Raw genomic sequence first — 72,089 nt, 5'->3', positions numbered from 1 at the left:
CTCCTACGGTCATGTAGTTTGCTTAAGTACAGTACTTTTGTTATGTAGTCCTTTGGACAAAACTGTTTTCCTTTTAACTCTGTGTTTAATGATTATTTACAGGGACAGAATCGTATATGAGAATTGGATAAAATTATTTAAATAATTGATAATAATTGCAAAAATAATGCACAATGCCATTGTTCCAGCTAGTTTACTGATGTTTGAAGATTTTGAAGATTTTTATTTTGAGCAAATCAGTTGAACATGTTTGGAATGGCTATAGGTCCCGAGGCCTGCCCAAGCTGAAAGAGTCCTGTTCACATGAGTCTTTGCTCAGTCCGAGCAATGCTGCAGAGGCACTAGATCTCAGCATGGAAGAGGATGTGTACATTAAACCACTTCACAGCAGTGTGCTGGGACAGGAGTTCTGTTTTGAGGTATGGCCTCTGCAATTTATTGTCATTATTTCTTATCATTCATAATATACATATCATGTATACCACTCAAGTTTTTAATATGTTATTATTTTCTTATGAGACTTATTAAAGTCTAATTTAATCTTATTTGGTTTGTTAACTGACTATCACTTCAACATTCTGTTATAATATCTTGACTTGTTTTCAGATGTATGGATTATGTATGGATTTCTTTAATCTTGGTTCTTATCCAGGTGCTTAATTTTGACATCACTTTTTGAAGTCTCTTTTTGCCCATTTCTGTAGGTGATATACTCAGGGGGCAGTAAGTGCTTCAGCTGCTCCTCAGCTTCTGAGAGAGACAAATGGATGGAGAACATCAGGAGAACTGTGCAACCAAATAAGGTGCCTATTGCTTTTTGGTCCAATCTTGTTTATGTATTAATTCCCTTTTCACTTTAGTAGATAAAATGCTTCCTGAAAGTTTCATTGTGCATCAATCATCCTTAGGACAACTGCCGGCGTGCAGAGAATGTGCTTCGCCTTTGGATCATTGAGGCGAAAGACTTGCCACCCAAAAAGAGATACTTCTGTGAGCTGTGCCTTGATGATGTACTGTACGCACGTACCACCAGCAAAGTGCGCTCAGATTCCCTATTCTGGGGTGAGCACTTTGAGTTTGGTGGTCTGCCTGCTATCAACAGCATTATTGTACATGTATACCGTGATGCTGACAAGAAAAAGAAAAAAGACAAGAGTAACTACGTTGGACTGGTGAACATCCCAGTACAGGCTGTGAGTGGACGCCAGTTTGTGGAGAAGTGGTACCCAGTGAGCACACCCACTAGCAGCAAGGTGAAAGGCGGCGGCCCCTCCATCCGTATCAAGTGCCGCTTTCAGAGCATTGCAATCCTGCCCATGGAACTCTATAAGGAATTTGCAGAATTTGTTACCAACAACTACACTATGTTGTGTTCAGTGCTCGAGCCTGTTATCAGTGTGCGGAATAAGGAGGAGATGGCCAGTGCACTTGTGCATATACTGCAGAGCACCGGCCGGGCAAAGGTACATGTTCTTTATTCTCTCTTGCATTCCTGTCACTTTGTTTGTCTGTCTTCAATTTATAATCCCTTGTCACTTTGCCTCAGGACTTTCTGACCGATCTGGTCATGTCTGAGGTGGATCGGTGTGCAGATCATGACGTGTTGATCTTCCGAGAGAACACACTGGCGACCAAAGCCATAGAAGAGTACCTCAAACTTGTAGGTCAGAAGTATTTGCATGATGCCCTAGGTAAGAAACAACCATATTAATATAAGATATAAATATTAGCTTTTATCTTTATTGTTTAGATAGTATGTCCACCCTTTACAAAGGGCAAATGCTAAAACATGCTGAAAAACTGTCAGAGGTTAATTTCACTGTCAGTAAACTAACTTTTAGTCTTAACACAGTTTAATCATGTGGAGCTCAAATAAACTGAGGGAATTTCTTTTTAAACAGATTTCTACAACTGTTCTTTGATCAGTGTGGGGTCTAGTGCAGTTAGGCGTAAACACGTAATATAAAATAGACTGTTTGTAAATTAAAACCTTTATATTTACATTTACATTAAAATTACATAACTTGATAAGACAAGGAACAGTAAACACTATTTAAATGATCATTTCACTTGCTGAAGGAAAAAGATTATGCAGCATCTGCTGTATCTCACAAAAGTATATATTAGTATAAGTAAATATTTTATTGTATCTTTTAAGGTGACAACACTGAATAAATGACACTTTGCTACAATATAAGGTAGTGAGTGTACAGCTTGTGTAACAGTGTAAATGTGCTGTCCCCTCAAAATAACTCAACACACAGAAACCATGTGAGGAGTACAAAGACAAGTGTGTCTTACCTACAGTCAAGCATCAGGGAACCATGAATGCCAACATGTACTGTGACATATTGAAGCAGAGCATGATCCTGTTCCTTTGGGGACTGGGCCGCAGGGAAGTATACCAACATGATAACGACCCCAAACATCTCCAAGATCACCACTGTTTTGCTAAAGAAGCTGAGGGAAAAGGTGATGGACTGGCCAAGCATGTCTCCAGACCTAAACCCTATTGAGCATCTGTGAGTCATCCTCAAACAGTGGAGGAGCGCAAGGTCTCTAACATCCACCAGCACCGTCATGTTGTCATGGAGAAGTGGAGAAGTTGTCAACTCCAGTGGCAACCTGTGACGCTCCATGCACAAGACGGTTAAGGCAGTGCAGGAAAATAACGGTGGCCACACAAAATATTGACACTTTGGGCCCAATTTGGACATTTTCACTTTTCATTTGTGGCCAGCACTAATTTTCATTAATGCTATTTTGAGGGGACAGCAAATTTACATTGTTACACGCTGTACACTCACTACTTTATATTGTAGCAAAGTGTCATATCTTCCGTGTTGTCACATGCAAAGATATAATAAAATATTTTTAAAAATGTGTGTACTAACTGCTGTGAGATACTGTACATATCACTCGTAAAAATAAGTTAAGTTAATAAATGTGCCACCATTAGCAGCAACTACTACAACCAAATGTTTCAGATTACTGGTGATAAAATTATTTTCTTCAGAATGATTTTTTTTAGCTTTGTTAGAGAAAATAAGATTTATGTTTCCAAAAGAATCCCAAAATGCTTGGAGGCTTTCAATGTGTTTATTTGTAGACTCTTTCACCAAATGCCAAAAAACATTTTCTACTGTTTCATATAATTTTTGCCCTGTTTTTAAAAGTGAAATTATGATTACTGACCTTATCTTAGTCAATTGAGTCTTGCAGCACCTTATGTTCACCTGTGTCTTCCTTAGTTTTTCTACAGGTACTTATTAGTATAATAACCTCACATCTGTGCTGACTGTGAATGTTCCAGTTGATGTTGTATTCCTATATGCTGGACCATAGACCAAAGTGGGACATAAGCTATTTTTTTAGCAGCCCATTTACTTTAGTAATTAACTACTTGTAATTAATACCTCTAATAATAACTTGTTTTTTATAGTCTGGAATGTGCCCAATATCCAGACCATTACCTTTATGCAGTTATGAAATGCAATCTGTTATGATGTAACAAAATTGGCAATTTGAATGTAAAACAAAATCATATAATTGGTAACCGAGAAGATGGCAAACAAGTAAATTAACATCTAACAGGAGTTCCTATTGTCAATATATTTCTGTTTGAATAGTCCTAATTGTAACCCTAATATTCTAATAAATCCTTAAAATTTATAAATTGATAAACTAGATATATTTCCACTTGCAAATCAGTTGCCAGTGCACACGACTGTGAGATACTAATTTTTATTTTTGAAATTGTAATGTTTGCAAAAGATATAGGTCCGAATTTAGTTGTTGAGTTAATAAACATTATTTGATTGTTAAGTGTTTTCTGGATTAAAGAAGAATACTCATTTGCTTCATTTAAATCCCACTTTAAGAGTTCTATCTAACTCGTTAAGAGTTTAATATAATATTTAGACCTTGATAAAAGCAATAATTAATTAAAAACTAATGTAATAAATATGTATATTGTCTTGGCCTTTTTAGTGTTCCATAACAGGAATTTCAGCATGGCCCACAAGAATGTAATATATTATTTGTAATATGTATTTGTGGTATGTAGTATTCTGTTGCGTAATATTGTATTTGCTTACTATCAGTGTTTGAACATTATGTTAACAGTACTGTGCTCAACTTGTCCAGACCTCTTACTGAGGTACATAATGCAGTCAGAGGTACAAGTTGTACTATCAAATTGTACACCATTTTCAGCCACAGAAGCCGGTTGTGGATACAGGCAATTAGGAGAAGGATTAGTGGGGATAATTAAGGAGGGCCATCTTTGCAATGCCCATTTCATCTCAGCTAAGTGGCATAAAAGTTAGTGTGCTATACAATACAACTTTTTAGTTATTAATAGTTGCAGCATTTGTAATAGATTTTTATTATTGTTGTTGTTGATGGCTATATATATATATATATATATATATATATATATATATATATATATATATATATATTATATATATTATTATATATATTATATATTATATATATATATATATATATATATATATATATATATATAGATATATATATATTATATATATGCGCAGTATATATAAAATTGTTTATTTGTATTTACATTTTTTGTTTTGTTTTTTTGAGGAAAACAAATTCTTTCAGAGAAATTGAAAGGATTTGTTGAACATTCTCATATTGTCTGTGGAATTTTGGATTAATGTTAGGCTAAACCTATTTAAACAATTTTTTTAATATTCTTTTTTTAAACCTCACACTTGTTACTGTCATGTCATAGCTGAAGTTACCAGCCCAAGCATGTCACAAAAATGTGAAAAGGAAAATAATCTCACTGAAAATGCCATTAGTGGTCTACCTAACTGATAAGGCACAATGATGTCTGCCACATTGCCAGGCGACAGGCTAACTAGCAATCCCCCTGAATCAAGTTTCCTTTTGTAGTATGAACTACATCAGTCAGCCTCTGGACACCAGAGGTGATGGGGCTTTTTGTGTTGTTTCTACATGGCGGTAAGCCCATTGTTGCAAGGCTGGGTTGAAGGCAGAATTGAAGTTTATGCTTCCAAGTCACTGAAACTGATTACAGCTTGGATTCTGTCTGTGTCTTGGGTGGCCTGTTAACTCATGGGGTAGCTCATGAGCTAATCTCCCCAATGCTGCTTGTTTTTAAGGAGTGAATGGATTGCTTGCATGCATCTTCTGAATATCCTTGTTGTTAAAGATAGCCCAAAGAGTAGAACTTTGGAATGGAATGTGTGACCCAGGGCTGTAAATCTCAGACAATATCTGTGTTCTTGAGAAATTGGAATATGAAAGTATACACCTGACAGCTCACCTGTTGTGAACGTGTGGATGCAAGGATAAAAGGACATGTGACAATTTATCTATCGTGTCTTTGTCCAGGAGGGGGCAAACATTTTTGGGACAATTTGGCAGATTTGTCTTGATCTGCAATTGATAAGTCCCTGAGCTCTGAAAAGGTAGGGGGCTGTCTGCAAAACATAAACTTGTATCCTTGTGCCAATAGCAATAGAACCCACTGATCAGACAGAGGTGGTTGCAGCCCAATGGGTAATGTTTTTGGCCTGAAGCACTAAGGGCTATTTGTTCCCTACACAAAACCTTTTGCAGGAACATTATTTACCTGCAGTCATCTATGATTGCAGTTCTCACCATCTAGTGTCCATCTCAGGCTGACAAGACCTGGCCTGCCTAGGTGACTCAGAAGAGTCTTTATTCTACCTTTCCTCACTGACAGTCTTGAGCTCTTTCTGCATGTGGCTCCTACTTCAACATCATATACTATAAGAAGCCTGACCATAACACCCATAAGTGAGCCATAACCAAATGGTTACCACAAGGTTAGAAAATGTCTTCTAACTCAAAATGTAACTAAGATTGCTATTCCTTGTACAGCCCTCTCAGGAAAGTTATACCAAATAGACACCAGGCTCGCCAGTGCTGTTTCAAGAATAAACTTATCAGCAGATGTGCTGAGGTGAAATATGTGGTATGCTACCGTGACTATATAAATCATTAAATGTTGGCTTCATATTCTGTTTGATTAAAGTTGACTGCTAGTAAGGTTGCTGTGAAATTCTAAGGTTACTTTTTTGCATCAATGTCTGTGATACCCTTTGACCTGCATATGCAAGATTTTGAGTATCAGTAATTTAGTAACTCTGTGATATGAGCATTGAATTACAAGAGCAATGTTACATTTCTGAGATGCCATAGTAGCCTTATGAGGGCTCAGCACATCCAGTGCTAACATGCCTGTCTGTGATTGTGAGGCAAGTTGAATGTACATTAATCCAATAGCTCATAACTGAATGTTTGTAGAATTGTGTTGAAATATCATCTTCTGGTAGTTAGGAATGGCGAAATTTGACTGCATAATGCTATTGCTATTGATGAATAGCTATTGCTATTGATTTTAGTAAAGGGTTGAATATTGGTATTGAAAAAATGTCAATCAGAACTCCCTGGATTTCCTTTAACTATGGTCTTCCTAATCTTACTCATTGAAAGCTAAGCTGGAAGGTTAAGCTAATGTTATGTTCTAGGGTTAAAAATAAACTCATCTCTTACTCCAGCTATTATGTAGTAAACATAGATCACACCGGGGACCTGAAAATCATAATATTAGTCTTGGTTAATAACTGATTTACCCAAATTGAATATGTGATTTGTTCAGTAGAAGCATGCCTGTTGACAGATAACCAGTACCTATCAAGACATAACCCTTCCATTTCCTTGCTTTTAAGGAGAGTTTATCAAAGCTCTGTATGAATCAGACGAGAACTGTGAGGTGGATCCATCAAAGTGCCCCAGCAGTGAGCTGCCAGAACATCAAAGTAACTTAAAAATGTGCTGTGAGCTAGCCTTCTGCAAGATCATCAACTCCTACTGGTAAACTCAACAATTCAGACTCTGTATGGTGTAGATTTGATATTATTAAATATATATTATCATATATATATATATATTTCATTTTTATACATTTGTCTTACCACTTGTCAGGATTTGGCTACATAAAAATGAAGCTATTTGTTTGACAGAAACAATATTTTGAAAAGTGTTTTTTGTGTGTGTGTGTGTGTGGTTTTTTTTTTTTATTTATTTTTTTTATTTCAAAATGAATATGGATAACACTTTTCAATGACTTATTTCTCCTATATTTTGGGTGATATCTCTCATCAGTGTTTTTCCACGGGAGCTGAAGGAGGTGTTTTCCTCATGGAAGCAACAGTGCCAGGCTCGGGGGAAGCAGGACATAAGCCAGCGTCTAATCAGTGCCTCACTGTTTCTACGCTTTCTCTGTCCAGCCATTATGTCACCATCTCTCTTCAACCTGATGCAGGAATATCCTGATGACCGTACATCACGCACCCTCACCCTCATTGCTAAAGTCATCCAGAACCTTGCTAATTTCACCAAGTATGCAACAGACCTTCACATGGATTATATGTATTCTTTAAGTAATTATATTTCTAGATGGTTTATGTAGGTCAGAAAGTACAAGTTATGATTATAAATCCTATAATTCTTATACATCTCATCATATTGTCTTCAGGTTTGGCAACAAAGAGGAGTACATGGCTTTCATGAATGATTTTTTGGAGCATGAGTGGGCAGGCATGACCCGCTTCCTGCTGGAGATCTCCAACCTTGAAACCATTTCCAGCACCCCGGGCTTTGAGGGTTACATTGACTTGGGCCATGAGCTCTCTCTGCTGCATGCTCTGCTGTGGGAGGTGGTATCTCAGCTAGACAAGGTACAAAACTGTCAGTCAAGGCACAAATGCAAGATGACCGAGATGGTGATGCTTCTATGTCAGGTCTTTCTAGTTTTTATTCAAAATCCAACTTTGGTCCATGACCATGGTCAATGATGGATTTTGTTCTGTGGGAGACACCTCATTTTTTATTCTTTATTATTATCTTTATTTATTGTTATTTATCATGTTTTTGATCTTTTAAGGTCATCATTTCATAATTGCAACCCTACTCATGACTGGGCTCTATGTTAAATGATTAAATGCATTTCATTGGTTCATATCTTGTAACCTGTCATAAAGGTTTATAATAGATTTTTTTTTTTTTTTTTACGTTTTGTGTTTACATATATGCTATTGCATAAAACACAGGTTAAAATATGTTATCAGTCTAAGTATTTATGTAAACAGAATCCAAATTGATGGTGTACTTATGGTTGCCAACCCTTTATCCCCAGCTTTAACTTCTGCCAGTCTCTGGGTCTCACCCTGATTATGTTTTGACTTTATTAATCCCTCCCTTTGATGTTTAATGGCCCTTCCTATATCACTTAAGACTTAATATTTTGCCTTGATGCATGCACTGGGTTTTGCCTTTCAGTCTCACCAATTAGTTATTTGTTTTGGAATGGCTCATTCATTTGCAAGCATGTATTATCTTTTCTATTTATTCTTAATTTAATTTTTTTTTCCTGTGTCCCCATCTCCATCTTCTGTATTCTCTCTTTTCCACCATCTTCTGTTTGCTCCCATCATCTCTCCACCTGACACAATGCCTCACCATGGTTCTGCTGTGCTACCACCAATGCATTATGGTGTCTCTTGGCCATCTCCTTCCTTAAACTGCTCGGGCTGAAAAAACACAACACCAGGGTGATAATTCCTTCCTGCAGGCAACGGTGGCCAAACTGGGGCCTCTGCCACGTATCCTGGGTGAGATCACACGCTCACTGTCCAGCCCCACACCAATGCAGCAGCAGCTGAGACGTTTCCAAGACCATGGCTCTGCCCATAACCTCACTGGCAGCGTGTCTTCAGGACTGCAGAGGATATTTGAGGACCCGAACGACAGGTAAGCACATCACTGCTTCTGCTATTGGTATATGCCAGCCTGAAAGGTTTTAAAATTGTTTTCAATAGCTTATGTATGCAATAGTACCTGAGCAGCTTGTAAGCCTTTTGGAGCTTTGTGAGCCTTATGGGACTTTCCTTATTTTCATAATTTTTCCACAGTGATATTCAGATTGTCAAATCTCCATTGCAAGAACATACAGAAGTTCAGTCACGTGGAAAGCCCCCCTTATTGTGCCAGCAGCCATCCCTGCAAAGCATGAGCTTCTCCGACAAAGAGCGAGAGAGCCACCTCCCTAATGGGCGCAGCATCTCCCTGATGGACCTACAGGACTCGCAGCTTCTTCATGATGTCCCACCAAAAATAGGCCGTGTTGGTTCCCAAGCATCCATTGGCCCACTGCCTCCCTCTCTTCAGCACCTCCATCACCACCATCCACAGCAACAGCAGGCCAAAGTGGTCACACTAAGGGAAAATGTACCCCAGAGTGCACCACAGGTTCGCAGGCCTTTGCAACTATCTTTAAGCCAGCAGCGCAGCCTCCAGCCACTCTGCTTTCAGAACCCGGTATACCAGCTAAGCAGTATGCATGCAGTGCGCTCAGCTCAGGCACCACTACAGGCCCATTCCAGCTCAGAGAACCTAAGCACAGCAAGCTCTCACAGTGCCAGCCCCAGCATTGCACCAAGGAAAATGTTGCCCTCCACCACCAGTCTTGAGGAAGAAGAAGCACCCTCTCCCTGCTGGCATACAACCTTAGTTGATGCCCAACCAGGGCCACAGGTAATGGCTGTAGCCAGGCAGAGTGGTGCAGGGACTGCACATATTGTAAAAGTGGAACAGCAAAGTAGGTCAAATGGAGGGCTATCGCACCCACTGCCACATAGCAACTCACTACGCAGCAGCAGCAGTATCAATACAGACCCACAACAACAAAGTGAAGTCAGCTCCAGACAGCAGTCCATCTGCTCACGAGATGGCCCTATCCCAAACAATAGAACTAACAGACAGGTATGCACATCCATTTGGATTTTTACTATATAGCTAATTATTGAACATCCCATTCCAAAACGATGGACAATAACATATAGTTATATAGTTGTTTCCATGTGGCTACTAGAACAGCCACAACACTTTTGGGACAGCTTTCTACTAAATTATGTTTACCTTCTGTTCTATGTTCATGTTCTGTAAAGGTGCTTTGACACAAAGCCCATTGTAAAAAGTGCTATAAAAATAAACTTGAATTGAATTGAACTGAATTAAATTTTGAACCGTCACTCTTGAGGATTTGTGGCCAAACCTGTAAAAAAAACTTTCAAACTCATTCTGTCAGATGTCGCTATGAATATATATATATATATATATATATATATATATATATATATATATATATATATATATATATATATATATATATATATATATATAGTGTGTATGTATGTATGTATGTATGTATATATAACATACATGCAGATAAAATGCCTGTGTTTGTGCGTGCGTGTGTGGGTGTGCGTGCAGATGCACTCTCCTGTAGAGTCAGTCACCATGTCTCCTGTTGAGCGAACAGCAGCATGGGTGCTGAATAATGGCCAGTATGAGGAGGATGAGGAGGAAGGCCACAGTAAGAAGGAAAGCAAGCATGTGGAGAAGGTACCTGCCAAAGCATTAAGAGATACATCTTCTAGACATGACTTTCAAAAAAGAATGTGTACTTAACGTTATGAGACTAAACTGAGTGAATTTATGAAATATGTATGAAAATGTGTATTTAATATAATTTGTTTTAATTTGTACTATTTCTGACTCATCACTCATGTAGTATGAGCAAGAGATCACAAAGTTAAAAGAGCGGCTGTGTGTGTCTGGGCGCCGCTTAGAAGAATATGAACGGCGGCTTGCAGCACAAGAGCAGCAAATGCAGAGGCTGCTGATAGAGTACAAGACTCGCCTGGAGGACAGTGAGGAGCGTCTGCGGCGACAACAGGAGGAGAAGGACAGCCAAATGAAGAGCGTTATCTGCAGGTATGTGTATGCTAAAAGTATTTCAAAGTAAATGTCAAATTTAATTTCTATTGTAGTCACTCTGACATATTTACCTGAATTCTTATTTTAAGAATTTATTTGCATCCAGAAAACACATTCAAATATCTGCTTATTGCTTATGGTGTACTGTCTTCTTTTGGCAAAACAGGTTAATGGCAGTGGAAGAGGAGCTGAAGAGAGACCATGCAGAGATGCAAGCGGTTATAGATGCAAAGCAGAAGATCATAGATGCACAGGTACATGAAGGCAAATCACAACTCGTGGACACTTTTCACTTGTTTATGTAGCTTTTGTGTAGCTTCTATTTTAATCGGCACAGCTTTTGCAGTCTTCACGGTAAATGTAGTGGAAACGCACAGACCAATTAAGTTTGGAGTAAACAATGCGACTCAACAGTGCAAGACAGATGAGAAAGAATTAAAGTAAAGTTACACATGAAAGAAAGATAGCGATACATGTTGAAAACAAAGCGAGAGAAACAGACGCGTGAGACGGAGAAAGGGAGAGAAACAGACGAGTGAGACTGAGAAAGGGAGAGAAACAGACGAGTGAAACGGAGACTGATTTCTGTTCACACTAAACCAGTGTGTCTCATATTAAAAGTGGCAATGTGAAAAGCCATTATGAGACAGAACATAAAGGTTTTGAACAAACATATCCACTCAAATCTGAAGACAGCGTCCCTGAGACAGCTTTCCCAGGTCTGAGGATAGTAGCCCTATACATCCTGACCATGTTTGGCTCTACATACAACTGCGAGGCAGCTTTCTCTACAATGAACGTAATCCAAACTAAATACTGTTCCAGGCTCACTAATGAGCACCTCCACATATGAGCATGTGTATGAGAACGGTCCTGACTCCATTCAAGCCCAAGTTTAACCCTAACCCAAGCCATGCTAACCCAAGCCAACTCAGTTCTCTCACTGAGATATAAAAGTTAAGCACTTTATTTAAACATACACAATTTTCACATTTAATTTATTTTCTCTTATTTTGAAATGTAGTCCTACTTTTATTTATTTAATGAGAGAATGTTTTATATATATATATATATATATATATATAGAATCATACATATGTTCAGTTCTATGTTATGTGACTAAATATTGTCAAAAAGTTTTTGAATTGTACTGAATTTATTTGATTTGACAGTCAGATATTGATTGCTTGCAGATGTTGATACAACTACTAGGCTACTTAAATATACATCACACTAACTAGTTAGACATTATGATCTTTCGGACCTTTGCTTCAAGAAATTTTCTCTTACTGGACCTCTTTAAATTTTAGTTGAATACCTCTGCTCTAGAAGCAGGCAAATATGAACAGTGCATGACATTCTGGATCTGATGCAGGACAGTTATGCTTTTGAGCTCAACCCAAATATTGCTACAACGTCAACTTAAAAGAATATGTCTTTAGGTTTTAACCCCTTGACTGCAATATACATATATCAGATCCTCCCTTTTTAAAAAAAAAAAAAAAAGATTTTTGTATGCGGCTGGAGGTTCAGGGTAGAGAGGAGAGAGAGGGCAAGAGATTATTATATATAGATTATTATGTTAATTTTCATAATCGTCATGTTTTTATGTCTAATAGTGTGTGGTGTGTGCAAGCAGGGAATCATGACAAGTTATGACCACATGACAAACAAAGATCCAGAAGTTAACCTGAGAGTGCTCTGCTATGAGAGTGGTATGGCACAACAGCATTCAAGTGCTATAAGCCCTCCAAATCTATCACTTTACGTAAGGAAAAAGCTGTTAATAAAAGTGCAACCTAATAAATGCTTAAGTATCAGCTGAAAACAAAGACTGGGTCTGAATTACAAACACGAACTAAAAATCACAAGCCAAGATCCTGCCCGTTTTTATCAAAGTAGTTGTGGTGAATTATGAAGGCCAAAAATTCACCCTATGAAGACTTTTTAGTGTTTTATACTGCAATAGTATTTTGTACTCACTTTACATTTTTAATGGGAGGATGTGATCATATCTTTTGGTTCTTGTAAGAATTCTGACTGCTGCATTCTGAATTGGAGTTTGTTGATGCACCTAGAAGAAAAGCTGTAACAGTAACTCTCTTACTGTCCATCTGCATTTTGCAGTGTCCTTCTATATTTATGTTTTTATATTATCAAAGTTTTACAAATATTTTTTGAGATGCAAGACGAGTCAATAATCACACTAAAGTCACTTGTACACATGATGTAACTAAATCTAATCATTCAGAATTAAGTAAAGGAATGTTGGCAAGTATGCATAGTCAAATGACATTTTATATTTATTGAACTAATGTTTAATATTTTTTTTTAATGTTTAATATTATTACTGTTTTTCATCAACACAAACAGTGGAAGCTTCACAAATAATTTTACCCAGTGTTAGACTGTTTTAGGTCAACTGCTTTTTACCTATATATGCTATGATTTGACAGCAGACAGAACACCAAGTATTTTTTTTAGTCAGGTATATGATAACTGATGGTTTAAGATACAGAGGAAGAATTTGTTTTAAGAATGTATTATTTTTAAAAGAGGATGTGTTTGAAGAAATGCCTAGGTACGGAATCTAGTACACAAGTTTTGATGAGAAAATTAGTGAAAGTGACCATTAGTTATTTTCATTCTTAGTTATCAAACAGTATGCTTTAATTTAATTTCTAAAGATTTTGCCTGACATTGTAAATCTTGTCATTTAAAAAATCATGTCAACATTGCTACATATTGATGGTGTGTATGCCCCTGTTGTGCTCTTATTCCTAATTCATTCTAGTACAGAATCTAGGATTATTTTTTTAATCTTCCAGTAGGGTTCATTAAAGAATTCATGGCAACTGATATTCTTATTATACATTGCATTTTCAAAATATTGTAATTTTTTATAATTTTTCTCCTTTCTCTTTTAATCTTTGAAGAACTTTGAAGTATTTTCCAGAAGGCAATTGCCATTCCCTGTTCACCATGAGTTTCCAAAAATGTCTGCTCAAGCCCAGATTGCAATGCAATGGTTTCCCAGGCCTTATTTTCTTTTGAGCACTAATTATGTCACTGGTGAATGCAGTGGATTCAGAGGCATAAGTAAGGGTGTGTGATCTCTCCAGACTCCTAAAGGTTTTCCTAAAGTCTAAACATTAACAGGAATGAATTGGATTAGGGTTCAAATGTTTTACCAGTTCTATTAATGTCAAGTAAAATGCAACTGTACCCAGCTGTTGTAGAGTAAATAGGGATGCAATATTTCCAATACCGGCAGTATTGTATTCATTAAATATTAACAGTATTCACTTAACAATGTCCGATATTTACAGATTCTTGAAGGCCAGTTCACACCAGATATAACCCATTTCCATTCTATTTTAAAAAGCATGTCAGTTTAAACCAGTTTAAGCAGAATATCATTTATCTGACTTTTTTCCCACAACAACATAAATCCATATAGAATCGTGGAGGAAACTGTGGAGTAAAAACTTTAAATATTTGTACAAATGAGACTTGAGTGTATTTGTGTTTTGTTTCATAAACTTAAACTAGCTATAATCTGAAATGATGTGTGGTCTTTGTGCTTTAAGACTATGTTACCTTTCTTACAGAGTTTTGACTGATGGTATTCTTAGTCCATGGCCTGGTAAAATATTTGGCACTCTTTATTTACAGAGAATTGGTCTGAGGGGGAAAATGCCTGTATCTAGAGTGACTTTCAGTGTGCTGAAGATTCAATGAATAATCATTGCAAGTAATCATTGATCTTGGGTTTTTTTTGTTTACATATGTTTAGATCCCTTTCACTGAGTTCATTACAGATTTTATTCAGACTTCCTGCTATTGATGGACTGAGAAATTTTATTTTTAATAAGAGTTATTTTTTTGTCTCCAGTATACATTTGTTTTAGAATATAGTTTTAAAAGAAATGTATAAAAAATGTTACTTTTCCAGTCTTGTGGCTATAGGAACTGGTGTATCTGTATTTACATCTGTTTGTGTGTTTGCAGGAAAAACGGATCAGCTCCCTTGATGCAGCTAACTCTCGCCTTATGAGTGCCCTCACCCAGGTCAAAGAGCGCTACAGCATGCATAACCTTCGCAATGGCCTCTCACCTACTAACCCCACCAAGCTCTCTATCACGGAGAATGGTGAGTTCAAGAACAGCAGCTGCTGATTAGCCTGCTTGCACCTGGTGAACGGTGCTAGCTCAATCACTGGCATCAGTTAGGACTAAGGTGCCAGTGCCAGTGGCCATGTTCTCTGACTACTATATAAAATCTTGCAAGGAATGTCTGGTTACAATGTATATAGATTGCATCTTGCATTGAGCTTGTACAGAAAAAGAAGCAAATCAGTTAAAGAGTTTAAAATTGATTTAGTTTTTTTGTTTTTAATATTAATAGTACCGTACATGAGGGTTACGATTTCAAACGATTTTGTTAAAGTATTGTTCAACTACAATATTATATATTGAGGATATGTACATATCATATAATAGAACTGTTTGAAAGAAATGTGCCATAAAGCACATAGAACAGGTTTGTAGCTCTTATTAACAAACAAACAGAAGGTGGTTTTATGCACTCAATTTTATAGCTCGTAATTTCTTGGTTTTTGTTTTGCCAGGTCTTTGTATTTTGTTGTTTGTTTTGATTTACTTTACTTTAAAATTATCTGATTTAATGTCAAGTTCAAATCAAGTGGCTGGATGGGTGGGGGTTTATATCAGCTTCACACCAATGAAAAAGGTCAACAATAACTTGACTTAATGGAGAAGTAAATTTATCTGTGTTTTTCATCCTGCACTCTATTTGGCAGAAATCGTATGTACTTTTTAAACATCCCATTCCATTCTATGAAGCCTTTCAACAAGATTTTTTAGTATGGATTTATGAATTTGCTCATTCAGCAACAAAACCATTAGTGCAAACATGTACTGGTGTTTGATTTGTTTCAGTCGGTGTTCAGTTGGTTTGATGACCGGGTGTTGTGCAGAACACTAGCATGCCTAGACAGGGTTTGCACTCTGCACAGAGCCTTGACCTCAACCCAACTTGCTCAGTCCAACTTTATTTCAACTGTTTGGTGAAGAACCACTTTGGATGAGATGGTCGGCTGTTTTCATACTTTCAGCCATATAGTGTATTATGTTTTCAGATTTGCCACTCTGGTGTACCCCTCTGAATCTAGCACCAGTATTCCCATTCAAATCCTAATGAATACATTATCAGTCCTGTCTAATACAAATTTAACACTCGTGCTGCTTTTTATACAGTGGTTCAGACAGATAATCTGTCAATTCAGTTACTTGCAAAACTGTCCTTTTACAATCTTATTTCATGTTTGTCACTGACTACTATTAAACCACACTGTTCAACATAATGTCTTCACTCTGATGTTAACAACATTTTGTATCACATAGACACTGAATGCATTTTGCCGTTGTCAATGTTCTGTAACATTATGACAAGACTGTGAGGAATAAATATGTTTTAGACTCCATTTTATTTTAAACTGCATTTGAATTAAATGTATTTTATAATAAGTGCTTTAACACTGTTTCCCCCTTTAAACCAATAAATTTCCTCCTTGTATCAAGTTGGTCATATCGTTTTTGTGTAAATTGGTTCTTATTAAAATATCACTGTTAGCTGGATCACTTCTGATCATGAACTGAGTATAAACATTCTTTGCCTTGCTATTTAATTTTTATCTCTTGAATGTTTTGAATGTTTAAGATAAGCTATGAAAAACAGAACTTTATAAGCTTTCTAGGCTTCCTATAAGCTTTCCATCCATCCATCCGTTTTCTACCGCTTATCCGGTCCTATAAGCTTTTTTCATTTTAACTGAGTGTAAAATAAATAATTATGTAGTAATTATATAATATAATTACTATAATAATTACTCATGACCAATTGTTAGTAAAGTTGAAAAATAGTCCAGTGGGATTTATGGGAATTTCTTCAGTTTCACTTAAATATTAACAAATACATTGAAATGCAAATGTGCAAGTGAATGCAATACATTTCAATTACATTTTGTACAGCTTCATGATATGAAGCCTATAGATGTCTGTTTACATTAAAAAAGTTTACAAAATCATTTTTGTAACAAGGAGAGTTTACTGTACTGCTTGTAGTGCCTTGAAAGTCACAAATTTTCAGTGCCATTTCAAGCACAAAGCAGGGAGCACGCTGTGATGTAAACATGGCAATTTGATGAAAAATGACTTTTGAGAGATAAATTTTTATCTTTTTTTTGTATTATAACTGCAGAAATGGGAAAAAACGTCACTGACAACTCCTCTGTTTTCAAGTCTCAGGCTTTCAGGAAAGCGTTTCTCACGCAACCTTATATATTTACTTTTCTGACAAACACAATGTGTCCTATAAGCACACATCTGACAAGCTTGAAAAGGGCTATTTCACCTTGTTTCCATGAAACATGATAAAACAGTGTTTATGTCAGAAATCTCGGAAAAATAGCTTTTTTACATTATTTGATTTGAAATAATATTAAATATAATGGTTCATATATGTTGATAAAAATATGATTTATACTCGAAAATCTGATAGTTTGTGTGTGCTAGTATCATTTTAATGCAGTTGTAGGTATGAGAATGTGTTTTGAGTGAATCCCTGTATGCATGTACAAAAGTGCTTCTCAGGGGCTAAAAAGACGTATGCCGCAGTCTCAGCGCTGTAGCGCCTTCCTTTCATGGTTTTTCGTGAAACCTTATACAAGCACACATCTGACATGCTTGAAAAGGGCTGTTTCACTTTGTTTCCATGAAACATGATAGGACACAGTGAAGTATAAATCATATTTTTATCATATTTTATATTATTTCAAATCAAATAATGTAAAAAAGCTTTTTTCTGAGATTTCTGACATAAACACACTGTGTCCTATCATGTTTCATGGAAACAAGGTGAAACAGCCCTTTTCAAGCATGTCAGATGTGTGCTTATATAAGGTTTCACGAAAAACCATGAAAGGAAGGCGCTACAGCGCTGAGACTGCGGCAAACGTCTTTTCAGCTCCTGAGAAGCACTTTTGTTCAATTCAATTCAATTCAAGTTTATTTGTATAGCGCTTTTTACAATAGACATTGTCTCAAAGCAGCTTTACAGAACATAAACACAGAGCAGAAGGTAAACATAATTAATGATAAAGGAATTAACGAATAATAAAAGAAATAAGCATTAACAGAATAAAAATTCTAGATTATTATTAGATGTATATAGTTCACAGTGTGTATGTATTTATTCCCCTATGAGCAAGTCTGAGGTGACTCAGGCAGCAGTGGCAAGGAAAAACTCTTACCTTAAATTGGTAAAGGAAGAAACCTTGAGAGGAACCGGACTCAAGGGGGAACCCATCCTCATATGGGTGACACTGGGGGTGTGATCTTAATATACAGTCAGTTAAATGTTGTATTGGTGTAAGGTTCAAGGACTTCTGATCTCCTGAGTACCACAGAGTCTAACTGGAGATGTCTCACGATTCTTAGAGTCGGCCTCGGCTCAGTGGACGTCCAAAGGCTTCGTCCCACAGAGGACGTTGGGAGCTGGTACAGTGTCTGGATGCCTCGGGATAGGTACAAAGTGAGAAGCAGTGGAAAGGGATTAACATATCTGCTGTTCATAAAAATGTGCTGGTCTGATGTACTGGTGCATGATATTATGGGATGTATTATGTGTACGCCTGACTAAAGAGATGAGTTTTTAATCTACATTTAAACTGGGAAAGTGTGTCTGCGCCCCGAACACTATCAGGAAGACTATTCCAAAGTTTGGGAGCTAAATAAGAAAACGCTCTACCACCTTTAGTAGACTTAGATATACTGGGAACTACCAAAAGTCCTGAGTTTTGTGATCTCAGAGAGCGTGAAGGATTGTAACGTGTTAGAAGACTAGTTAGATACATGGGAGCTAAACCATTAAGAGCCTTGTATGTAAGTAGCAGCAGTTTGTAGTCAATTCTATACTTAACAGGTAGCCAGTGTAGAGATGATAAAATTGGGGTTATATGGTCATACTTTCTTGTCCTAGTGAGAACTCTGGCAGCTGCATTTTGGACTAACTGTAACCTATTTATTAAAGATGCAGGACAACCACCTAGTAATGCATTACAATAGTCCAGTCTAGAGGTCATGAACGCATGAACTAGCTTCTCAGCATCAGATACAGACAAGATGTTTCTCAGCTTGGCAATGTTTCTAAGGTGGAAGAAGGCTGTTTTGGTAGTATGAGCGATATGATTTTTAAAAGACAAGTTACTGTCTAATATGACACCGAGGTCTTTCACTGTCGAGCTACTTGTAACAGTACATCCCTCTAAATGGGAGTTAAGTTGTGAGAGTTTCTGTGCACTGGTTTTTGGACCTATGAGTAGTATTTCTGTCTTATCGGAGTTTAACAATAGAAAGTTGCAGCTCATCCAGTCTTTTATCTCTCTAAGGCACTGAGTTAATTTGGACACTGTGGCTATTTCGTCTGGTTTTGATGAGATATATAACTGTGTGTCATCAGCATAACAATGGAAACTAATCCCATGTCTTCTAATAATGTTCCCTAATGGAAGCATGTATATAGAGAAAAGCAGAGGTCCTAGAACTGATCCTTTGTACATGCATAAGACCTAATGAGACAAAAAAAGAAAGATTTGTGTATTTACTAGATTTTTTTTGTGTGGATTTGTGAACAATTACTGGAAAACACACCAAACTGGCAACACTGTTCCTGATCTGAACATTTATAAATGGCTAAGGTATTAAAGTGCTACTGCCAGTTTGGTAACTTAAAACACACAATTTCCAAATATCATACAATCTCCTCTATTTCCTTGCATGATTAAATGTGGAAAAATAAATAAACAAACTTGAATGTAATTAGCTATATTAGCCTGCCTACCACACATTTGGTGCAGCAAGTTATATTTTTATAATGTCTGCTGTGATTTACTGCATCACGAAACTGCTACCTTTCACTTCCACAGCTTCTAAACACAACTTCTTCACCTGATTAAACAGTTTTTGCTCTGTAAATTATAGGTATTGTTCCCAATTATATTAATGAACTGTTCTACTTACCGAGTGGAAAATCGCAATGGAGCATGGGATCTCCATACAATGACGTCAGCACCACTGATGAATTTGTTAATAAACAAACAAACAAACAAATCCCTAGTTAATAAATAAATAGATAGATTGTAGTAAGATGGTCAGTGCAGTGGCTAACTGGCAGCAAAAGAAATGGAAAAACTCTGGCAAAATCCAATGAAGTGTCTTTTTATATAAATTAAAAGACACTTCATTGGATTTTGCCAGAGTGAGCCACCATTCTCAGACAGGTGTGAAAGAAGCCAAAGCAAAATTTCCATTGAAAAATCAAAATTTACCAAAAAATAAACAAATAAAAAAAACTATTCAAAGTACAACTCAACACTTAACAAAACACAAAAGGGAATAACTAAATTGTTGGCTACCTTTCCAACAAACACCCCTCTCTCTCTGCAGCATTTCCTTTGTCCTTTAATCATCCTGGTCCCCTCCCTTCAGATTCAAACGGACCAATCATAACACTCCATTTGTTAGCAACACTATTTTACTAGATCTTATCACTTTACAAATCACACCCAAAATAAAGTCTACCTGTAATCAAAGGCATTATCCTTTAACAAAACACTGAAATCTCTACATACAATACATTTATAATCCTTGCATGCTTGATCAGATGACTCCTCCCCTTCAGGATGCTATAACACTGGCTTCCTGTTCGCGGGCCACTCCCTTTTAGGCCTTTCCTGAATCGGTAAGACAAATATTCACATTAATACAACCATTTATTGATTTCACCTTACTTTGGATGTTACTAGCAGTCAACATGGAATGTGCACCTTTCATGTGACTGCTTCAATAGTAAAACAAACAAAATAAAGAACTTGCCAAACTGTATTGTGTCTTTATTTAACTTGAAATCTAAAATGACGTGTACCAGACACAGTTCATGTCCCAGGCACCCCAAACTTCAACATCTACTGTTCAATTAACCGATGACCACTCAGTTACGATTTTATTGAGGGCTACACTCCACAGCGTCACACACACACACACCACAATGAGACATTCCTTTTACTAATAAAACCCGAAGATAAGGTACTCTAAGGTTCTCATTCTTATAACCCTTTTTGTAACGTGTTTCTTCTTTTAAGGCTTGCCTGACTTAAAATTATTTGCTCCTTAATTTCCAGACAAGGGTGTGTTTTATTCATGTGTCAGAAAACAACATTGTATTTTAAAATCTTACTAATCTCACTTCCCTAAGGAAAGTGCATTCTTGTTTTATGTTTCATTTTTGTTTCTTTGCCTTTATAAGAACACAATATCGTATTAACCTCAGTTACCCTTTTGATTAATGATCTATGTATGTAATGTACCGCTGCCTTCATACCGTCATTACCCTTCATGTTTAGTATCCAAATGACCACAAAATTATCGGTTACTCATTTTTCAAGCACTGGTGCATTTTATTTGAGCACGAAGGGCGCCATACCGTCTTAATACACCCTGGATCAAACTTTAAAGTCATCTAAAAGTTTGATAGCTAAACCACGCCCACAGACACCTGAAACAAAGGGAGTTTTTCCCTCCAAAATCCTGACCGAAGTATTGGTCATCTCCCCAAAGATGGGTGGAGTTCGCGACCTTTAAATTGTCACAAACACCACTAATCCGTGGTCAGACTTTCGGAACAGCTTCAAGACGACTCCATTTTCCTTCAACGAAGTGTAACGTTAATTCCATTACCGTTAATTTCAACTTAGGTTAAAATATTTAGAGTCACTATAACACATTACAATTACTTATAAATATTTACCTTGCTTCGCGAGCCAAAATCGCTACATAAAATGGTGGAGAATGCGGGCATGTTGTTCAAACTTTGCTTTGTGAGCTAACTCAGTGTCAATTCATTTGTGTCGATTTACTGTGCGTTTGTGGTGAGATAGGTCGCAACGTAGACTCAGCTAGAGTGATCACTATTTGAGTTTATTTTATTTGTTTATTCCTTTTTTTATTTATGAGTCACGATTAATCGGAAAAAAAAGAAAAGAAAAGAGACGAAGAAATCTCTTTACTGCACATTTTAATATTATCAAGATCAGCTGTGGGGACGAAGAAATCTCCCCATAGCTCGATTAAAGATTGATTTGAGCGTGTTCCTCTTATCATCTTTTAAGGCATTGTATTTGTATCGCTGTTGAAGTCATTGCGTGTTCCAATTTCGTGCAACCAGACGATAGCACTCCTTTAGGTTTAACCATCAGAGTAGCTAACTGATGCGTGCCTAATGCAGATCCAATTATAAAGATACTGCTGACCAGTTGTTGATTGATATGTAAAAGGAGTCCCAAACCTTGATCAAGTAACTAATAAGGACAGCGAAGAAACCCTGTTCTTTTGTTTATCTATTTATTTGGGGGGCAGCGAAGAAAACCTGACCCACCCACTGTGTGCCGTTGAGTAGCAAAAACTGTTGAATTTGTGGAAAGGAGAAACCAAGGAGAAACCTTTCCTCAGTTGTTAAACTGTGATTTGAGTAGTATAACTCTTATCAGCTAATTCTTAAGACCTAATCTTACATATCAACAGCGAAGGAAACCCTGTTGACTATATATACTTCTATTTTACCTTTATTATTAAGTTTCGTCCTCTCAATCTTACAATTTTATAGAGGTAGCGAATAAAGCCTGCTTCCTTAATTTGAACCGGTCGAAATAAGGTCGCATGACACGTAGGGTCGAGACTAATCTTACCCTATTATCAATCACCCCCACTAGTGAAATGATTTAGGGCACCACACTTCCAGATAAACACCAAGGGATAGGTTGTTAAGTAACTAGTACCTTTACAAGCGCCCCCATTTCTAACCCCTATATTCAGTGTGTGTGAACTAACTCTCTCTCTCTCTCTCTCTCTCTCTGCCACTTGGTTTTTGTGGTTTGTCCCTTCAATTTTATTTAATATTTATTTTTGTATCTTCGTTTATTATTCTTTGTTATTTCTTATTTTTTTTAATTATTTACCTTTTTATTATTATCAATTTTGGCTGTTTTTGTTTGGTCACGTTTTGTTTTATTACTATTAGTAGTAATTTTTTCTACTGAATTTCTATTTTGACGTTTTGTTATCTGCTTTTATTGGTCTTTATTATTATCATTATTTGCATCTCTCTCTTTTCTCCCTTCTCATTTATTTTCTTCCCACTTCCCCTCACTTATTTTAAATTAAACTTTAAACAGAGGGTGAAGCTAAATTTAAAATTCAGTTTCAGCTATTTAGTTTCAACTTTATAACTCTTCCCCGTCCAGGCCTCGTCCTGCTCTATCACCTTTGTGTTGTGAGTTGATCCGTCTATGTTCATTCTATTTAGTTGAGGTGTAAGGTAAAGACCTAACTGGGAAATCATCACAGAAAAACTTAGCAAATTAAAGTAGCCAAATTTTTAGATTACCCATTAGGCAAATTGAGTGGACAGCACGTTATTGCCTATTAGCGTAGGCCACCAATATTGTAAGAACTTGCATTAGCCCTTGTCTCAGTCTCTCTTCGCCAGTGAGCCAGCATGTCCAGACCCTCCAGCCATGAGACACACCGGGATCAGCTAGAGACCTGGTTGAACGCCATGACAGGTACCCTTCTACCCGAAACTGCTGCTGATCTGCAACACCTGAGCCGGGAACAGCTTGATGACAACCTGAGTGCAGTGATGTCTCATAACCCAGCACAGGACTATAGCCACAAGGAGCTGGCCAAGATCTTCGGAGCATTGACCTACAACCTCATCGCCCGGGTAAAATAGATGAAGAAAAAAAATTCTCGTCTGCAACAGGAATCGTTGTCATTACAGGTCCAAGTTGAGGAGGCTCAGAGGAACCTGGCACAGGCTCACGACCATCTAGACCCAGTCCAGGCAGAGACTCGGAGTCAACGAGGAACGGCAGACAAAGAGGACACAGAACTGCAGGAGAAAGAAAAAGGACTACAACAGGCCCTGACCGATCTCCATGCGGACCCAGCACGCAGAGAACAACAGGAAAAGGACACTCAGGAGGAACTCCGTCAAGCCAAGGCCCTTTTGATAAGAGCAGAGACTGAACTTAAGGATAGAGTTGCCAAAGCTAAGGCATATGAAAGGCATCTACAAAGTGACCCTGAAAAGGAAATACCAAATGTGGAAGTTCCCTTAACCAGTGGACTCATACCCCCAAAACAAGAATCAACATTTCAAAAGGGGGGTGAGAAATCCCGACTCAAGAACTCCCCAGGGTGGGAGACTTTTCAAGAAACCCCGCTTTCCAGTCACAGTGTGGCCCCTAAGGAATTGGACAAACTGGCTAGAAGCATCCCAACTTTCACGCCAGACCCTGCAGGAGGCTATGATATACATGCCTACCTGCAAAACATCGACTTTCATTTACAGACCGTAGCTAACATCACTACACGAGACCAACTCTACCTCCTCAGGACCACCTCCAGCCGCAAGGTGCGGGGCGTCCTGAATCGGCAACCAGAAAAGATCAAAAAGGATTACCAGAAGCTTCGAGACAGCCGAAAAGCCTACGCCAAGCAAAGGGGGGAGGCAAATAATCGACATCACCCCAGTTGACACGGCCCTCCAAGCATTGTCCAGGCTGCCAATCCCGACCACCACGATTAGTCTGCCTTTGACCATCATAATCTACCGACCAGCCGACCTTCATAACTCTTGGATAACGAAGTTCCCCTTTATCAGAAACTTCGGCACCCAAAAGAGGGGATATGTAGCGTCTGGTACACGTCATTTTAGATTTCATGTCCCAGGCACCCCAAACTTCAACATCTACTGTTCAATTAACCGATGACCACTCAGTTACGATTTTATTGAGGGCTACACTCCACAGCGTCACACACCCACACCTGGCTCCAGAATGTCTGGAGCCTCCACAAAGACCAGATAACCCCATGCGGCTTATTAGGGGCCCGCAAACAGAACACACACACACACACACCACAATGAGACATTCCTTTTACTAATTACTCATTTTTCAAGCACTGGTGCATTTTATTTGAGCACGAAGGGTGCCATACCGTCTTAATACACCCTGGATCAAACTTTAAAGTCATCTAAAAGTTTGATAGCTAAACCACGCCCACAGACACCTGAAACAAAGGGTGTTTTTCCCTCCAAAATCCTGACCGAAGTATTGGTCATCTCCCCAAAGATGGGTGGAGTTCGCAACCTTTAAATTGTCACAAACACCACTAATCCGTGGTCAGACTTTCGGAACAGCTTCAAGACGACTCCATTTTCCTTCAACGAAGTTCCAGCAAGCTTCACTTCCAAGAACGACAACTGCTCTGATCTTCAGGAGAACTTGGAAGAACGTCTGACCCCACCCTAACTGACTTTTCAGAGATTTCTCTGTTGCATCCGGACTCTTGTGCAGTAAGCCAATGCAAGTAACCGTTTCCTTTACCAACCAATTTAGATGCTTAATTTTAAGTAGTAATCTTTCATTGAATCTTAAGGTGAATTTAAGTTTCTGTGACGATTTCCCAGTTAGGGTGTGATTTAATTTTGAAGTCTAAGCTTGCCATTCCTTTCCTTCCTTTCTCTAATTTCTTCTTTCCAGTCTCTTCCTCCCTTTCCCCAATTTTAATTTCTTTTGTTTCATTTTTTTCATCTTCATTTTCCCTATTTCTTTTGTTTGTTTGTGTAGTTAGTTTTATGTTGTGTTTGTCTCATTCATTAAATGCCATAATTTTGTGCCAAATAAGTGATTGTCTCTGAGTATCGCTCACAATTTAAGGTACCTGCAACATCTGGTCTGAACTACATGCTCTATTAAGTTAATTTAATTCAAAATACGGTGTAAAGTAAAAAGGGAGTGAACCTTCCTGGGCCGGGAAGATACCTCCTTCATAGAATTAATAATGTTACACGGCCTGTTCGGTGGACGAACAGACCAAATAAGTGTAACGTTAATTCCATTACCGTTAATTTCAACTTAGGTTAAAATTTTTAGAGTCACTATAACACATTACAATTACTTATAAATATTTACCTTGCTTCGCGAGCCAAAATTGCTACATGTGTGTGCCACATCACATTTTCTCCCTCCCTCTCCCTCTGGTTGGTCTAAATTGGGCATATGGGATAAATAAATCGGCAACAAAATTTCTCTTACCCGGACAGTGCTCAATTGTAAACACATAGGGCTGCAGAGCCAGACACCAGCACAGTATCCTTGAATTACCATTCTGCATGGTTTGCATCCATTTCAGGGCACGGTGATCAGTCCGTAACGTGAATTCACGTCCGAGCAAGTAATACCGCAGGGAGTCCACAGCCCACTTGATGGCAAGGCCTTCCTTCTCAATTGTTGAGTATTTCCGCTCTCTTTCAAAGAGTTTCTGCTCAGAAATAGAACTGGTCTCTCTTCATGAGCCTCTCCTTGGACTAGCACTGCTCCCAAGCCAACATCAGAAGCATCCACCTGTACAATAAATCTCTGAGAGAAATTAGGGCTCTGTAATACTGGTCCATGGCATAACAAATCTTTAAGTGCATTGAATGCATCTTCACACTCATTCGACCAACAAAATTTAGCAGGACTCTTCTTGGTCAGATCAGTCAAAGGTGTAGCCAGTGATGCAAAGTGGGGAATAAATCGGCGATACCAGCCGATTAAACCGAGAAAAGATCTCACCTGCTTTTTAGTTTGAGGATGAGTAATGTTTTGGATAGCCTTAAGCTTTTCCACTTGGGGCCTGATCTGTCCATGCCCTAGTAAATAACCCAAGTATCTCACCTCTGTCTGAGCCCATGAACATTTTGTGGTGTTGATGGTGAGCCCTGCTTCCTGAAGACGCTGTAGAATGTCCACAAGATGCCGTAGATGTTCTTGCCAGGACCCACTGTACATCATCAAGTTATGCACCTGCATACTGGTCACAACCTGCAAGGACACGATCCATCAATCTTTGAAAAGTGGCCGGTGCTCCATGTAATCCAAACGGCATAACCGTATACTGGTATAGCCCTGAGGGAGATCGAAAGGCAGTGTAGGGCTTGCACGAGGGACTAAGGGGCAGGTGCCAATAACCTTTACACAGATCTAATGTAGTCATAAAGGATGCATTGCCCAGTCTCTCTATCAACTCGTCAATACGAGGCATCGGATAGGAATCAAAACATGATACACTATTTAGTTTTCTGAAGTCAGTGCAAAACCTAATTCCTCCGTCCTTTTTAGGGACCAGTAGTATGGGGCTTGACCACTCACTTTTCAATGGTACTATAATCCCCATTTCCAACATGGTCTTGATCTCAGTCTTTATGTTCTCCCATCTTCTCCGGGACTCGATAGAATTTCTGTCGTATAGGGGTAGTGTCCTTCAGGATGATTATTGTGTGTGAGAATCTCAGTCCGACCCGGCCTTTCCTGGAACAGAGAGGGAAAAGATTGAAGTACCTCAGCTAGATGCTGTTGTTGTTGGTTATTCAAATGTGAACAACATTCTGGGGCATCTTGTATTGACCGAATTGGATCCATATCTGGTTCATCCTCTTCCTCCATTACGGCTCTCACCATCATCACTTGGTCTTTAACCTTCTTGAGACCTTGGAGATCAGACAAATTCTCTTTAAATTCTCTCAGAAGATTAACATGTAGAACCTGTTTAGGCTGTTTTCTTTCTGGACACAAAATCTCATAGGTTACTGGACCCAGTTTTCTGGTTACAACATATGGGCCCTGCCATGGCCAACAACTTGCTGGTACCTGATGGTAATAGTAATAGAACTTTCTGTCCTGGTTGGAAATCCCTTTCCCTGGCATGTGTGTCGTACCAGACCTTTTACCTTTGCTGGGCAGCAGCTAGGTTTTCTTTAGCCAGAGTCCTAAAGTTCTCCAACTTGTCCCGCATCTGTAAGATATATGAAGCAATACTGGGCTGGTTCCTCTGCTATCCACCCTTCCTTGAGCATGTCCGGGGGCCATGGACTTGCCTGCCAAAGAAAAGTTCAAAAGGTGAGAAACCGGTTGAACACTGAGGGACCTCTCTATAGGCAAAAAGAAGAAACGGAATCCATTTATCCCAATCTCCCCCAGACTCATCAACAAAATTAAAGCGTTCTACAAGACCATCTGTTTGAGGGTGAAATGGTGTAGTTCTGATTCCCTTAATGCCTAGATGTTTATACAACAGCTTCATCACTTTAGCCATAAAATTTGTCCCCTGATCCATGATAATTTCGGATGGAACTCCAACTCGTGAAATCAAGTCAACCAAACATCTCACAATGTGTTTAACTTGGACTGAACACAAGGGGTAGACCTCTGGATATCGGGTAGCATAGTCACAGATCACCAAAGCAAATCGGTGACCCGAACTACTCTTTACCAAAGGACCTATTATATCCATACCTATATGCTCAAATGGAGTTCCAATAATGGGCAAAGGTTGCAGATAACTTCTATCAGCTTTTCGAACAGGTGCTACCATTTGACATTCAGTTTTACAGTATTCTTGCACATCATGGTACATTTTTGGCCAAAAAAAACGTTGACTGAAACGCTCATACGTTTTCTGTTGGCCTAAGTGTCCTGACCAAGGGTTGGTATGCCCCAAATGTAAAATTATTTGTTGCAATGCTTTGGGTACCACTAATCTAGGACTCTCTATGTTAGCCAGGTACAAAAGGTTGTTCTTTAAAATGTACCGGTCCCCCCCAAACTTTGGTACCCCAACTGGCTTACCATCTACTTCACACACTTTTGCAAACAAGGGTTGTAATGCAACATCTCCTTTTTGTAACTCCCTAAAATTATCAGGAACCTGCCAACGGGAATTAACCAACTCAGACCCAGAGTCAGGAAAATTTGCTAACCTCTCTTGATCATAGCACACACAAACTATCAGATTTTCGAGTATAAATCATATTTTTAATCAACATATATGAACTATTATATTTTATATTATTTCAAATCAAATAATGTAAAAAAAGCTTTTTTCCGAGATTTCTGACATAAACACACTGTGTCCTATCATGTTTAATGGAAACAAGCTGAAACAGACCTTTTCGAGCTTGTCAGATGTGTGCTTATATAAGGTTTCAAGAAAAACCATGAAAGGAAGGCGCTAGAGCAGTGAGACTGCGGCAAACGCCATTTCACCTGCTGAGAAGCACTTTGGAACATAGGTTTTGGGATGTTGTGTTCTTCTCCCTTGTCTTTTCTTTCTCTTTTTTTCTCTCTGCTAAGCAGCGCTTCCAAATCATCTGCAGCTGAGGCCAATTAGAGGCAGCGTGGCTTACCTGCTGGCGTGCTGGGGAGATAAAACAGGAGAGAGACACAGCGCAAGAGAGAGGCTTTCCTTATCCGCTATCCCTGCACCGTGGCTGTTGTGTCTGCTATTAAGCAATTGGACATATGTGAACAAAGTGAACCAAGACCCTTTTTTTCTCTCTGCTAAGCAGCGCTTCCAAATCATCTGCAGCTGAGGCCAATTAGAGGCAGCGTGGCTTACCTGCTGGCGTGCTGGGGAGATAAAACAGGAGAGAGACACAGCGCAAGAGAGAGGCTTTCCTTATCCGCTATCCCTGCACCGTGGCTGTTGTGTCTGCTATTAAGCAATTGGACATATGTGAACAAAGTGAACCAAGACTCTTTTTTTCTCCCTGCTAAGCAGCGCTTCCAAATCATCTGCAGCTGAGGCCAATTAGAGGCAGCGTGGCTTACCTGCTGGCGTGCTGGGGAGATAAAACAGGAGAGAGACACAGCGCAAGAGAGAGGCTTTCCTTATCCGCTATCCCTGCACTGTGGCTGTTGTGTCTGCTATTAAGCAATTGGACATATGTGAACAAAGTGAACCAAGACCCTTTTTTTCTCTCTGCTAAGCAGCGCTTCCAAATCATCTGCAGCTGAGGCCAATTAGAGGCAGCGTGGCTTACCTGCTGGCGTGCTGGGGAGATAAAACAGGAGAGAGACACAGCGCAAGAGAGAGGCTTTCCTTATCCGCTATCCCTGCACCGTGGCTGTTGTGTCTGCTATTAAGCAATTGGACATATGTGAACAAAGTGAACCAAGACCCTTTTTTTCTCTCTGCTAAGCAGCGCTTCCAAATCATCTGCAGCTGAGGCCAATTAGAGGCAGCGTGGCTTACCTGCTGGCGTGCTGGGGAGATAAAACAGGAGAGAGACACAGCGCAAGAGAGAGGCTTTCCTTATCCGCTATCCCTGCACCGTGGCTGTTGTGTCTGCTATTAAGCAATTGGACATATGTGAACAAAGTGAACCAAGACCCTTTTTTTCTCTCTGCTAAGCAGCGCTTCCAAATCATCTGCAGCTGAGGCCAATTAGAGGCAGCGTGGCTTACCTGCTGGCGTGCTGGGGAGATAAAACAGGAGAGAGACACAGCGCAAGAGAGAGGCTTTCCTTATCCGCTATCCCTGCACCGTGGCTGTTGTGTCTGCTATTAAGCAATTGGACATATGTGAACAAAGTGAACCAAGACCCTTTTTTTCTCTCTGCTAAGCAGCGCTTCCAAATCATCTGCAGCTGAGGCCAATTAGAGGCAGCGTGGCTTACCTGCTGGCGTGCTGGGGAGATAAAACAGGAGAGAGACACAGCGCAAGAGAGAGGCTTTCCTTATCCGCTATCCCTGCACCGTGGCTGTTGTGTCTGCTATTAAGCAATTGGACATATGTGAACAAAGTGAACCAAGACCCTTTTTTTCTCTCTGCTAAGCAGCGCTTCCAAATCATCTGCAGCTGAGGCCAATTAGAGGCAGCGTGGCTTACCTGCTGGCGTGCTGGGGAGATAAAACAGGAGAGAGACACAGCGCAAGAGAGAGGCTTTCCTTATCCGCTATCCCTGCACCGTGGCTGTTGTGTCTGCTATTAAGCAATTGGACATATGTGAACAAAGTGAACCAAGACCCTTTTTTTCTCTCTGCTAAGCAGCGCTTCCAAATCATCTGCAGCTGAGGCCAATTAGAGGCAGCGTGGCTTACCTGCTGGCGTGCTGGGGAGATAAAACAGGAGAGAGACACAGCGCAAGAGAGAGGCTTTCCTTATCCGCTATCCCTGCACCGTGGCTGTTGTGTCTGCTATTAAGCAATTGGACATATGTGAACAAAGTGAACCAAGACCCTTTTTTTCTCTCTGCTAAGCAGCGCTTCCAAATCATCTGCAGCTGAGGCCAATTAGAGGCAGCGTGGCTTACCTGCTGGCGTGCTGGGGAGATAAAACAGGAGAGAGACACAGCGCAAGAGAGAGGCTTTCCTTATCCGCTATCCCTGCACCGTGGCTGTTGTGTCTGCTATTAAGCAATTGGACATATGTGAACAAAGTGAACCAAGACCCTTTTTTTCTCTCTGCTAAGCAGCGCTTCCAAATCATCTGCAGCTGAGGCCAATTAGAGGCAGCGTGGCTTACCTGCTGGCGTGCTGGGGAGATAAAACAGGAGAGAGACACAGCGCAAGAGAGAGGCTTTCCTTATCCGCTATCCCTGCACCGTGGCTGTTGTGTCTGCTATTAAGCAATTGGACATATGTGAACAAAGTGAACCAAGACCCTTTTTTTCTCTCTGCTAAGCAGCGCTTCCAAATCATCTGCAGCTGAGGCCAATTAGAGGCAGCGTGGCTTACCTGCTGGCGTGCTGGGGAGATAAAACAGGAGAGAGACACAGCGCAAGAGAGAGGCTTTCCTTATCCGCTATCCCTGCACCGTGGCTGTTGTGTCTGCTATTAAGCAATTGGACATATGTGAACAAAGTGAACCAAGACCCTTTTTTTCTCTCTGCTAAGCAGCGCTTCCAAATCATCTGCAGCTGAGGCCAATTAGAGGCAGCGTGGCTTACCTGCTGGCGTGCTGGGGAGATAAAACAGGAGAGAGACACAGCGCAAGAGAGAGGCTTTCCTTATCCGCTATCCCTGCACCGTGGCTGTTGTGTCTGCTATTAAGCAATTGGACATATGTGAACAAAGTGAACCAAGACCCTTTTTTTCTCTCTGCTAAGCAGCGCTTCCAAATCATCTGCAGCTGAGGCCAATTAGAGGCAGCGTGGCTTACCTGCTGGCGTGCTGGGGAGATAAAACAGGAGAGAGACACAGCGCAAGAGAGAGGCTTTCCTTATCCGCTATCCCTGCACCGTGGCTGTTGTGTCTGCTATTAAGCAATTGGACATATGTGAACAAAGTGAACCAAGACCCTTTTTTTCTCTCTGCTAAGCAGCGCTTCCAAATCATCTGCAGCTGAGGCCAATTAGAGGCAGCGTGGCTTACCTGCTGGCGTGCTGGGGAGATAAAACAGGAGAGAGACACAGCGCAAGAGAGAGGCTTTCCTTATCCGCTATCCCTGCACCGTGGCTGTTGTGTCTGCTATTAAGCAATTGGACATATGTGAACAAAGTGAACCAAGACCCTTTTTTTCTCTCTGCTAAGCAGCGCTTCCAAATCATCTGCAGCTGAGGCCAATTAGAGGCAGCGTGGCTTACCTGCTGGCGTGCTGGGGAGATAAAACAGGAGAGAGACACAGCGCAAGAGAGAGGCTTTCCTTATCCGCTATCCCTGCACCGTGGCTGTTGTGTCTGCTATTAAGCAATTGGACATATGTGAACAAAGTGAACCAAGACCCTTTTTTTCTCTCTGCTAAGCAGCGCTTCCAAATCATCTGCAGCTGAGGCCAATTAGAGGCAGCGTGGCTTACCTGCTGGCGTGCTGGGGAGATAAAACAGGAGAGAGACACAGCGCAAGAGAGAGGCTTTCCTTATCCGCTATCCCTGCACCGTGGCTGTTGTGTCTGCTATTAAGCAATTGGACATATGTGAACAAAGTGAACCAAGACCCTTTTTTTCTCTCTGCTAAGCAGCGCTTCCAAATCATCTGCAGCTGAGGCCAATTAGAGGCAGCGTGGCTTACCTGCTGGCGTGCTGGGGAGATAAAACAGGAGAGAGACACAGCGCAAGAGAGAGGCTATCCCTGCACCGTGGCTGTTGTGTCTGCTATTAAGCAATTGGACATATGTGAACAAAGTGAACCAAGACCCTTTTTTTCTCTCTGCTAAGCAGCGCTTCCAAATCATCTGCAGCTGAGGCCAATTAGAGGCAGCGTGGCTTACCTGCTGGCGTGCTGGGGAGATAAAACAGGAGAGAGACACAGCGCAAGAGAGAGGCTTTCCTTATCCGCTATCCCTGCACCGTGGCTGTTGTGTCTGCTATTAAGCAATTGGACATATGTGAACAAAGTGAACCAAGACCCTTTTTTTCTCTCTGCTAAGCAGCGCTTCCAAATCATCTGCAGCTGAGGCCAATTAGAGGCAGCGTGGCTTACCTGCTGGCGTGCTGGGGAGATAAAACAGGAGAGAGACACAGCGCAAGAGAGAGGCTTTCCTTATCCGCTATCCCTGCACCGTGGCTGTTGTGTCTGCTATTAAGCAATTGGACATATGTGAACAAAGTGAACCAAGACCCTTTTTTTCTCTCTGCTAAGCAGCGCTTCCAAATCATCTGCAGCTGAGGCCAATTAGAGGCAGCGTGGCTTACCTGCTGGCGTGCTGGGGAGATAAAACAGGAGAGAGACACAGCGCAAGAGAGAGGCTTTCCTTATCCGCTATCCCTGCACCGTGGCTGTTGTGTCTGCTATTAAGCAATTGGACATATGTGAACAAAGTGAACCAAGACCCTTTTTTTCTCTCTGCTAAGCAGCGCTTCCAAATCATCTGCAGCTGAGGCCAATTAGAGGCAGCGTGGCTTACCTGCTGGCGTGCTGGGGAGATAAAACAGGAGAGAGACACAGCGCAAGAGAGAGGCTTTCCTTATCCGCTATCCCTGCACCGTGGCTGTTGTGTCTGCTATTAAGCAATTGGACATATGTGAACAAAGTGAACCAAGACCCTTTTTTTCTCTCTGCTAAGCAGCGCTTCCAAATCATCTGCAGCTGAGGCCAATTAGAGGCAGCGTGGCTTACCTGCTGGCGTGCTGGGGAGATAAAACAGGAGAGAGACACAGCGCAAGAGAGAGGCTTTCCTTATCCGCTATCCCTGCACCGTGGCTGTTGTGTCTGCTATTAAGCAATTGGACATATGTGAACAAAGTGAACCAAGACCCTTTTTTTCTCTCTGCTAAGCAGCGCTTCCAAATCATCTGCAGCTGAGGCCAATTAGAGGCAGCGTGGCTTACCTGCTGGCGTGCTGGGGAGATAAAACAGGAGAGAGACACAGCGCAAGAGAGAGGCTTTCCTTATCCGCTATCCCTGCACCGTGGCTGTTGTGTCTGCTATTAAGCAATTGGACATATGTGAACAAAGTGAACCAAGACCCTTTTTTTCTCTCTGCTAAGCAGCGCTTCCAAATCATCTGCAGCTGAGGCCAATTAGAGGCAGCGTGGCTTACCTGCTGGCGTGCTGGGGAGATAAAACAGGAGAGAGACACAGCGCAAGAGAGAGGCTTTCCTTATCCGCTATCCCTGCACCGTGGCTGTTGTGTCTGCTATTAAGCAATTGGACATATGTGAACAAAGTGAACCAAGACCCTTTTTTTCTCTCTGCTAAGCAGCGCTTCCAAATCATCTGCAGCTGAGGCCAATTAGAGGCAGCGTGGCTTACCTGCTGGCGTGCTGGGGAGATAAAACAGGAGAGAGACACAGCGCAAGAGAGAGGCTTTCCTTATCCGCTATCCCTGCACCGTGGCTGTTGTGTCTGCTATTAAGCAATTGGACATATGTGAACAAAGTGAACCAAGACCCTTTTTTTCTCTCTGCTAAGCAGCGCTTCCAAATCATCTGCAGCTGAGGCCAATTAGAGGCAGCGTGGCTTACCTGCTGGCGTGCTGGGGAGATAAAACAGGAGAGAGACACAGCGCAAGAGAGAGGCTTTCCTTATCCGCTATCCCTGCACCGTGGCTGTTGTGTCTGCTATTAAGCAATTGGACATATGTGAACAAAGTGAACCAAGACCCTTTTTTTCTCTCTGCTAAGCAGCGCTTCCAAATCATCTGCAGCTGAGGCCAATTAGAGGCAGCGTGGCTTACCTGCTGGCGTGCTGGGGAGATAAAACAGGAGAGAGACACAGCGCAAGAGAGAGGCTTTCCTTATCCGCTATCCCTGCACCGTGGCTGTTGTGTCTGCTATTAAGCAATTGGACATATGTGAACAAAGTGAACCAAGACCCTTTTTTTCTCTCTGCTAAGCAGCGCTTCCAAATCATCTGCAGCTGAGGCCAATTAGAGGCAGCGTGGCTTACCTGCTGGCGTGCTGGGGAGATAAAACAGGAGAGAGACACAGCGCAAGAGAGAGGCTTTCCTTATCCGCTATCCCTGCACCGTGGCTGTTGTGTCTGCTATTAAGCAATTGGACATATGTGAACAAAGTGAACCAAGACCCTTTTTTTCTCTCTGCTAAGCAGCGCTTCCAAATCATCTGCAGCTGAGGCCAATTAGAGGCAGCGTGGCTTACCTGCTGGCGTGCTGGGGAGATAAAACAGGAGAGAGACACAGCGCAAGAGAGAGGCTTTCCTTATCCGCTATCCCTGCACCGTGGCTGTTGTGTCTGCTATTAAGCAATTGGACATATGTGAACAAAGTGAACCAAGACCCTTTTTTTCTCTCTGCTAAGCAGCGCTTCCAAATCATCTGCAGCTGAGGCCAATTAGAGGCAGCGTGGCTTACCTGCTGGCGTGCTGGGGAGATAAAACAGGAGAGAGACACAGCGCAAGAGAGAGGCTTTCCTTATCCGCTATCCCTGCACCGTGGCTGTTGTGTCTGCTATTAAGCAATTGGACATATGTGAACAAAGTGAACCAAGACCCTTTTTTTCTCTCTGCTAAGCAGCGCTTCCAAATCATCTGCAGCTGAGGCCAATTAGAGGCAGCGTGGCTTACCTGCTGGCGTGCTGGGGAGATAAAACAGGAGAGAGACACAGCGCAAGAGAGAGGCTTTCCTTATCCGCTATCCCTGCACCGTGGCTGTTGTGTCTGCTATTAAGCAATTGGACATATGTGAACAAAGTGAACCAAGACCCTTTTTTTCTCTCTGCTAAGCAGCGCTTCCAAATCATCTGCAGCTGAGGCCAATTAGAGGCAGCGTGGCTTACCTGCTGGCGTGCTGGGGAGATAAAACAGGAGAGAGACACAGCGCAAGAGAGAGGCTTTCCTTATCCGCTATCCCTGCACCGTGGCTGTTGTGTCTGCTATTAAGCAATTGGACATATGTGAACAAAGTGAACCAAGACCCTTTTTTTCTCTCTGCTAAGCAGCGCTTCCAAATCATCTGCAGCTGAGGCCAATTAGAGGCAGCGTGGCTTACCTGCTGGCGTGCTGGGGAGATAAAACAGGAGAGAGACACAGCGCAAGAGAGAGGCTTTCCTTATCCGCTATCCCTGCACCGTGGCTGTTGTGTCTGCTATTAAGCAATTGGACATATGTGAACAAAGTGAACCAAGACCCTTTTTTTCTCTCTGCTAAGCAGCGCTTCCAAATCATCTGCAGCTGAGGCCAATTAGAGGCAGCGTGGCTTACCTGCTGGCGTGCTGGGGAGATAAAACAGGAGAGAGACACAGCGCAAGAGAGAGGCTTTCCTTATCCGCTATCCCTGCACCGTGGCTGTTGTGTCTGCTATTAAGCAATTGGACATATGTGAACAAAGTGAACCAAGACCCTTTTTTTCTCTCTGCTAAGCAGCGCTTCCAAATCATCTGCAGCTGAGGCCAATTAGAGGCAGCGTGGCTTACCTGCTGGCGTGCTGGGGAGATAAAACAGGAGAGAGACACAGCGCAAGAGAGAGGCTTTCCTTATCCGCTATCCCTGCACCGTGGCTGTTGTGTCTGCTATTAAGCAATTGGACATATGTGAACAAAGTGAACCAAGACCCTTTTTTTCTCTCTGCTAAGCAGCGCTTCCAAATCATCTGCAGCTGAGGCCAATTAGAGGCAGCGTGGCTTACCTGCTGGCGTGCTGGGGAGATAAAACAGGAGAGAGACACAGCGCAAGAGAGAGGCTTTCCTTATCCGCTATCCCTGCACCGTGGCTGTTGTGTCTGCTATTAAGCAATTGGACATATGTGAACAAAGTGAACCAAGACCCTTTTTTTCTCTCTGCTAAGCAGCGCTTCCAAATCATCTGCAGCTGAGGCCAATTAGAGGCAGCGTGGCTTACCTGCTGGCGTGCTGGGGAGATAAAACAGGAGAGAGACACAGCGCAAGAGAGAGGCTTTCCTTATCCGCTATCCCTGCACCGTGGCTGTTGTGTCTGCTATTAAGCAATTGGACATATGTGAACAAAGTGAACCAAGACCCTTTTTTTCTCTCTGCTAAGCAGCGCTTCCAAATCATCTGCAGCTGAGGCCAATTAGAGGCAGCGTGGCTTACCTGCTGGCGTGCTGGGGAGATAAAACAGGAGAGAGACACAGCGCAAGAGAGAGGCTTTCCTTATCCGCTATCCCTGCACCGTGGCTGTTGTGTCTGCTATTAAGCAATTGGACATATGTGAACAAAGTGAACCAAGACCCTTTTTTTCTCTCTGCTAAGCAGCGCTTCCAAATCATCTGCAGCTGAGGCCAATTAGAGGCAGCGTGGCTTACCTGCTGGCGTGCTGGGGAGATAAAACAGGAGAGAGACACAGCGCAAGAGAGAGGCTTTCCTTATCCGCTATCCCTGCACCGTGGCTGTTGTGTCTGCTATTAAGCAATTGGACATATGTGAACAAAGTGAACCAAGACCCTTTTTTTCTCTCTGCTAAGCAGCGCTTCCAAATCATCTGCAGCTGAGGCCAATTAGAGGCAGCGTGGCTTACCTGCTGGCGTGCTGGGGAGATAAAACAGGAGAGAGACACAGCGCAAGAGAGAGGCTTTCCTTATCCGCTATCCCTGCACCGTGGCTGTTGTGTCTGCTATTAAGCAATTGGACATATGTGAACAAAGTGAACCAAGACCCTTTTTTTCTCTCTGCTAAGCAGCGCTTCCAAATCATCTGCAGCTGAGGCCAATTAGAGGCAGCGTGGCTTACCTGCTGGCGTGCTGGGGAGATAAAACAGGAGAGAGACACAGCGCAAGGGAGAGGCTTTCCTTATCCGCTGTCCCTGCACCGTGGCTGTTGTGTCTGCTATTAAGCAATTGGACATATGTGAACAAAGTGAACAAAGACTCTTTTTTGTCTCTCTGCTAAGCAGCGCTTCCAAATCATCTGCAGCTGAGGCCAATTAGAGGCAGCGTGGCTTACCTGCTGGCGTGCTGGGGAGATAAAACAGGAGAGAGAGACACAGAGCAAGAGAGAGGCTTTCCTTATCCGCTATCCCTGCACCGTGGCTGTTGTGTCTGCTATTAAGCAATTGGACATATGTGAACAAAGTGAACCAAGACCCTTTTTTTCTCTCTGCTAAGCAGCGCTTCCAAATCATCTGCAGCTGAGGCCAATTAGAGGCAGCGTGGCTTACCTGCTGGCGTGCTGGGGAGATAAAACAGGAGAGAGACACAGCGCAAGAGAGAGGCTTTCCTTATCCGCTATCCCTGCACCGTGGCTGTTGTGTCTGCTATTAAGCAATTGGACATATGTGAACAAAGTGAACCAAGACCCTTTTTTCTCTCTGCTAAGCAGCGCTTCCAAATCATCTGCAGCTGAGGCCAATTAGAGGCAGCGTGGCTTACCTGCTGGCGTGCTGGGGAGATAAAACAGGAGAGAGACACAGCGCAAGAGAGAGGCTTTCCTTATCCGCTATCCCTGCACCGTGGCTGTTGTGTCTGCTATTAAGCAATTGGACATATGTGAACAAAGTGAACCAAGACCCTTTTTTTCTCTCTGCTAAGCAGCGCTTCCAAATCATCTGCAGCTGAGGCCAATTAGAGGCAGCGTGGCTTACCTGCTGGCGTGCTGGGGAGATAAAACAGGAGAGAGACACAGCGCAAGAGAGAGGCTTTCCTTATCCGCTATCCCTGCACCGTGGCTGTTGTGTCTGCTATTAAGCAATTGGACATATGTGAACAAAGTGAACCAAGACCCTTTTTTTCTCTCTGCTAAGCAGCGCTTCCAAATCATCTGCAGCTGAGGCCAATTAGAGGCAGCGTGGCTTACCTGCTGGCGTGCTGGGGAGATAAAACAGGAGAGAGACACAGCGCAAGAGAGAGGCTTTCCTTATCCGCTATCCCTGCACCGTGGCTGTTGTGTCTGCTATTAAGCAATTGGACATATGTGAACAAAGTGAACCAAGACCCTTTTTTTCTCTCTGCTAAGCAGCGCTTCCAAATCATCTGCAGCTGAGGCCAATTAGAGGCAGCGTGGCTTACCTGCTGGCGTGCTGGGGAGATAAAACAGGAGAGAGACACAGCGCAAGAGAGAGGCTTTCCTTATCCGCTATCCCTGCACCGTGGCTGTTGTGTCTGCTATTAAGCAATTGGACATATGTGAACAAAGTGAACCAAGACCCTTTTTTTCTCTCTGCTAAGCAGCGCTTCCAAATCATCTGCAGCTGAGGCCAATTAGAGGCAGCGTGGCTTACCTGCTGGCGTGCTGGGGAGATAAAACAGGAGAGAGACACAGCGCAAGAGAGAGGCTTTCCTTATCCGCTATCCCTGCACCGTGGCTGTTGTGTCTGCTATTAAGCAATTGGACATATGTGAACAAAGTGAACCAAGACCCTTTTTTTCTCTCTGCTAAGCAGCGCTTCCAAATCATCTGCAGCTGAGGCCAATTAGAGGCAGCGTGGCTTACCTGCTGGCGTGCTGGGGAGATAAAACAGGAGAGAGACACAGCGCAAGGGAGAGGCTTTCCTTATCCGCTATCCCTGCACCGTGGCTGTTGTGTCTGCTATTAAGCAATTGGACATATGTGAACAAAGTGAATTAAGACTCTTTTTTTTCTCTCTGCTAAGCAGCGCTTCCAAATCATCTGCAGCTGAGGCCAATTAGAGGCAGCGTGGCTTACCTGCTGGCGTGCTGGGGAGATAAAACAGGAGAGAGACACAGCGCAAGAGAGAGGCTTTCCTTATCCGCTATCCCTGCACCGTGGCTGTTGTGTCTGCTATTAAGCAATTGGACATATGTGAACAACGTGAACCAAGACCCTTTTTGTCTCTCTGCTAAGCAGCGCTTCCAAATCATCTGCAGCTGAGGCCAATTAGAGGCAGCGTGGCTTACCTGCTGGCGTGCTGGGGAGATAAAACAGGAGAGAGACACAGCGCAAGAGAGAGGCTTTCCTTATCCGCTATCCCTGCACCGTGGCTGTTGTGTCTGCTATTAAGCAATTGGACATATGTGAACAAAGTGAACCAAGACCCTTTTTTTCTCTCTGCTAAGCAGCGCTTCCAAATCATCTGCAGCTGAGGCCAATTAGAGGCAGCGTGGCTTACCTGCTGGCGTGCTGGGGAGATAAAACAGGAGAGAGACACAGCGCAAGAGAGAGGCTTTCCTTATCCGCTATCCCTGCACCGTGGCTGTTGTGTCTGCTATTAAGCAATTGGACATATGTGAACAAAGTGAACCAAGACCCTTTTTTTCTCTCTGCTAAGCAGCGCTTCCAAATCATCTGCAGCTGAGGCCAATTAGAGGCAGCGTGGCTTACCTGCTGGCGTGCTGGGGAGATAAAACAGGAGAGAGACACAGCGCAAGAGAGAGGCTTTCCTTATCCGCTATCCCTGCACCGTGGCTGTTGTGTCTGCTATTAAGCAATTGGACATATGTGAACAAAGTGAACCAAGACCCTTTTTTTCTCTCTGCTAAGCAGCGCTTCCAAATCATCTGCAGCTGAGGCCAATTAGAGGCAGCGTGGCTTACCTGCTGGCGTGCTGGGGAGATAAAACAGGAGAGAGACACAGCGCAAGAGAGAGGCTTTCCTTATCCGCTATCCCTGCACCGTGGCTGTTGTGTCTGCTATTAAGCAATTGGACATATGTGAACAAAGTGAACCAAGACCCTTTTTTTCTCTCTGCTAAGCAGCGCTTCCAAATCATCTGCAGCTGAGGCCAATTAGAGGCAGCGTGGCTTACCTGCTGGCGTGCTGGGGAGATAAAACAGGAGAGAGACACAGCGCAAGAGAGAGGCTTTCCTTATCCGCTATCCCTGCACCGTGGCTGTTGTGTCTGCTATTAAGCAATTGGACATATGTGAACAAAGTGAACCAAGACCCTTTTTTTCTCTCTGCTAAGCAGCGCTTCCAAATCATCTGCAGCTGAGGCCAATTAGAGGCAGCGTGGCTTACCTGCTGGCGTGCTGGGGAGATAAAACAGGAGAGAGACACAGCGCAAGAGAGAGGCTTTCCTTATCCGCTATCCCTGCACCGTGGCTGTTGTGTCTGCTATTAAGCAATTGGACATATGTGAACAAAGTGAACCAAGACCCTTTTTTTCTCTCTGCTAAGCAGCGCTTCCAAATCATCTGCAGCTGAGGCCAATTAGAGGCAGCGTGGCTTACCTGCTGGCGTGCTGGGGAGATAAAACAGGAGAGAGACACAGCGCAAGAGAGAGGCTTTCCTTATCCGCTATCCCTGCACCGTGGCTGTTGTGTCTGCTATTAAGCAATTGGACATATGTGAACAAAGTGAACCAAGACCCTTTTTTTCTCTCTGCTAAGCAGCGCTTCCAAATCATCTGCAGCTGAGGCCAATTAGAGGCAGCGTGGCTTACCTGCTGGCGTGCTGGGGAGATAAAACAGGAGAGAGACACAGCGCAAGAGAGAGGCTTTCCTTATCCGCTATCCCTGCACCGTGGCTGTTGTGTCTGCTATTAAGCAATTGGACATATGTGAACAAAGTGAACCAAGACCCTTTTTTTCTCTCTGCTAAGCAGCGCTTCCAAATCATCTGCAGCTGAGGCCAATTAGAGGCAGCGTGGCTTACCTGCTGGCGTGCTGGGGAGATAAAACAGGAGAGAGACACAGCGCAAGAGAGAGGCTTTCCTTATCCGCTATCCCTGCACCGTGGCTGTTGTGTCTGCTATTAAGCAATTGGACATATGTGAACAAAGTGAACCAAGACCCTTTTTTTCTCTCTGCTAAGCAGCGCTTCCAAATCATCTGCAGCTGAGGCCAATTAGAGGCAGCGTGGCTTACCTGCTGGCGTGCTGGGGAGATAAAACAGGAGAGAGACACAGCGCAAGAGAGAGGCTTTCCTTATCCGCTATCCCTGCACCGTGGCTGTTGTGTCTGCTATTAAGCAATTGGACATATGTGAACAAAGTGAACCAAGACCCTTTTTTTCTCTCTGCTAAGCAGCGCTTCCAAATCATCTGCAGCTGAGGCCAATTAGAGGCAGCGTGGCTTACCTGCTGGCGTGCTGGGGAGATAAAACAGGAGAGAGACACAGCGCAAGAGAGAGGCTTTCCTTATCCGCTATCCCTGCACCGTGGCTGTTGTGTCTGCTATTAAGCAATTGGACATATGTGAACAAAGTGAACCAAGACCCTTTTTTTCTCTCTGCTAAGCAGCGCTTCCAAATCATCTGCAGCTGAGGCCAATTAGAGGCAGCGTGGCTTACCTGCTGGCGTGCTGGGGAGATAAAACAGGAGAGAGACACAGCGCAAGAGAGAGGCTTTCCTTATCCGCTATCCCTGCACCGTGGCTGTTGTGTCTGCTATTAAGCAATTGGACATATGTGAACAAAGTGAACCAAGACCCTTTTTTTCTCTCTGCTAAGCAGCGCTTCCAAATCATCTGCAGCTGAGGCCAATTAGAGGCAGCGTGGCTTACCTGCTGGCGTGCTGGGGAGATAAAACAGGAGAGAGACACAGCGCAAGAGAGAGGCTTTCCTTATCCGCTATCCCTGCACCGTGGCTGTTGTGTCTGCTATTAAGCAATTGGACATATGTGAACAAAGTGAACCAAGACCCTTTTTTTCTCTCTGCTAAGCAGCGCTTCCAAATCATCTGCAGCTGAGGCCAATTAGAGGCAGCGTGGCTTACCTGCTGGCGTGCTGGGGAGATAAAACAGGAGAGAGACACAGCGCAAGAGAGAGGCTTTCCTTATCCGCTATCCCTGCACCGTGGCTGTTGTGTCTGCTATTAAGCAATTGGACATATGTGAACAAAGTGAACCAAGACCCTTTTTTTCTCTCTGCTAAGCAGCGCTTCCAAATCATCTGCAGCTGAGGCCAATTAGAGGCAGCGTGGCTTACCTGCTGGCGTGCTGGGGAGATAAAACAGGAGAGAGACACAGCGCAAGAGAGAGGCTTTCCTTATCCGCTATCCCTGCACCGTGGCTGTTGTGTCTGCTATTAAGCAATTGGACATATGTGAACAAAGTGAACCAAGACCCTTTTTTTCTCTCTGCTAAGCAGCGCTTCCAAATCATCTGCAGCTGAGGCCAATTAGAGGCAGCGTGGCTTACCTGCTGGCGTGCTGGGGAGATAAAACAGGAGAGAGACACAGCGCAAGAGAGAGGCTTTCCTTATCCGCTATCCCTGCACCGTGGCTGTTGTGTCTGCTATTAAGCAATTGGACATATGTGAACAAAGTGAACCAAGACCCTTTTTTTCTCTCTGCTAAGCAGCGCTTCCAAATCATCTGCAGCTGAGGCCAATTAGAGGCAGCGTGGCTTACCTGCTGGCGTGCTGGGGAGATAAAACAGGAGAGAGACACAGCGCAAGAGAGAGGCTTTCCTTATCCGCTATCCCTGCACCGTGGCTGTTGTGTCTGCTATTAAGCAATTGGACATATGTGAACAAAGTGAACCAAGACCCTTTTTTTCTCTCTGCTAAGCAGCGCTTCCAAATCATCTGCAGCTGAGGCCAATTAGAGGCAGCGTGGCTTACCTGCTGGCGTGCTGGGGAGATAAAACAGGAGAGAGACACAGCGCAAGAGAGAGGCTTTCCTTATCCGCTATCCCTGCACCGTGGCTGTTGTGTCTGCTATTAAGCAATTGGACATATGTGAACAAAGTGAACCAAGACCCTTTTTTTCTCTCTGCTAAGCAGCGCTTCCAAATCATCTGCAGCTGAGGCCAATTAGAGGCAGCGTGGCTTACCTGCTGGCGTGCTGGGGAGATAAAACAGGAGAGAGACACAGCGCAAGAGAGAGGCTTTCCTTATCCGCTATCCCTGCACCGTGGCTGTTGTGTCTGCTATTAAGCAATTGGACATATGTGAACAAAGTGAACCAAGACCCTTTTTTTCTCTCTGCTAAGCAGCGCTTCCAAATCATCTGCAGCTGAGGCCAATTAGAGGCAGCGTGGCTTACCTGCTGGCGTGCTGGGGAGATAAAACAGGAGAGAGACACAGCGCAAGAGAGAGGCTTTCCTTATCCGCTATCCCTGCACCGTGGCTGTTGTGTCTGCTATTAAGCAATTGGACATATGTGAACAAAGTGAACCAAGACCCTTTTTGTCTCTCTGCTAAGCAGCGCTTCCAAATCATCTGCAGCTGAGGCCAATTAGAGGCAGCGTGGCTTACCTGCTGGCGTGCTGGGGAGATAAAACAGGAGAGAGACACAGCGCAAGAGAGAGGCTTTCCTTATCCGCTATCCCTGCACCGTGGCTGTTGTGTCTGCTATTAAGCAATTGGACATATGTGAACAAAGTGAACCAAGACCCTTTTTTTCTCTCTGCTAAGCAGCGCTTCCAAATCATCTGCAGCTGAGGCCAATTAGAGGCAGCGTGGCTTACCTGCTGGCGTGCTGGGGAGATAAAACAGGAGAGAGACACAGCGCAAGAGAGAGGCTTTCCTTATCCGCTATCCCTGCACCGTGGCTGTTGTGTCTGCTATTAAGCAATTGGACATATGTGAACAAAGTGAACCAAGACCCTTTTTTTCTCTCTGCTAAGCAGCGCTTCCAAATCATCTGCAGCTGAGGCCAATTAGAGGCAGCGTGGCTTACCTGCTGGCGTGCTGGGGAGATAAAACAGGAGAGAGACACAGCGCAAGAGAGAGGCTTTCCTTATTCGCTATCCCTGCACCGTGGCTGTTGTGTCTGCTATTAAGCAATTGGACATATGTGAACAAAGTGAACCAAGACTCTTTTTTTCTCTCTGCGAAGCAGCGCTTCCAAATCATCTGCAGCTGAGGCCAATTAGAGGCAGCGTGGCTTACCTGCTGGCGTGCTGGGGAGATAAAACAGGAGAGAGACACAGCGCAAGAGAGAGGCTTTCCTTATCCGCTATCCCTGCACCGTGGCTGTTGTGTCTGCTATTAAGCAATTGGACATATGTGAACAAAGTGAACCAAGACTCTTTTTGTCTCTCTGCTAAGCAGCGCTTCCAAATCATCTGCAGCTGAGGCCAATTAGAGGCAGCGTGGCTTACCTGCTGGCGTGCTGGGGAGATAAAACAGGAGAGAGACACAGCGCAAGAGAGAGGCTTTCCTTATCCGCTATCCCTGCACCGTGGCTGTTGTGTCTGCTATTAAGCAATTGGACATATGTGAACAAAGTGAACCAAGACCCTTTTTTTCTCTCTGCTAAGCAGCGCTTCCAAATCATCTGCAGCTGAGGCCAATTAGAGGCAGCGTGGCTTACCTGCTGGCGTGCTGGGGAGATAAAACAGGAGAGAGACACAGCGCAAGAGAGAGGCTTTCCTTATCCGCTATCCCTGCACCGTGGCTGTTGTGTCTGCTATTAAGCAATTGGACATATGTGAACAAAGTGAACCAAGACCCTTTTTTTCTCTCTGCTAAGCAGCGCTTCCAAATCATCTGCAGCTGAGGCCAATTAGAGGCAGCGTGGCTTACCTGCTGGCGTGCTGGGGAGATAAAACAGGAGAGAGACACAGCGCAAGAGAGAGGCTTTCCTTATCCGCTATCCCTGCACCGTGGCTGTTGTGTCTGCTATTAAGCAATTGGACATATGTGAACAAAGTGAACCAAGACCCTTTTTTTCTCTCTGCTAAGCAGCGCTTCCAAATCATCTGCAGCTGAGGCCAATTAGAGGCAGCGTGGCTTACCTGCTGGCGTGCTGGGGAGATAAAACAGGAGAGAGACACAGCGCAAGAGAGAGGCTTTCCTTATCCGCTATCCCTGCACCGTGGCTGTTGTGTCTGCTATTAAGCAATTGGACATATGTGAACAACGTGAACCAAGACCCTTTTTTTCTCTCTGCTAAGCAGCGCTTCCAAATCATCTGCAGCTGAGGCCAATTAGAGGCAGCGTGGCTTACCTGCTGGCGTGCTGGGGAGATAAAACAGGAGAGAGACACAGCGCAAGAGAGAGGCTTTCCTTATCCGCTATCCCTGCACCGTGGCTGTTGTGTCTGCTATTAAGCAATTGGACATATGTGAACAAAGTGAACCAAGACCCTTTTTTTCTCTCTGCTAAGCAGCGCTTCCAAATCATCTGCAGCTGAGGCCAATTAGAGGCAGCGTGGCTTACCTGCTGGCGTGCTGGGGAGATAAAACAGGAGAGAGACACAGCGCAAGAGAGAGGCTTTCCTTATCCGCTATCCCTGCACCGTGGCTGTTGTGTCTGCTATTAAGCAATTGGACATATGTGAACAAAGTGAACCAAGACCCTTTTTTTCTCTCTGCTAAGCAGCGCTTCCAAATCATCTGCAGCTGAGGCCAATTAGAGGCAGCGTGGCTTACCTGCTGGCGTGCTGGGGAGATAAAACAGGAGAGAGACACAGCGCAAGAGAGAGGCTTTCCTTATCCGCTATCCCTGCACCGTGGCTGTTGTGTCTGCTATTAAGCAATTGGACATATGTGAACAAAGTGAACCAAGACCCTTTTTTTCTCTCTGCTAAGCAGCGCTTCCAAATCATCTGCAGCTGAGGCCAATTAGAGGCAGCGTGGCTTACCTGCTGGCGTGCTGGGGAGATAAAACAGGAGAGAGACACAGCGCAAGAGAGAGGCTTTCCTTATCCGCTATCCCTGCACCGTGGCTGTTGTGTCTGCTATTAAGCAATTGGACATATGTGAACAAAGTGAACCAAGACCCTTTTTTTCTCTCTGCTAAGCAGCGCTTCCAAATCATCTGCAGCTGAGGCCAATTAGAGGCAGCGTGGCTTACCTGCTGGCGTGCTGGGGAGATAAAACAGGAGAGAGACACAGCGCAAGAGAGAGGCTTTCCTTATCCGCTATCCCTGCACCGTGGCTGTTGTGTCTGCTATTAAGCAATTGGACATATGTGAACAAAGTGAACCAAGACCCTTTTTTTCTCTCTGCTAAGCAGCGCTTCCAAATCATCTGCAGCTGAGGCCAATTAGAGGCAGCGTGGCTTACCTGCTGGCGTGCTGGGGAGATAAAACAGGAGAGAGACACAGCGCAAGAGAGAGGCTTTCCTTATCCGCTATCCCTGCACCGTGGCTGTTGTGTCTGCTATTAAGCAATTGGACATATGTGAACAAAGTGAACCAAGACCCTTTTTTTCTCTCTGCTAAGCAGCGCTTCCAAATCATCTGCAGCTGAGGCCAATTAGAGGCAGCGTGGCTTACCTGCTGGCGTGCTGGGGAGATAAAACAGGAGAGAGACACAGCGCAAGAGAGAGGCTTTCCTTATCCGCTATCCCTGCACCGTGGCTGTTGTGTCTGCTATTAAGCAATTGGACATATGTGAACAACGTGAACCAAGACCCTTTTTGTCTCTCTGCTAAGCAGCGCTTCCAAATCATCTGCAGCTGAGGCCAATTAGAGGCAGCGTGGCTTACCTGCTGGCGTGCTGGGGAGATAAAACAGGAGAGAGACACAGCGCAAGAGAGAGGCTTTCCTTATCCGCTATCCCTGCACCGTGGCTGTTGTGTCTGCTATTAAGCAATTGGACATATGTGAACAAAGTGAACCAAGACTCTTTTTTTCTCTCTGCTAAGCAGCGCTTCCAAATCATCTGCAGCTGAGGCCAATTAGAGGCAGCGTGGCTTACCTGCTGGCGTGCTGGGGAGATAAAACAGGAGAGAGACACAGCGCAAGAGAGAGGCTTTCCTTATCCGCTATCCCTGCACCGTGGCTGTTGTGTCTGCTATTAAGCAATTGGACATATGTGAACAACGTGAACCAAGACCCTTTTTGTCTCTCTGCTAAGCAGCGCTTCCAAATCATCTGCAGCTGAGGCCAATTAGAGGCAGCGTGGCTTACCTGCTGGCGTGCTGGGGAGATAAAACAGGAGAGAGACACAGCGCAAGAGAGAGGCTTTCCTTATCCGCTATCCCTGCACCGTGGCTGTTGTGTCTGCTATTAAGCAATTGGACATATGTGAACAAAGTGAACAAAGACTCTTTTTTGTCTCTCTGCTAAGCAGCGCTTCCAAATCATCTGCAGCTGAGGCCAATTAGAGGCAGCGTGGCTTACCTGCTGGCGTGCTGGGGAGATAAAACAGGAGAGAGACACAGCGCAAGAGAGAGGCTTTCCTTATCCGCTATCCCTGCACCGTGGCTGTTGTGTCTGCTATTAAGCAATTGGACATATGTGAACAAAGTGAACCAAGACCCTTTTTTTCTCTCTGCTAAGCAGCGCTTCCAAATCATCTGCAGCTGAGGCCAATTAGAGGCAGCGTGGCTTACCTGCTGGCGTGCTGGGGAGATAAAACAGGAGAGAGACACAGCGCAAGAGAGAGGCTTTCCTTATCCGCTATCCCTGCACCGTGGCTGTTGTGTCTGCTATTAAGCAATTGGACATATGTGAACAAAGTGAACCAAGACCCTTTTTTTCTCTCTGCTAAGCAGCGCTTCCAAATCATCTGCAGCTGAGGCCAATTAGAGGCAGCGTGGCTTACCTGCTGGCGTGCTGGGGAGATAAAACAGGAGAGAGACACAGCGCAAGAGAGAGGCTTTCCTTATCCGCTATCCCTGCACCGTGGCTGTTGTGTCTGCTATTAAGCAATTGGACATATGTGAACAAAGTGAACCAAGACCCTTTTTTTCTCTCTGCTAAGCAGCGCTTCCAAATCATCTGCAGCTGAGGCCAATTAGAGGCAGCGTGGCTTACCTGCTGGCGTGCTGGGGAGATAAAACAGGAGAGAGACACAGCGCAAGGGAGAGGCTTTCCTTATCCGCTATCCCTGCACCGTGGCTGTTGTGTCTGCTATTAAGCAATTGGACATATGTGAACAAAGTGAATTAAGACTCTTTTTTTCTCTCTGCTAAGCAGCGCTTCCAAATCATCTGCAGCTGAGGCCAATTAGAGGCAGCGTGGCTTACCTGCTGGCGTGCTGGGGAGATAAAACAGGAGAGAGACACAGCGCAAGAGAGAGGCTTTCCTTATCCGCTATCCCTGCACCGTGGCTGTTGTGTCTGCTATTAAGCAATTGGACATATGTGAACAAAGTGAACCAAGACCCTTTTTTTCTCTCTGCTAAGCAGCGCTTCCAAATCATCTGCAGCTGAGGCCAATTAGAGGCAGCGTGGCTTACCTGCTGGCGTGCTGGGGAGATAAAACAGGAGAGAGACACAGCGCAAGAGAGAGGCTTTCCTTATCCGCTATCCCTGCACCGTGGCTGTTGTGTCTGCTATTAAGCAATTGGACATATGTGAACAACGTGAACCAAGACCCTTTTTGTCTCTCTGCTAAGCAGCGCTTCCAAATCATCTGCAGCTGAGGCCAATTAGAGGCAGCGTGGCTTACCTGCTGGCGTGCTGGGGAGATAAAACAGGAGAGAGACACAGCGCAAGAGAGAGGCTTTCCTTATCCGCTATCCCTGCACCGTGGCTGTTGTGTCTGCTATTAAGCAATTGGACATATGTGAACAAAGTGAACCAAGACCCTTTTTTTCTCTCTGCTAAGCAGCGCTTCCAAATCATCTGCAGCTGAGGCCAATTAGAGGCAGCGTGGCTTACCTGCTGGCGTGCTGGGGAGATAAAACAGGAGAGAGACACAGCGCAAGAGAGAGGCTTTCCTTATCCGCTATCCCTGCACCGTGGCTGTTGTGTCTGCTATTAAGCAATTGGACATATGTGAACAAAGTGAACCAAGACCCTTTTTTCTCTCTGCTAAGCAGCGCTTCCAAATCATCTGCAGCTGAGGCCAATTAGAGGCAGCGTGGCTTACCTGCTGGCGTGCTGGGGAGATAAAACAGGAGAGAGACACAGCGCAAGAGAGACGCTTTCCTTATCCGCTGTCCCAGCACCGTGGCTGTTGTGTCTGCTATTACGCAATTCACTAAAAACACTGATAACTGATAACGCCTTTTCAGCTGCTGAGAAACACTTTTGTACATGCATGCAGGGATTCACTAAAAACACATGAAACAGACCTTTTCAAGCTTGTCAGATGTGTGCTTATATAAGGTTTCACGATAAACCATGAAAGGAGAGCGCTAGATCACTGAGACTGCGGCAAACGCCTTTTCAGCTCCTGAGAAACACTTTTGTACATGCATGCAGGGATTCACTAAAAACACATGCTGATAACCACGATTGCATTAAAATGATCATAGCACACACAATCAGATTTTCGAGTATAAATCATATTTTTATCAACATATATGAACTATTATATTTTTATGTTATTTCAAATCAAATAAGGTAAAAAAGCTTGTTTCCAAGATTTCTGACATAAACACACTGTGTCCTATCATGTTTCATGGAATCAACGTGAAACAGACCTTTTCAAGCTTGTCAGATGTGTGCTTATATAAGGTTTCACGAACAATCATGAAAGGAGGGCGCCAGAGCACTGAGACTGCGGCAAACGCCTTTTCAGCTGCTGAGAAACACTTTTGTACATGCATGCAGGGATTCACTAAAAACACATGCTGATAACTACAATTGCATTAAAATGATCATAGCACACACACGCTATCAGATTTTCGCGTGTAAATCACATTTTTATCAACATAGTGGCCTTTAATATGAACTAATATATTTTATGTTATTTAGTATAAAATAATGAAATAAAGATTTTTTCCGAGATTTCTGACATATAGACACTGTGTCCTGTCATGTTTCGGTGAATCAGCCCATTCACGAAAAAGCAGTAAAGAAAGGCTCTAGAGCGCTGAGACTGCGGGAAACGGCTTGTCAGCTCCTGAGAAGTACTTTTGTACACACATGCAGGGATTTACTCAAAACACATGCTGATACCTAAGATTGCATGAAAATTCTCATACCACACGCAAATCATCAGATTTTCGCGTGTAAATCATATTTTTATAAACAATATTGGCCTGTAATATGAACTATAATATTTTATGTTATTTAGCATATATACATAATGAAAAAAAGCTTTTTTCCGAGATTTCTGACATATAGACACTGATTCCTATCGTATCGGTGAACAGCCCATTTCAAGCTTGTCAGATGTGTGCTTATGTAAGATTTCACGAAAAAGCAGTAAAGAAATGCGCTAGTGCGCTGAGACTGCGGCACACGGCTTGTAAGCTCTTGAGAAGCACTTTTGTACCCGCATGCAGGGATTCACTCAAAACACATGCTGATACCTAAGATTGAATGAAAATTCTAATAGCACACTCAAATCATCAGATTGTCGCGTGTAAATCATATTTTTATCAACATATTGGCCTTTATTATGAACTATTATATTTTGTTATTAAGCATATATAAAAAATTAAAAAAAAGTTTTTTTCAGAGATTTCTGACATATAGACACTGTGTCCTGTCATGTTTCGGTGAATCAGCCCATTCACGAAAAAGCAGTAAAGAAAGGCGCTAGAGCGCTGAGACTGCGGGAAACGGCTTGTCAGCTCTTGAGAAGCATTTTTGTACAAGCATGCAGGGATTCACTCAAAACACATGTTGTTGATACCTAAGATTAAATGAAAATTCTTCTACCACACTCAAATCATCAGATTTTCACGTGTAAATCATATTTTGATCAACATATTGGCCTTTAATATGAACTATTATATTTTATGTTATTTAGCATAAAATAATGAACAAAAGCTTTTTTCCGAGATTTCTGACACATAGACACTGTGTCCTGTCATGTTTCGGTGAAACAGCCCATTTCAAGCTTGTCAGATGTGTGCTTATGTAAGTTTTCACGAAAAGGCGCTAGAGCGCTGAGACTGCGGGAAACGGCTTGTCAGCTCCTGAGAAGCACTTTTGTACACGCATGCAGGGATTCACTCAAAACACATGCTGATACCTAAGATTGAATAAAATTCTCATACCACACACAAATCATCAGATTTTCGCGTGTAAATCATATTTTGATCAACATATTGGCCTTTAATATGAACTATTATATTTTATGTTATTTAGCATAAAATAATAAACAAAAGCTTTTTTCCGAGATTTCTGACATATAGACACTGTGTCCTATCATGTTTCAGTAAAACAGCCCATTTCAAGCTTGTCAGATGTGTGCTTATGTAAGCTTTCACGAAAAAGCAAGAAAGAAAGGCGCTAGAGCGCTGAGACTGCGGCACACGGCTTGTCAGCTCCTGAGAAGCATTTTTGTACACGCATTCAGGGATTCACGCAAAACACATGCTGATTCCTAAGATTGAATGAAAATTCTCATGCCACACACAAATCAGATTTTCGAGTGTAAATCATATTTTTATCAACATATATGAACTATTATATTTTTATGTTATTTCAAATCAAATAAGGTAAAAAAGCTTGTTTCCAAGATTTCTGACATAAACACACTGTGTCCTATCATGTTTCAGTGAAACAACCCTTTTCAAGCTTGTCAGATGTGTGCTTATATAAGGTTTCACAAAAAATATGAAATGAAGGCGCTAGAGCGCTGAGACTGCGGCAAACGGCTTTTCAGGTCCTGAGAAGCACTTTTGTACATGCATGCAGGGATTCACTCAAAACACATGCTGATAACTACAATTGCTATTAAAATGATCATAGCACACACACGCTATCAGACTTTCGGGTATAAATCATATTTTTATCAACATATATGAACTATTATATTTTATATTATTTCAAATCAAATAAGGTAAAAATGCCTTTTTCCGAGATTTCTGACATAAACACAGTGTGTCCTATCATGTTTCATGGAATCAACGTGAAACAGACCTTTTCAAGCTTGTCAGATGTGTGCTTAAATAATGTTTCACGAACAACCATGAAAGGAGGGCGCTAACGCACTGAGACTGCGGCAAACGCCTTTTCAGCTGCTGAGAAACACTTTTGTACATGCATGCAGGGATTCACTAAAAACACATGCTGATAACCACGATTGCATTAAAATGATCATAGGACACACAATCAGATTTTCGAGTATATATATCATATTTTTGTCAACATATATGAACTATTATATTTTTATGTTATTTCAAATCAAATAAGGTAAAAAAGCTTGTTTCCAAGATTTCTGACATAAACACACAGTGTCCTATCATGTTTCATGGAATCAACGTGAAACAGACCTTTTCAAGCTTGTCAGATGTGTGCTTATATAAGGTTTCACGAAAAACCATGAATGGAGAGCGCTAGATCACTGAGACTGCGGCAAACGCCTTTTCAGCTGCTGAGAAACACTTTTGTACATGCATGCAGGGATTCACTAAAAACACATGCTGATAACTACAATTGCATTAAAATGATCATAGCACACACACGCTATCAGACTTTCGGGTATAAATCATATTTTTATCAACATATATGAACTATTATATTTTATATTATTTCAAATCAAATAAGGTAAAAATGCCTTTTTCCGAGATTTCTGACATAAACACAGTGTGTCCTATCATGTTTCATGGAATCAACGTGAAACAGACCTTTTCAAGCTTGTCAGATGTGTGCTTAAATAATGTTTCACGAACAACCATGAAAGGAGGGCGCTAACGCACTGAGACTGCGGCAAACGCCTTTTCAGCTGCTGAGAAACACTTTTGTACATGCATGCAGGGATTCACTAAAAACACATGCTGATAACCACGATTGCATTAAAATGATCATAGGACACACAATCAGATTTTCGAGTATATATCATATTTTTGTCAACATATATGAACTATTATATTTTTATGTTATTTCAAATCAAATAAGGTAAAAAAGCTTGTTTCCAAGATTTCTGACATAAACACACTGTGTCCTATCATGTTTCATGGAATCAACGTGAAACAGACCTTTTCAAGCTTGTCAGATGTGTGCTTATATAAGGTTTCACGAAAAACCATGAAAGGAGAGCGCTAGATCACTGAGACTGCGGCAAACGCCTTTTCAGCTGCTGAGAAACACTTTTGTACATGCATGCAGGGATTCACTAAAAACACATGCTGATAACCACGATTGCATTAAAATGATCATAGCACACACAATCAGATTTTCGAGTATAAATCATATTTTTATCAACATATATGAAGTATTATATTTTATATTATTTCAAATCAAATAAGGTAAAAATGCCTTTTTCCGAGATTTCTGACATAAACACAGTGTGTCCTATCATGTTTCATGGAATCAACGTGAAACAGACCTTTTCAAGCTTGTCAGATGTGTGCTTATATAAGGTTTCACGAAAAACCATGAAAGGAGGGCGCTAGATCACTGAGACTGCGGCAAACGCCTTTTCAGCTGCTGAGAAACACTTTTGTACATGCATGCGATTCACTAAAAACACATGCTGATAACCACGATTGCATTAAAATGATCATAGCACACACAATCAGATTTTCGAGTATATATCATATTTTTGTCAACATATATGAACTATTATATTTTTATGTTATTTCAAATCAAATAAGGTAAAAAAGCTTGTTTCCAAGATTTCTGACATAAACACACTGTGTCCTATCATGTTTCATGGAATCAACGTGAAACAGACCTTTTCAAGCTTGTCAGATGTGTGCTTATATAAGGTTTCACGAAAAACCATAAAAGGAACTCGCTAGAGCACTGAGACTGCGGCAAACGCCTTTTCAGCTGCTGAGAAACACTTTTGTACATGCATGCAGGGATTCACTAAAAACACATGCTGATAACTACGATTCTATTAAAATGATTATAGCACACACAAACTATCAGATTTTCGAGTATAAATCATATTTTTATCAACATATATGAACTATTATATTTTATATTATTTCAAATCAAATAAGGTAAAAAAGCTTTTTTCCGAGATTTCTGACATAAACACAGTGTGTCCTATCCTGTTTCATGGAAACAAGGTGAAACAGACCTTTTCAAGCTTGTAATGTATGCTTATATAAGGTTTCACGACAAACTGTGAAAAAAATGTGTCATTGAATTTTCTGTCAGGTTCAGCTGAGTTGGCCACTTGGAAGACCAGGAAGAACAAGATGTTAGGGATTGGTTCAGTCGATGTAGAGAAAGTGTTTAAAGGAATGATGGCTGCACAAATTAAAATTGCACTTATTTCAATCCAGTACATGATATTCAAGGTTTCACTGATGCTTTTACTGTGGGGTGGGGGCACTGTGTGAAGTTGGGGATGATAAATTAACTTTTTAATTTATAATAATCATTTAGTTATTTATTTATTTTTGTGTATGTATATGTCATGTGTGTTTATATGTAAATCTAAGCTGACATTTTTTTATCCCCCAACTCTCTCTCTCGCTCCTGTGAGTGTTCACAGGAGGTGAAAGCTATCATTCTGTTCTACTTTTAACTTTTCTTGAGAGAGTTACTCTCTTTCAGTTAAGTAAAATGAACAGAGAGTTTTATATTGAAAGTGTGATTTATTAGACAGGTAAGTTAGTCAGGTGAGTAGTAGATCCAGAGCTTCTGTGCAAGCGGCTAGTAGCAGTTAGGCTAAAGGTTCGTTTGCTTACTACAAGCTGACTAACAATGCAGTGGGTTTCTATAAAACATGGTGTGTGTGAATGAGGTTTTCTGCACAGTTCATGAGAACCAACCATCTTTTAGTGGTTTCTTAAAGATGTACTTATTTTAAACTGGTAAAATATTTGGAACTTTTTTATTTGATCCTTTGTGTAACGTATTGTTCATGCGAATCTATTCCATGTATATTACGGTATTTTCTTTCTCCGTTTGTGGAGAGAGCGTTGATTGGAGCAGGGAACAGTGTAATGGAGAGCGAGATCTGAAGCACTCGTCAGTAGTCAAGACTCTGCAGTGAAATGGTTGTCTGTGTCGTTCCTCTTAACAGTAAACTTAACAGTGGCGATGAGGATGGGATCGGATGCCCCAGTACATAGAATGAGCAAGAAAAACTCCAAAGAAAAAACTGTATAGAAGAAGAAAGTGAACTGTTGCGAGTTGAACAAAAGTGCATAAGAGCCAGCTACAGTCACATGCTGAGCTCATTGGAGTAGGGTGACATCTAGAGGACGAAATGATTACAACAGCCACGGAGGTAAAAGCCTGTCTGTTGACATTCACTGTTCGTAATTAACAACAACAGCATGCAGGGATTCACTAAAAACACATGCTGATACACAGTTTCCTATTGTGATTACCCTGTGTATTTAATTGTGCCGTGTTGCCTTGTGCAGCGCGGAATCTACTTTTGTCTTTGTCCTGTCTCTAGTCCGTGTGTTGTTTCATGTTCTTTTGTTATTAAACCCTGTTGATTTGGCTATCCTGCGTTTGGGTCCGCTTCCTTACCCCGCGTCATATGACAGTGTGTGTGTGTGAACAGAGAAACTGTTGTATGTATCCTATACATACAACAATGTACTAGTGAATATATATAGACATCGCAAGATATCACGATTATCACAAATCAGCCCTTGCGCAGACATGAGTGCTGTGGGCTGCTACACATGGTACACTTAATAATAATGATAAATAGATCTAAAAATGCATGCAGCAACCAAACTCTGTCTGCTTCCACCAGTGGTTAAGCAGTTCTTTGACAGCACTGGAGACGTGCTCAGGGGATTTTTTTTTTTTTTTTTTTTACCAGTGCCAGCCCAAAGAGGGACAGTGGCAGAGGTGTCTCTGCTGGAAGATGATGAACCCAAATTGAACTGCTTGCTTCAGGTCCTTCCACAACATTTCTGTGGACTGAAGTCAGGACTTCAGGACACCCATTCAGACCTGATGTCATCCCCTTCATTGAAAATATAGATTAATTATTTTTCAGTTTGCCTACTTTTAGAATTGCTTTAAGAAAATCTGATGATGGTTTGGTTCATATTTATGCAGAAACAGAAAATTCTAAAGGGTTCCAAAACTTTAAAAAGCCGATATATGACACAAAACATGATGTTCACATTAAAAAAATATATATAAAAAAGTGTAAAAAATTTAAATTAAATTAAAATGAATAAAATTAAAAATATGCACTAAAACAAAATTTATAGCGGCAATAACAGAGCATGCTTTAAACCTTAAAACACAATGAGCTTGAAAAAAAGTTTTTTTCTAAGAAACACGTAGGTAAAAAAAAGGTAAAAGAAAAAAAATTTAAATTGTAAAAAAAGGTTCAACAAATTCAACACACTATCTACGTACTTTTGGCCATATACTTTACAAGCAATTGGTCACAACTTTGTAGTACTTGGCCATAAAAAATTACAACTGATCTACTTTTCAGCAACAGTAAATTCTTCAGCCTTACATAATTTTACTTGTTTATAATTTATTTTATTACCTTCATAAGAGAACAAATGTTATTAGATATTCAGATAAACTCACAACTGAAAACAATTTTAGTATCATGCAATTAAAAAAATAAAGAGGAAAAGAATAATCAATTTACTTTCACAAAAAAAAGAATCTAATCAGCATTAAATGTAAATTACAGTTCAGTTTGTCATTAAACAGAAATGAACAATGCTAAGATTTTTCTGATCATACATTTGACATGTAACCATTAAAAGTTTTGTTTTCATATATGAAAACAGCAACAGATCAGCAACAATTCTGAAAAAATGCTGTAAGAATTCCTTAAGAGATTAATTTCAAAGAATGTCATTCTGTTGTCTCCATTGCATGATTACCCTGTCTGCTGATATATTAACTTTTATTCTGTATCTGATTTGTAAAAGCAGGTGATGTTATTGATAATAGCATGAATGATTCAGGGCACAAATCCTACTTATTTATACAAAAGCCATCAATTACATCCTGCAGTACTCGCTAGCCCTTTGTAGAACTGAGCAACAAAGGCTGGATCCTTTTCTTCCAGGCTGGTCAAAAAGACATTCCTTTCCTCTTCAGTCCATGCATCAAACCACTGTGTCCACAGCCTCAACTGACACTCAAAAATGTTCGGAGGAGAGTCCTTTACCTTAAGTGCAGTGGGAGAAACAGAATTTTGAATGTGCAGTTGCAATTATTAAAAATTGCATATTTTTAATTTTGCAGGATTTACAACCCCTTCACAGATGCATTACATTTAAAAGATTAGATATCAATGAGCAAAAGCTTATTCAAATATAAATGTGTATTTACAACAAGAAATCAATAAAATGTGCCATAAAACCGTGTGACATTTAATAAACTGTCATGATGGGCCGGAAGGGAGCCCTCAAATGCAGGACGCCGATGTAAATAATAAACTCTTTAATAAGCTTGACAAAATAATTAGGCAAGTAATTCCATCAATCAGCTCAAGGTGTATGTATGCAGGAATTTGATGGAGGACATTTCTTTTTACAGTTTGCAGTAGTGGCATTTGTTATTTACTTCCAGTTTCTGCAAGTATTTTAACAAAAAAAGACAAACTATCTCTGGATGCATGGTATGTACTGTACAGAGTAATATGGTACGTTCACAATTCTGGAGGCATAGTGGAGGCCAACCACCAAAATTCATTAAATGGGAAAAGAAGGGATTATTCAAAGAAGCCAAGAGTAATTTGAAGGAGCTGGAATATTCAGCTATAATAGAAAAAGCAGATAGGAAAAGTTCACAAGGCAGCTTTATACTAGATGGGCTAGAAATGTATTTGTTTCTCATAATCCTAAACTAAAAAAAATTATAATGGCTGCATTCATCAAAATAAAGATAAATAAACATACATTGTAGCTTTTATATTAAATCAGATCACAAGGTGGTTAACATTCAGAGAACTATTGACCGTCACAGATTAAGTACTTTTTATATTTATAGATTAATTAGGTCAAAATATTTTTTATTTTTTGATGTTTGCATGACCATTTAACATGAATAAATACATATAACAGTGAATAGGACTGGCATTGAGCTTGTATGACATTTCTGACTGATTAATCGAGAAAAAATAAATAAATAATCAAATTCACCTGAAGTTTATTAAGGTGCTCCAATAAGCTGCAAATCTTTCCTGGTACTGCCTTTGAAATCAGGTCTTGAAGAAAACATTCTCTTTGAGGGGGACCCCAGCCAAGGAACCAGCTAACCACACAGTGCTGTTCCTGGAGAGTCACATATGACAGAGGCAATGGACCATCACTCTGATTGAGGGAAGAGATATGTAACTGTTCTCCCATTTTTTGATGCTGAGGACAACCTTGGGCCTCAGATAAAGCTACTTGTGTAGCTGAAATCTGGTGTGACTCGATATTTGTTGTATCACTCTTCATGGAAGGTGACTGTGGAAAGCTCTCTCCTTGCAAGGTATGATGAAACCAGGCCATTCTCTAAGAAAAAAAAAAAAAGAGTATACTATATAAAAACAGATTTATCAAGTTTTTGATCAACTAGTATGGCATGTGAATGGCAGGGTGTTAACTATTTTTGAACTGCCATACCATGATGTTGGTTGATTAATTTGTCACTTGCTTGTTGTTTTGCATACATTATATTACATTAAATTTTATGATGAGCTATATATCAAATGTGAAGTCACTCATGTACACTTCTTACCATTCTCAATGTGTGCTCCGGTGTTGGATCTATTGTATAATGCTACCTTATGAAAAAAAAAACCACGCTTGTTTTTATCCCAGTGCATACTAGAGCTGATGATATTATATTAGAGCTTATTTTTGAGAGCTTTTTCTTGGGGTACAATTTTTCTTTTGCACACCACATTTCAATACCTCAACTGCTGATTTAAATGAAGTGTATATATGTTTGAAAGAACAATGTGTTGACTCCTATTCCGACAATGTTTTGTACAACGTACAGAATGGACACTGGTCGGCACCTTCTTGTATTTTTTTGTCCTGTAGTGTTCTGTATTGTTGGTCTTTTGTCTTGCACTGTCTGACATTGCACTTTATGTGACTAGGACAACTTAATTTCAGTTCTTAGCTCTGTTATTCTATGTAGCACTTTGTTGTTTTACATAGCACCATGGTGCTGGAGGACCTTTGTTTCATTTCACTGTGTACTGCATCAGTTATATTTGGTTGAAATGACAATGAAAGCTTCTTGACTTGATTTTTATTGTCATATTTTACAAAGTGATTTGCAACACACTGTAATTATACGGAAAGACAAAAGTATTTACCTTCTTTGGTGAGGTAAAGATATGTGAAGCTAATAGAGACATACCCTGAGACACTTGCAGCTGTAATTGGCTCTATAAAGTACATGAGCATGTGGCGGCAAGGTGGGGGTGGTAAAAGCATGGCAAAATCCCCGTGGCCAAATCAGAGAACAGCCACAAGCTCATGACCCTCCAAAAGAGACACAACACGCCCAAACCGGCAAAAAACCACCACGGCAACAAACAAAGCGTGCTATTGCTGTGCTCATTCCTGTAAAAACAGCCAGTATGCTTAAAGCATGCTAATTTTGGAGAACTGTCATACAGAAGGAACCAGCCACCATGGACAGGTGGCTTGAAAAATTTAAAGGGCCATCTACCAGTGGGACTGACACAAGACAAGACCACCATACATATGTCATATGAAAAAATTAGGACACTCATGTTTTTTTAAAAAAAAAAAAGATTACAATTATGGGTTTTCTTGTGAGGTAAAAGTAAGGACATCCCCACAATTATTTTTATTTAAAATGTATAAAATTACCTACAGGTTTATCACATCAGGTACAAACTAGATTTGTAAAGTTCGTTGCGACAAACTTTGATGTTGGGTTTGACGAGGCAAGTATTCGCAAAGGCTGGTGCTTTTTGGAGGCGAGTGGACATAAGGGACAGTGTTACTTTTGGAGGCAAGTGGACAGAAAGATAGGATGCCAAAAAATTTGGAGGCAAGTGAAGATAAGCATGTGACGTCATCCGAATACTCCTGAGGGAGTTCCCCTCATTGGGTTGAGTTTTTTGATGTATCACATGCCCATGTTGTGCAAAATTTTTTATTTTCACATGACATCACGAGACGTCACTTGATGTCATCAGAATACACGTGAGGAAGTTCCACTCATTGTTCTGAGTGTTTTGATATGTCACATGTCCATGTTGTAAAAATATTTTTAATTTGCATATTTTGGGGGCGGGGCTGCGGCACAACCGAAAGGCCAGTCGGTACACCAATTTAAAACTTTGTTCAGACTATCAGGCTAAAGGAGCTGGCCGAGTTTGGTGTAGATAGTTCGAAAGCTTGCCGAGTTATAAACCTCCAAAGTTTATAATGGGAGTCTATGGGGAAAAAAAGGCCATTTTGAGACCCGGTACCGGAAGTACCGGTACTCGGATCGCTTAGAAAAGTAATAGCAACAAACTTCAGACCAGCGTCTACAACATATCTGAATCAGTTATAAAGAAGTAGAAAGCCAAACTGGGAAGATTATTTCCCGTGACACAATACGGTGTACACTGCACAGGAATGCCATGCATGGGTGCCATCCACGAAAGAAACCTCTCCAGGCCAGGCACAAAATAGCCCACCTAGAGTTTGCCAAGACCCATGCTGACAAAGATGAAGACTACTGGGACTCTATACTCTGGAGTGATAAGACCAAGATAAATGTTTTTGGAACTGATGGCTTCAAAACTGTATTGCGTTGCAAAGGTGAGGAATACAAAGAAAATGCATGGTGCCTACAGTGAAACACGGTGGTGGCAGTATCCTTATGTGGGGCTGCATGAGTGCTGCTGGTGTGGGGGAGCTGCATTTCATTGCTGGCATCGTGAATTCACAGCTGTACTGCTCTATACTGAAAGAGAAGATGCTACCATCACTCTTGTGCCCTTGGTCGTCGTGCACTTTTCCAACATGACAATGATCCTAAACACACATCTAAGGCCACTGTTGGATTTCTGAAGAAGAACAGGTTAAAAGTGATTCAGTGGCCAGGTATGTCTCCTGATCTGAACCCAATTGAACACCTACGAGGAATTCTAAAGAGTAAAGTTGAGCATCACTCTCCATCCATCATCCAATTTCTAAGAGGTCATTCTTGAAAAATGGAAAAAGATGGATGTTGCAAAATGTCACCAGCTTGCCCATTCCATGCCTAGAAGACTTGGTGCTGTCCTTAACAATCATGGAGGCCATACAAAGTACTAGATGTAGTCTACTTGTTGTGGGGTGTACTCATTTTTGCATCACCCTAATTGGAGTTAAACTGAAAAATGTGTATTTTTAAATAAATGTTTAACTTTCGTGTTATAAGTTAAACAGATGTTATATTAAACAGTCTTGTCAATATTTTGGACAATTGTTTTGTGTTCATTGAGATATTGTTTAAAATGTTAATTTTTAAAGGGGTGTACTGATTTACGCTGGGCATTATATGGGTGTGTGTGTGTGTGTGTGTGTGTGTATATATATATATTGTGTAGATTTTCTACTCCTTGCTTCCCTGCAGCACAACGTGTACCTATATATCACATTTACATTTACGGCATTTAGCAGACACCCTTATCCAGAGTGACTTACAACTGAGCAACTAAGGGTTAAGGGCCTTGCTCAGGGGCCCAGCAGTGGCAGCTTGGTGGACCTGGGGTATATATATATATATAAAATATATAGGAAACCCCATATTTGGGGTTTCCTGTTTCTGATGGGACCGTTTTTTGACTTCTCCCAAGTTTTGGGAGTAAAGTAAATTATGAGTGCTGAAGTTGGGAACATTGGAAGAGGGACTATTTTTGAAATGCACTACACATCCTATATAAGATCAGGTTAAGAGATAGGAAGGCATATCGTATATCATATACTCACCTCTGTGTGTGTATGACAAAGGTCTTTCTGTAGAGAATAAAAGCAACTTGCTGTTTTAATTTGAACCTTGATCTCCTTTACATATTTTACCTAATTTACCACCACAATTCTTTGGCACCCCAGATGGGACCTCACTCTTAAGCAGCTGGAGAAATCTGGATGGGTATAGTATAGAACACCTTTTCTTACAAATTTACCGGAAACTTTCTACGGGAACTTAATCTTGGAACTCTGAATTTTGGAAATATTCCAAATTGGAAACTTTATTGGAATTTATGGGAATTTAGAGTAATTTATGGGAATTATTTGGAAATATAGGGAAATTTGTATAAACTATATCATATACAAAGATAAATAAACATTTTGTTTGGTCATAAGCAGACATGCATGCAAGGTAATACAAATTTTAAAAATTATGTCTAAATGCCAGTTTATTCCTATAAATTCCTGTTAATTCCCATATATTCCCATTAATTCCCATGGAAAGTTTCTAGCAACCCTATTCCACAATAACTGGATGAGGACTTGTAGCCCCCTTGCAGCTTGTCACTGCAGCTTGTTTCAGTGACACTGAAACACATGCAAGAAGCAGAATTAGTGCTGTTCCAGCAGCCTTTGACAATAACATTCTACATATACGGCATCTGTGATTCGAGGGGCGTTCCTAATGAGTTCAAAATAGGGCTGGGCGATAAAACAATAACGATATGTATCACGATAGACACGTGATCGATAGCGATATAAAATATGCTCGATAAGATGTTCGATATTTTTTATTTTTTTGTCGGAAGAAAACAGAAGTTGCGAAGCAAGTTTGGTTGCATTAACAAAGGCGCTCACTCTCTGGTAACTTAACAACTTGGGGAGTGATACTCTAACAGCCAATCATGTAACAGGATCACGTTTGGTTGCACCATATCGTTGTCTCGTGCTGGTGCTGGATTCCTCTTCAGTAACCGGTGACTGATAAGCAGAAAATGAGCACCGCAGCGAGCGAGGAAAGTGTAAATAAAAGAGGAAAAGTCAGCTCGCCAGTATGGCAGTTGTTTGGATATTACAACTAGGGCTGAAACGATTCCTCAAGTAACTCAATTACAAAAATTGTTTGAGGCAAATTCCTCTGCCTCGAAGCCTCTTTTAATTCATTTTAAAGCTCACGTCATGTTCTTGTGCAATTAATTTGTGTGTGCGCGTGCATGGAGTTAGCGGTCTTTTGATTTAAGGGCACGTGCCGGCTGCAAAATGGAAGAGCAATGTCAATGAGCAAAGAGAAGAAACAAACAGGAGAAAACGACGGAAAATGTCCAAGTTTTGGGACACTTTCAGAGCATCTGTTTTCAGCAACAGGAAACATTTATTCAAAGCGCAGGGCAAGCCTAAATTCTGAGCATGTTGATACCTTTTTTTGTTGCAATCACATGCTCCTTTAAAGACTTTTAAAGAACAAACGTTGAGAGAGAGAGAGCGCGAGAGAGAGCGAGAGAGTTTTATATTCTGATTAATATATATGTATATGCTTAAAGCACTCGGTGTGAAACCACGTATGGCCTCTAGGGCCAAGTTCCTGTCCATGTTTCTTGCCTCTTAAATACCGCAAAGCAGTCCAAATTAGACAGTAAATGTTTGTTATGGCTGATCTGTAGTCTTTGAATCTTTTAGTTATGAAAGTTAAGTTGCAGGACTTAAAGGCAGTATTTTTGTATTATTATTACTAATTTTAATTAGCAATTTAATTAATTTAATTAATTTTATTTTATTACTAATTTTAATGTATGTCTTAGTTTTAATACTTTAAAAAAGTAATTTGAAAATAATTTATTTTTTTGTTTTTGCATCTCAGAAAAGGGTTTGTTTAAAACCCAGAATGTATGACTTAAATGTCACTTAAATGACTCTTAAATTCTTCTCAGTCAACTTTGTCATTGTTCACAGTACAAGTACAGACAGAGAAACAATGGGTATCTAAATGTTTATTTTTGATAGAAAATATTGTTATATGCATTGCATACTATGCATTTAAAAAATAAAAGTTCATTTTTCTAAAAAAGGAAACCAATTAGTTATTCATTTTAAGAGACCCATCTTATTTTCTCTTGTATGTTTAAATAACAAGCAAATAATAATTATTAAGCAAATAATAAAAATAATTAAGTATAATTATTATGCAAATAAATAAATAAGTATAAATAAATGCAAATAATTAAGCAAATAATAATAATATTTAATTAAGCAAAAATATATTTTATCCAAATACTCGATTAATCGATGAAATTTTATTAATCGATGAAATTTTTGGTAGAATACGCGATTACTAAAATATTCCATAGCTACAGCCCTAATAAGTCTACAAAAATATACTTGAATAGTTCAACTTCAAGTATGATTAGAGTAAGAATAAATTGAGTTACTTTTTCATATTTCTGCAGGTTTTATATTTTAAACAATGTTACTATAGTCTATCAGGTTTGTTTTTCAATTACAGATGTATCTCAGTCTACCTCAGTTTTATTTATGTTTACAAAACACTGCACATATTTTAAAACACTTTACAGCTACAGGTAAACAGTTAGTGAACTTCCTAGCACTAAACTCTCATGTTTATATTTATCACTTTGCACTATTTTATTACACTTTATTAAGCATTTTTTTTTACATTTTATTTATTTACATTTTATGCACCTTAAATGTTAAGAGATAATTGTTAAGTGTTCATTGTGACTTTAGACTTATGTTTACATTTTATTTATTTGAGTTTTCCTGGTTGTTGACATTTCTGTCTTAATAACTGAGGGGATTATGATAAGAGGAAGGTTAAGCTTAAAATAAAAATGATTAAATGTAATATATTTTTCTCCTGGTCCTTATTTTAAATGGGTCATAAAAAGGTTCAATATACATCGATATTGACCGATATGAAACACTGATATCGTGATACAGTTTTCGGCCATATCACCCAGCCCTAGTTCAAAGCGAGAAATCAAATTGCCATGGGATTCGAGTCATCCGTCTTCTGGTGAGTCACCATTAATAAGAACGTGGACTGGATCAACTACATATACCACAATTAGCAAAGCTGTACCTTCATCCAAAATAAGACTGCCCCCTATGACTCAGTAACCAGATCCCTTCACTGGCTTACAACATTAATTAATGAACTTTGCTTTGTATTCTGCTCCTTGGCTTTCAGATGTGCTGTGCAACTTGATGCAGATCTTGATTCTTACCGAACACTCCTTGCCAAGTTCTCCTCAGATGTGACTTCTGCCAAGACTTCCTCCTACAAGGAAAAGCTTGAAGCTTCGGCACATGACCCTTGGAAATTCCACATCATCATCTCTTCTCTGCTCAACCCCCCGGCTCCTCCTCCTTCATCCTCCCTGACTGCAGAAGACTTTGCTTCTCTCTACCAGGAGAAGATTGAAGAAATCTGCCAGACCTTCACTTCAGCCCCGACTGCACTTACATCTCAGAGTATGGATTCCCCTACACCTTCATTGTCACATTTCTCAACTGTAGCAGCACAAGAGATTTTACAACTCATCCAGTCCTGCAATCTTACAACCTGCCAATTAGATCCACTCCCTTCCAGTATGCTCCAGACCATCTCACAAGACCTTCTGCCCTTCATTACCACCATCATCAATAGATCCATAGAATCTGGTCTGGTACCAACAACTTTCAAGAGAGCAAGGGTTATTCCCATCCTAAAGAAACCTGCTCTGGATCCATCAGACATCAGTAACTACAGACCGGTATCACTTCTCTCGTTTCTTTCAAAAATTCTTGAACACATTGTCTATAATCAACTGTCTGTTTATCTCTCACAGAACAACCTCCAAGATCCCAACCAGTCTGGCTTTAAAGCAGCTCATTCCACAGAGAAAGCCCTTTTGGATGTCTCTGAGAAAGTACATGCTGCTAGATCAGCCAAACTGTCATCCGTCCTTATCCTCCATGACCTTTCAGCAGCGTTTGATATGGTCAACCACAAGACTCCACCCTCAGAAGTCTTGAGATTTGCGGATCAGCTTGGGAATGGTTCGCTTCCTACCTAGAAGGACGCTCATATCAGGTAACATGGAGGGGAGTGACATCTGCTCCACGCAGACTCTGCACTGGCGTCCCACAGGGCTCAGTACTTGGTCCTCTTCTTTTCTCCCTGTATACTCACTCTCTTGGTGAAGTTATTTCCTCACATGGGTTCTCTTACCACTGCTATGCTGATGATACACAACTTATGTTCTCTTTCCCACCCTCAGATAACACAGCTTCTGATCGGATCTCAGCATGTCTGGCAGAAATTTCATCATGGATGACTGCTCATCAGTTAAAGCTCAATCCTAGCAAAACTGAACTGCTGTCCTTCCCAGGTGATTCATCCCCAGGTCATGATCTTGCTATATCCTTGGACAATGATCTGATCTCCCCTTCAGCCACAGCTTGTAACCTTGGGATAACCATGGACAATCAACTGTCCTTTTCCTCTCATGTTGCTATTGTGACTCACTCATGTCAGTTTCTTCTCTACAACATTAGAAGGATTCGGCCATTTTTGTCCACACAGGCTGCTCAGGTACTTGTTCAGTCTCATCATTTCTAGACTGGATTACTGCAACGCACTGATAGCAGGTCTACCTATGAACGCAATCCATCCTCTGCAAATGATCCAAAATGCAGCTGCCCGGCTTGTTTTCAACCTGCCAAAGTTCTCGCATATCACCCCGCTGCTGCGATCCCTCCACTGGCTTCCGGTAGCTGCACGCATCAGATTCAAAACACTGATGCTGGCATACAAAGCCAAAAATGGACCAGCTCCCTCTTACCTAAAAGCCCTCACCATGTGATAACCCCATGCGGCTTCTCTGATTGAACTCATAGGGGCCCTCAACCAGAACACACACACACACACACACACAACACAATGAGACATTCCTTTAACTAATAAAACAAGTAGATAAGGTACTCTAAGGTTCTCATTCTTATAACCCTTTTTGTAATATGTTTCATCTTTTAAGGCTTGCGTGACTTAAAATTATTTGCTCCTTAATTTCCTGACAAGGGTGTATTTTATTCATGTGTCAGAAAACAACATTGTATTTAACATCAGTTACACTCTAATTACTGATCATGGCATGTTAATGTATACCTGTTCTAATGCTGTATGCCCCCTGTAAGGTCTGATGCCAGAATGTATACGAAGCGTTTTCTTTTTACTTCCCTAATGAAAGTGCATTTTGTTTTATGTTTCATTTTTGTTTCTTTGCCTTTATAAGAAAACAATATCGTATTAACATCAGTTACCCTTCGATTACTGATCTGTGTATGTAATGTACCGCTGCCTTTATACCGTCATTACCCTTCATGTTTGGTAGGGGTGCGAGAAAAAAATCGATTCACCAAACTATCGAGATTCTTTTTAAAACGATTTTGAGATCGATTTGTTTGGCTCAGAATCGATATATATTAAATTTTTTTACTTTTCCAGAGAGGTGGCGGGAAGACGTTATCGCTTTTATTCCAACAGAGGGCGAAATTTTGTTTTTTATTTTGTTGTTGTCTGTATTAGACGACGTCGTATCCGTTTTAAGCTGGCGCGAGAAAGCTGCATGGCAGAGGCAGGGGAGCAAACCTCTTTGAGAATTGTTTCTGCACCTTCACATTTTAAATCACAAGTGTGGAAACACTTTGCATTTTACACACTGGCAGGAAGAGCTGCACTGGACATGACTAAAACGGTATGCAAACTCTGCCATACAGTGATAGCATATTTTTTATAGCGAATTTGATAGCGAATTTCAGGCTGAACGCCAAACAACCTGCAGCGTCTCAACAAACTCTGGATGTGACATTGAGTAAATTACCATGCACTTCGGAGAAGGCAAAACGCATCACAGAGTCGATTGCTCTTTTTATCTGCAAAGACATTCAACCTTATAGCGTTGTGGAAAATGCAGGTTTTCGAAATATGATCCATACTTTGGAGCGGAGGTACGTTATTCCATCGAGGAAGCTTTTCGCAGACACAGTCGTGCCTAAAATCTATGACGAGGTTGCGTCAGAAGTAAAAAAACGTTTAAGCAAAGCTCAACGAGTCGCATCGCGAGCTACAGAGTCCTATGTAACCCTGACAGCCCGTAAACAAATAAATCTTTATATAAATCTATTTCAATTTTAAATAAATTGTTCCGGAGCTTTTTTATTTATTGTTATTTATTGGAACAGTTTAACAGCACTTATTTTATTTCAGAGAGTATTGTTTTTAGTCAATTTGTTGCACATTTAAATATTATATTCAAGTTTTTGGTACTTGAAAGTTTTATGGTTCAAGGTTCTTTATGCACTATGTATGTATATGCTCCTGAAATAAAAATTCAGAAAGATGTGATGCATTGTTTTTGTTAATATAACTCATATACAGTCTCTTTAAGGGTATGATCAAGTATTTGCCATTGTCTAATCTTTATTAAGCAAACAAAAATCACAATTTAAACAATGAATCGCAATAGCTACAGAATCGCAATATGTATTGAATCGGCACATAAGTATCGGGATAGTATTGAATCGCCAGATTAGTAAATCGTCCCAGCCCTAATGTTTGGTATCCAAATGACCACAAAATTATCGGTTACTCGTTTTTCAAACAATGGTGTATTTTATTTGAGCACGAAGGGTGCCATACCGTCTTAATACGCCTTGGATAAAACTTTAAAGTCATCTAAAAGTTTGATAGCTAAACCACGCCCACAGACACCTGAAACAAAGGGAGTTTTTTCCCCTCCAAAACCTTGGCCATAGTATTGGTCATCTCCCCAAAGATGGGTGGAGTTTGCGACCTTTAAATTGTCACAAACACCACTAATCCATGGTCAGACTTTCGGAACAGCTTGGAGACAACTCCATCTTCCTTCATAGAACTTCCAGCAAGCTTCACTTCCAAGAACGACAACTGCTCTGATCTTCAGGAGAACTTGGAAGAACGTCTGACCCGGCTCTAACTGACTCTTCAGAAATTTCTCTGTTGCATCCGGACTCTCAGGTGTTTAAATATGGCCTTCTATTTTTTAATTTATTTAGAAGCATTATGATATTACAATGTATTTATAATATAATAAATAATTAGATAAAAAGATGTGTTAATTTTTTTCTATACAGTAATACCTCGAGTTACGAGTTTAATTCATTCCGTGACCTTGCTCGTATCTCAAATTGCTCATATCTCAAACCAATTTTCCCCATTTAAATTAATTGAAATCCCATTAATCCGTTCCAGCTCGCAAAATTCCACTCCAGTTGTTTTGTTTGTGTTTTGAATATGAAAAATGTACAGGACCTGTATTTATAAATGACAAATATTGTATAAAACATACAGTAATAAAAGAGAATGTTAAAAAAATAAACTGGTTTTACTTTATGGAAGATGTGCACAGAGGTTGAGGGAGGAGTAAACAGGCGGAGGAGTTAGGTCTTTTGTCTCGTACGTACACTTACACTTTCGTTCACTTACTCGCTACTGTACACTCTTAATGCTACTTTACGCTTAAATGGAACTTAACTAAACTTCACTAAAATTAACAAACTTAACTGAAATTCTCTTAACTTAACTGAACTTAATTGCTACAATTTCTGTTTTCTTTACATTGATTTTGCTTAATTTTCTTCATCGCTTTTCTCTTCACTTATTTTTGCCTTTTTTGTCACTCTTTCCTCACTAACATCTGCCGGTCGTTATAAATATCTGTCCAGCCAGCATATCAGATGCGGTGCAGTTGCACAAGTTCAAATTTTTTAACGGATCCAACACTCAAAATGGATCCGAAAATTAAGGATCCGCAGATGGTCGGCACCTCACGCAGCGCCTTTGCGACTCTCCATAGATAATTAATGACTTCTGTTTTATCGGCTGTCGTTTGTCCTGTGCAGTGGAAGGGCGGCTTTAATCGAGTGAGCCGTGGGAAGCTGAGGCAGGGGAAACAGAGCACACGTGGTTATTGGGGATCTTTGTTTCGGCAGCGGAGGCTCGGATGCTCGTATCTCAAAAATTTGCTCGTATCTCACAGCAAAAATTTGGTCAAATCACAGCTCGTACCTCAAAAAATTTGTGTGTCAAAGCACTCGTATCTCGAGGCATCATTGTACTTCTGTAAAGTTGCTTTAAGACAATGTCAGGTGTTTAAAAGCTTTATACAAATAAACTGAACTGTATTCTGCTAGGCCAGGTTACACTTGCTTTTGAAAATTAAACATCAGCTTCTCATGCTTGTGACAGGCCTATCTATGTCTTCATAGAGCTCACTTTGTGCAGAATGATGATATCATGCTAGTAGGCTTGAGATAAGCCATTGGTTTCAGTAATGTGCTGCATAGAAAGACTAGTTCTCTGCATAGATCAATTAAGCAACCATTGATGAACATATTATAAAGTCAACTGACTGTATCTGAGTGCTAACAGTGTCAAACACAGTCAACAGCAGAACTCTGCTAACAAATTAGTATAATATATAGATTACGCCAGTAAAGATTCTGAACGAACAGTGTACAATGTTTCATAAAACAAAGTTACTATAAATCTGTATGTGTGTTAGCTATAATGAAATACTAAATTATATATATATTATATTTCATTGTTATAAACAGAACTGTTTATTTTCATTATTAAATAATTATTTTTATTCAAAACTGTCATTTTTTTTACTTCCCTATTTGCATGAATAAATTGTGTAGCTTGACTAAGTTTTAATACTTACAATACATTCATTTTAATGAATGTATTAATGAATACATGAAGGAACAAACAAACAAACAAACAGACAAATAAACAAACAGACAGACAAATAAGTAGACAAAACAACGACGCCCAAACAGTACGAGAGGGAAAGGCGAAGCTATTAACACTGCTAACGCTTTTACAGAAGACCTTTTATTTACATGTTATTTTGGATATGTGGCACGCAGCTGCTTGTAAAAAGTAAATGAAATAAAACTTACATGCAAAAGATGCTGAACAAAAAAAGTCCATTCTGTTTCTCTGTCAGGTAGGTAAACTTTCTGTAATCCTCATAACCTCTCAAAAAAACTAAAACAAAACAAACAAACAAAAAAACAATTCACGAAATATGTAATATCTGTTCAGGAATAAAGCTTAACTCTACGTCATATAAACTGAACTAAGGGAAACTTCTTCTTCTGGACTAATTGACGGATTGCAAACCAACTTAAAGGTGCATTTCCGCCACCTACTGGACTGGAGTGTGGACAGAAGGGGACTCGAAAAAGACCCTGAGTATTTACACCGTCTGTCGGTTATTTGATTAAAAAACTCTGATGTATTCCGAAGCGAATTTTCTAGTGTCATATTTTCTTTTCTTATTTTCATGTCTTTGCAGCAGGTGCACACTCTAGTGGAGTTTTATCCTATCCAGTGGGGCAGT

At 41.1% G+C, this 72,089-nt stretch overlaps 2 protein-coding genes across 6 annotated transcripts in view; one reads left to right on the top strand and one right to left on the bottom strand.

Moving 5' to 3' along the window:
* Positions 1–16,462, top strand: part of rasal2 (RAS protein activator like 2) — a 50,899-nt gene extending 34,437 nt beyond the window's left edge. For 4 of the 5 annotated variants that reach the window (XM_027132799.2, XM_027132783.2, XM_027132811.2 and 1 more), the window contains 13 exons: positions 266–419; positions 705–803; positions 909–1,463; positions 1,547–1,691; positions 6,753–6,897; positions 7,189–7,425; positions 7,562–7,763; positions 8,636–8,835; positions 8,997–9,846; positions 10,357–10,488; positions 10,658–10,860; positions 11,030–11,117; positions 14,875–16,462. In XM_027132799.2, coding sequence (XP_026988600.2) covers positions 266–419; positions 705–803; positions 909–1,463; positions 1,547–1,691; positions 6,753–6,897; positions 7,189–7,425; positions 7,562–7,763; positions 8,636–8,835; positions 8,997–9,846; positions 10,357–10,488; positions 10,658–10,860; positions 11,030–11,117; positions 14,875–15,042 — 3,178 coding nt within the window. In that variant the 3' untranslated portion in view covers positions 15,043–16,462. The remainder of the gene's footprint in view (positions 1–265; positions 420–704; positions 804–908; positions 1,464–1,546; positions 1,692–6,752; positions 6,898–7,188; positions 7,426–7,561; positions 7,764–8,635; positions 8,836–8,996; positions 9,847–10,356; positions 10,489–10,657; positions 10,861–11,029; positions 11,118–14,874) is intronic. The other variant, XM_027132791.2, reaches the window with a different exon arrangement.
* Positions 16,463–56,937: 40,475 nt separating this feature from the next.
* On the bottom strand, positions 56,938–71,859 carry c1h14orf119 (chromosome 1 C14orf119 homolog). The gene is made up of 3 exons (XM_027179700.2): positions 71,647–71,859; positions 58,867–59,223; positions 56,938–57,890 (listed from the first exon to the last, which is right to left on the bottom strand). Exons 2-3 carry the CDS (start codon positions 59,218–59,220, stop codon positions 57,717–57,719), a joined length of 528 nt encoding a protein of 175 aa, XP_027035501.1. The 5' UTR covers positions 59,221–59,223; positions 71,647–71,859; the 3' UTR covers positions 56,938–57,716.
* Positions 71,860–72,089: the final 230 nt, after the last annotated feature.

Source organism: Tachysurus fulvidraco, chromosome 1, assembly GCF_022655615.1.
Source record: "Tachysurus fulvidraco isolate hzauxx_2018 chromosome 1, HZAU_PFXX_2.0, whole genome shotgun sequence".
Lineage (NCBI taxonomy): Eukaryota > Metazoa > Chordata > Actinopteri > Siluriformes > Bagridae > Tachysurus > Tachysurus fulvidraco.
Note: the sequence above shows the minus strand (reverse complement) of the source record. Positions and strands in the feature narration are given on the sequence as shown.

Bases quoted from the DNA above. Each gene is read 5' to 3' on its own strand.
- c1h14orf119 (XM_027179700.2), bottom strand. From the start codon at position 59,220: ATGGCCTGGTTTCATCATACCTTGCAAGGAGAGAGCTTTCCACAGTCA. The intron at 57,891-58,866 runs GTGAATTTGATT...ACTGCACTTAAG, and splicing joins AGCACCTTAATAAACTTCAG to GTAAAGGACTCTCCTCCGAA.